Below are 66465 nucleotides of genomic sequence, written 5' to 3' on the forward strand. Positions count from 1 at the left end.
ATGCTTAGGCGTTCCTTTTTGCTTGTGAAAGATTTTTCTAATTCCCATTTGCTCAACCTTGCCACAAGCATTGTTGTGCCAAGCCAAGATAACTAGCCTTAATCGCCTTCACACAAGTTTCACAGCATCTCTCTACCTCCTCTGAGCTAGCCTCTTGCCATGATCATGTTAGCAATTAATTCATAAGGAGTACTTTAAATGGATTGTGCTAACGTGCAAATCATCTAAGCATCAAGGAGAAGTCTCAATTATGTTTATATAGTTACTACCATGGCCACAATACTGAGGAGTGAGAATATTGACATCTAGTAGAAAAGCAAACCCTTGTTGAGACAATGAGAAAATAAAAATAATTATAATAATGTAATTTAATATTGAAGACATCAGAGCTGAGGCCACTTGACAAAAAATGTTGAGAATATTGATCGAATAAAATGCATGCAAAAATAGGTCGTTGAGCTACTTAAGGAGATCAACCCGGGAGATAATATAATTCTGACATTTTATATAGGACTACGAAATTAATTTCCAAACTTGGTTTGACATATAAAAAAAATATATTATTGTGTTAATGGATGCATGTTATACTACATAGATAATTTGTCAGAGATTGTGTGTCGTCATTGCATGACACGAAGATTTAAACCAAAATCTGAGACAAACATAAAATATAAGGATGAATCAGTTCGTAGGATATTTTACTTACCCATAATTCTCTGACTGCGACGTTTATATAGGCATCTGTGAGCTTAGAGCTTCGCTGAATATATGAGATGACATAACAAACATATCTCGCAAATTGATGTCTTGACACATCTGTCGAAAGCAGAGGCTTAAAAACGTTTTGACCGTGTACATCCTACCTTCACCACAAAACCAAGAAATGTAAGATTATGTTTATGTGCAGATAACTTTACTCCATTTAACAATCTGCTTCATCTTACTTATGTTAGTCCATGATACTCACCCCTTATAATCTTTCTCTCGAGTTATGTATAACTACACAGTACATATTTATAATACTTATCATTCTAGGGTCACATAATCCAAAATTAAAAATTGAAATATTATTGCAACCTTTAATCAATGAATTTAATTTATTTTGAGAAAGAGTAACTACATATGATATCTCCACCAAATAAAATTTCATAATAAGGGCAATGTTATTTTGGACAATTAATGACTTTCTTACATACGATATGCTTTCAGGTTGGAGCACTTCAGGTAAATTAGCTTGTCCATACTACATAAAATTTGCTAAGTCGCTCACCTTAAAGTATAGAGTCAGTAACACTTGGTTCAACTATTACCGCATATTCTTACCTATAAATCATCCATTCATGAAAAATAATGATGCTTTCACTCAAAATAAAAAGATGACGAAGCAACCTCTATGGAGATTAACCAGCGAGCAAATATTTGAAAGAATAAGATTTATGCTCATAATCACTGATTATCCAACACTAGTTGATTATAAATTATCATGGTATGATGTCAATCATAATTGGACAAAAAAGAGCATTTTTTGTCCTTGTTATATTGAAAAATAAATTCGATGAGACATAATTTAGATATGATGCATATAGAAAAAATATTTTTTATAATGTGTTCTATACCATCATGAAAATTAAAAATAAATATAAGTATAATATAAAAATAAGGATGTACTTATAGGAGATTTGCAAGAGGAAAAACCTAGAGTTGAAGGATGATGGAAATGAAAAACTTCAAAAATCAAAAGTTTCATTCAGTTTGGCTTTAGAGTAGAGATGAGCAGTTTGTGAATGGGTGCTGTGAAACCCTCTTTTTTTTTTTACCTATAATAGTAAATAATTATTTCAAGGGTCATTATACTTTCAAATCACAATCCATCTTCGTTAGAACTTATATAATGTAGTGTTTTAATTACCATAATTTTTTTCATGATTTTTGGGCACTAGTGAAATTTCTTAAAAAAATTGGCACATGTTGGTATAAGTGAAAATTTTTGCTACTCATAGATGTCTAATTTGCAAACCGATTTTATCAACATATTTCATACATGATTTAGCTAATTTATGAATATTTTTCTATAATTTTTAAATTTTTTATTTAAAAATATAAAATAATTAAATTAAATTAATATTTTAATAAAATTTATTATAAAAAATCATAATCCTCTAATCTATTATAAGAAGCATTTCATTTTCATTTTTCTTAACAAAGAACAAAAAATATTCAAATTAATATAAATAAACTCATCTACAAGATTTTTTTCATTTCATCAAAATATATCTACGTTACAGTACATAGCTTCAACTATAAACTAAATAATAAACTAGCCATGACTGTAAAAATCAATAAAAGAAATACCTATCAACTCCCATTAGATCATGAACTTCTAATCAATAGGGTCCTTCCTTTTCCCAAATCTTAAAAATTAGAAGCAAAATCATTATGAACTACAACTGCTCAGTAGACCATATAAAGTGATCTAAAATTTCAATTTCCTTTATAAAACATTTTTTTAGGATATTTAAAGCAGTTAAATGTAATATAATAAATCAATGTACTGAGAAAGATAATAAGAGCATATCAATTATCCAAATATTTAAATAATAATATTGAACAATTGATTAAACTAAAATTCATATCACAGAATAACACAACAATTTTCTTTTTTCAGATCTAGATAAAATATTAAAGGATTCTGACTCCTTATGATTTTCTTTTATATTTATAGCATCATAACATGCCCGTAGGCACTAGAATATGGCTTATAGCCACCTGAACGTGACTTTTTAAGCACCAAAACATGCCTTATAAGCATCAGATTCTCGATCACATATAGAATTTCAAATGATTATGACCTCTTATATCTTGTAGCAGTCATAATTCAATCACATAAGCACATACTTCATCACAGTATAGCAATTAAAGTATAAAAGTTCATATCAAATTTACACAGTTTTCTATAATGATAGCTAACATAATTTTTTACTGAAAATTTTCCAATTTCAAAACATAACCAAATTAACAAAGATTGTGTAAAGCATCATTTGAAGACTTTAATTGTGCTACAACATTATTTTTCATTCAATTAAAACCACACAAGTTCAAAAATACCCAATATAAAATTTTTCAAAAAATATTAAAAACGATCTAATCTCAATCTCTATAATATATAAAAAGTTACGAGGTGAAAAATTTGCCGGTGCAAACTTATCCACATTTTCAGAAAAAAAAGAAATTTAATTAAAGATTTTTTTTTTTAAAGTTGTAGTTTTGAAAATTGAAATAAACATAATGTAACTTACCTTAATTCGACAACTTTTTCATTTGGTTCGACAACTAAGGCGGCTCAAAATCCCTTCTTTCCTCTTCAAAACCTTTCTCTTTCTCACTCAAAACCTTTCTCTTTCTCTCTCCTCGTGATTGGCTACATCACTCAAATGAACGGAATCGTGGATTGTATTTTAATTTAAAGTGTTGGTAGTGGCTTAGCGTTATGACTCTGCCACCCAGCGCTGCGAGACTAGTTCAAAAATTCATTTTTCCGAGGCTTTAGAGTTGAAATGCCACAATTTCAACATTTAGGCGCATAATGCAGCGCTACGATGCTCGGACACCTGACATTGGGCTGCTCTAAAAGTGAAATTTTTAGATTTTGTCAAAATTCACTCTAAACACTTGACTCATTCTAGAACACATGCAACCTTTTTCAAGCTTTAAAATATTTTCAAACATGCAAATGAGTTCAAATAATAAAAAAAGAAATAGGATACATGCCTTCCAGTCGCATTATTTGAATAGAACTTTGAATCTATAGGTCTAACAATATTAGTTGTATTAACAAATGAGGCGTGGTATTTAAAATAAGTCCCTCATAAGCCTTTAGAATTGATCAATAATGATTAGGAAGACTCGAAATAGAGATCATAAAGACACCAATGATTAGGATGAGTATCAATAGTTATTGATAAAATAGTTTTGTGGAGGCCCACAAAAACATTAATGAAGGCCAATAAAGGAGTTAGCGAAGTCCTATTAAGTATTTGCAGATGTCTATCAATAATTCAAATTAAAGCCCAAAATCTCTGCTTATTTATGTAGCCATGTAAACATTTATGGAGGCTCGCAAAGTTAGCAAAGGCTTGTAAGCCAAATTAGAGACCCATAAATCTTATATATGGAAATTTAATATTTAGAATAATTTTTCATAAACGTGTTTATGCAAACTTTGAACATATTATACTTCAAATAAATTTAGGAACTACATAAAAATATATAAATTAATTTACAACAATATTTTATTTTGCATATATATATATATATAAAGATAAAATATAATTTACATGGCATAATAAAGTATTAATTTGTTAAATCAATCCTTTAATGATTTTCTTGCTTGAAAATCTTATTTATGCTTCTCATGTATATCAAAAGAAAGGATTCATTTTAGTTAGCGAGAGAGTTTGATGGAAGAACATGCTCAATTATACTATAATGGCATACCTCGGCTAAATAGGGTATCGTACGAGAAAAGGGCTTAACTACATGGGTTTAACTACCCAGGACTTATGTTAAATCTAAGGGTCTTAAGTAACTAAGGCATAAATCCAATACAATATCAAAAGTTTGGTCAAGAGAAGACAAGGGCTCAAGATGGCTCAATTTCTCTTCACATGACTGTCAGGATCCATTAAAGCTAATGGTCCAAAAGTATAAAAAAAATTTCAAAAATTTCTAGATGCTAAGTCCATTAGGTGCTAAGGCCATCTAGGAAATGTCACTCTTAAGGATGTACAGTCAGAAGGACGTCAGGATTATATGACAAAGTATACGGTTTCTATGGCTAAGATCAATCTTGGTCTCAAGGGAAACAACGTTAAGTTAAGCTATCTTAGAGTTTCAATAAGTTCTATTGGGTCAATAATGTCTACATTGTAGTGGTTTGGTAAATATGCATGTCATAGGTCCATAGGATAAACCTCATATGTCCAAATATTATTAAGACACTTAAGTCTTTAGCAACTTTAAGTCGTTCTAAATTGATTTTATATCAATTAAATCATGAAATATAAATTAAATAAATAAATAAATAAGGATATTTACATACACACCACATAATTTTTAATATATTTAAATATATAAGACTTAATTTTGATGTTTACATACATAACATGAAAATATTTAAAAATACATCAAATTTATATTAATTTTATTTATTTTAAATTTAAATATATATTTTATGCATAATTTTTGATATGATTGAAATATTAAAATTTTGATATTAGATGTAAATATATAAGAATTATTTGATATCTATATAAATTTTCAAATAAAAATATCCCAAACGGTCATTTGATTAAACAAATAAAATAAGATATATCAATCTCAATAGGTTTAGGTTTTGTTTGAGATGGTTTTTTTTTATTATTTTTTAAAATAATTTTTTAAATACAATTTTTATTTTTTATATTAAAAAATTATATTAAGAAGCAGAAAAAAAAGCCGTCTCAGTCTCAAAGGGAGCGTCAAGCCCGAACCTGACCCGACCAGCCATCGTCGGGCTCAGTCTCCCATTTGCACTTCGTTTGGAATGGGTTACTCCTGTATATAAAACGAACTATTGTAGGTGATGCCCTAGGCTCGAGCAAAACTCCCTTCTTTTCCAGTACGCAGCTAGCGCTTATCCGTCTTCTTGCTGCCATCTGAACGGTAGAGAACTCGGGCGGCGGGCTGTTCCATCCTTTTTTCGCACCTGAAAGATAATCAAAGCGAACTGCTTTTTGGTTCTTTTGCGCTTCTCCCTTCTTCTACGCCTGATCGATTTCTTTCTCGGGTATGGTGTTCTCGCCTTGTTTTTTTTTTATGGTTTTGAACTGTTTTTCTCATTCTCCGCGTAATTCGTCCCCTACCGCGCCACACACACACACACATACACCCAAAATCTCCGCTAAAAATGCTATTTTAGGTGCAGATATGTCAGACGACGAGACGAAGGAGGAGATAGAGCTTGATCTCACGTCCTCTGATGTAGTCACCAAATACAAGAGCGCCGCTGAGATCGTTAACAGTAATGCTTTCACTCTACATGTCTGTTTGGGGCTCATTTGGTTGCTTGCATATATAGTCTATTTTAGAAAATAATGATTTCTTTCACTTCTTTGGGCTTGAAAATAAAATCATTGTAGTTGAGGAAGTTTTGAGTGTTTTTTTAAAATTTGAAATCGTTGTTGGTATCTAGCTACGTCCAACCAAAATAAACTCGCCCTCGTACCCAAAATATATTCCTTTTAAGTGTGCTTAATACTTGGTGTTGTGGTTACCTTTCTGATGTAACAGAGGCTCTTCATTTGGTGGTCTCCGAGTGCAAGCCGAAGGCTAAGATAGTCGACATTTGTGAAAAAGGCGATGCTTTTATTCGGGAGTGAGCGTTTATCTTATTTTTGGTATTAGTTTTTGAAAATTATGCTCACTTGTGTTTGTTAAAAGATTTTTATGCTTGGCCTTTGATACAGGCAAGCAGGAAGTATGTACAAGAATGTGAAGAAAAAAATTGAGAGAGGAGTTGCCTTCCCAACTTGCATTTCTGTGAACAATACTGTCTGCCATTTCTCACCCATGGGTGGTGATGAGACAGTTTTGGAGGAGGATGATGTTGTGAAGATGTAAGATTTGTTAGAATGACTCTCTACAATCTAGTTGCTTCTGTTCGAGCTTATGGAATAAGACTCCATGAGTAGCTGATGTATCACACTTTTGTTTTTGAAGCGATATGGGCTGCCATATAGATGGTTTTATTGCTGTGGTTGCGCATACTCATGTGCTGCATGAAGGACCAGTAGCTGGAAGAGCAGCTGATGTTATTGCTGCTGCAAACACTGCGGCTGAGGTTGCCTTGAGGCTTGTGAGGCCCGGGAAGAAGGTATTGTTAGCTACTGATTTGTGTGTAAAAAACAATATATGTATTGGTTTTCTTTTTTCATGTTTAAGAAGCTAGTTAGCTTGTATGCTCTGCATGATTTTGGGGAGTTTCTGTTCCCTTTTAGCAAGAATGAACGTTACCAAATTAGTTTTTAGTAGATCCTGATGTAACCTTTCTGACAATGGCAGTGATCTTTCTATTTGTTTAAAGTATTTGCCAATTTTAGTGTGTGATAGTTCTGTATTGTTGGATTCTTAAAAAAATGTTATTTCCATAAATAAGTTTTATCCTAATAAGTTATCAATTCAAAATCCATTGAATTTGTATGAAGCCTTTTTGTTTTCATCTAGTTTCTGAAAGTTCAGGTGTACCTAGTGCATGAAATGCCTTGTAAATGCAATGTTTGGGGAGGGGTTAATATTTGCAATCTTACCTTTGCATTTACCAAGAGGTGATTTGGCACCTTGAACCTGGAAACTTTAATGATGTTTCTTTATTGTTTGTTTATTGGGGCCTTTATATACATACCATAAAATTCTTGTATTTTTATATCTTACACCTAAATCTTTATATTTATTTATATAAAATTTAAATATCTAAATCCCATAAAAAATACCACTAATATAAACTTATTTGAAGTAAAACATGTGTTGTCATGCTTATGTTTTGATGTGATTTAGACACTAGAATGATATTTAGGTAAATATAAAGATTTTTGTATTAGATATGTATATTCATAGAATTTTGTTGTATGTATATAGATTCCCATTTTGTATTTTTTACCATTCATAATTTTAAGTTTCGTTATGAATGAATTAGATGATTTAATCACCAAATATGTTTTGAGTCATTCTCTTCATTTTAACCTTGTTGCTTCATTTGAATGATGTCCTAAATGATGATTTTTTTCTTTCAAAGCTATGGATTTGTGTCCAAGTGATGCTTTGTTGTCATAGTTACTCTGATGGGGCTTCATTGTTATTCTTTAAGATCTTCTTGGTTTGATTTCTTTACATTTGTTTGATGTGAGTTTTCAGTTTTTCACTTGTTTTCTTCATCGAAAGGTTTATTTTGGGGTTGAAGTTTATTACTGAAGGATGAGTTTATTTTTTTAAGTTATTGGTGAACATGTATGTGAGCTCAAATTCATGTTACTTAAAAAAAGATATTCTTGCCCTATATTGTTTTTTAGACTTCAAATATTCAAAGGTCCATTCACCTATTTTACTAACTTGAACTCTTTGAGCTGTACTTTTGTAATTATTTGTATTTTTCTATATGAATATGCATCTTTGTATTAAGCTAGTCACGGAAGGATTGCTTTTGTTTAGCAACTTTTGGTTAAGCAACTAATTTCTTTCTTTATCCAAAATTTTGCTTGTTTCATACCTATTTTTCTCACTAACTTCTCATTTTTCTTTACTAATGTAAAAATGTATTGAAGTGCATAAATTTACTTGAGTTACTAGAAAGTGTTTTCTGTCTTTTTCAGCACTTTTCAATTGAAAAGTTAGAATGAAGGAGGAACTTTTGGAATGTAAGGAGATGTGGGATTGGTTAACTAAAGGCTGTATCAGTTTTACTTCAAATGGAGGAACTTTTGGCTAATCCATAATTTATAGTTGTTTGTTAATGCTCTTTGAAAATTATACAACAACACCAAGCCTTTATCCCACTATGTAGGGTCGGCTATATGAATCTTTTTTCTCCATTGTGTCCTATTAAAAGTCAAACGTTTTAATCTAATAAAGAAAGACCATTTCTAAAAATTATGTGATACTTATTTTTTGTTGGTTTAAGTATATCAGATCAGTTATGCAAAGAAGTATGAATATATATGAGGATCTAGCTTCAATGATTAAATCCTATATTTTGAATGGAGAAGTGACAAGAGATTATTATGGAGATTTAAATGCAATTTAAGATAAAGCAATTATGCTTTAAGGGTTCGAGTGTTGGAAACTTTAATTTATTTGAGAACTACGTTGGGTGTGGCATAAATGTTAAGATGGATGATAAACTTGGTAAGTGTAGAGTGATAAATGCATATATTAGAGGATGGTAGGTGTATTACTTATGTCCTCTGCCTTACACTAATTTAGTTTATTTTGTATTTTCTCTTAGTATTGTTTGGAGGGATATGCTGAAGATAATATGCATAGAACTTTTGTAGAAATACACTCAAAATTATCTCTTAATGCAACACCCATTGCATCATTCAATAGGGATAGTGAGATTTGTATCTATAAAGATGAATCCAAATATTGGAATTAGATTTAAATTATATCTTATTTTTTGTACTATTGATCTTTTTCATCTGGCTGTTTGCTCTTGTTTTCTCAATAACTTTGCTCTATATTGGAGTGCTTATTAGTCTCCCCTTTTAGAAGACAAATCATGGTTTCTTTGCCGGGTTGAAACTTTCCTCCCCCCTTAGGGTCTCTTTGAAGCTATTTTTTTACTATGTTGTTTTCAGACTACAGGAAACTTCCTTTAGCTACTTTTTTCGCTGTTTTTTTTATAAATTTCTATGGTAGGAAGCTTATTTTTGCAGTCATATTTAGTATTGTGTGGCCGCTGTAAGAAAATTATTGTTCAACTTTATATATATATATATATATATATATAAATAATAAATTTAAAAATTTATTTTCTCCGTAACAATTTTATAATTCTTTTTACAAAAAATTGCAGTCGATGATGTTTTATATCTGCTGGAGATATATTTCAGCACCTGGACATAAACTTCATCTTTCCACTTATATTTGATGTGGCAGGTCCTGGGTGCTATGGGATGTCACGTTAGGATTCTCATTTTTAAGAATAGCATTCTCTGGAGTCTTGGATTTTGTTGCTATTATTCCTCTGTTATAGAAACTTTGGGTGGATTCCCATTTTAATTTCTATCAGTTGTTTTTCATAACTGGCGGCTGTGCTCCACATACACCAATTGAACTTTGAATACCAAACAATGGAAATTTGGCAACTTTGCCGAGGGAACTATTTACTAATTGGGACCCTCTTTTCCCTGTTGCCTACACAATTCCTGGCTATGATAAAGATAATATGGAACTTCTTATCCATTATTATTGAGACTATTCTTTGCCAATATTCAATGAAATGATATGCCTTTCTTGTTCCTTTGTTATTGAAATTGCGTGCATTTGCACAATCATTTCCTTTTATGCATAGAAATAGTATTCTGTTGGTATCTGTGGAGTTTTTTTCTTCCATCAACGGGTGGGAACCAAGAAGTTGAGCTTCTTCCACAGCTTGTTTCTCTAGCATGACTGTTAAATTTCTATTATTTGCTCTGTTACATTAGTTTTTGGTTGGTTCCCATTTTTAATTATTTATGTTTTGCATCTGATGGTTGTCATGACATGTGCTAATTGATTAAAGTTTTAAAAACCACATTGGAGTAATGGCAACTTTGCCGAGGCGACCATTTATTGTGGCCTCCTCTTTTCCCTGTTGCCTACATTCTTGGCTTTGACCAAAAGGTGATGGAGTTTTCTTATCCATCATTGTTGAGACAATTCTTTGCCAATATTCTATGACACAATACATGATTTTTTGTTGGCATCATTTTATTTTTTGAAAGAAATGAATTTTTGTATTATTGTTGTTATTCTTCTTCCATCTATGACAGTCCTAGGTATCTGAGTTTCTTGAAAATAACTATTGCTTATTTTAATTTTAGATTATGTACTAAATTGAATTGTTTCTGGAGGAACACAATTTAAAAAATGCAAAGTTTCTAGTAGATGATTTGTGATATCTTTCAAATTCATTGCCACATTTGTGTAAATTGTTTTATCCACATTTGTGTAAATTGTTTTGTCCACGTTCCAAATTCATTGCCACATGATTTTTGCTCTTCCCTTAAACAAGATTGTACATGTGAACAGTTTACAAACTCTTTTAGATTTTGTTTGGGACAACTTTTTTTGTTACTTCTTAAAGCAGTTTTTTAGTTTAAAAATTAAAAAATTTATACTAGAAAGTTGCTTTAAGAAGCAACAAGAAAGTCGTCCCAAACAAAGCCTTAGTTTCCTGCTATCATTTGATCATGATACTTTAGTTATCCGTCCATCCCTTATTGCTATTATCAATTCCATTTCATAGTTATGATTTAATGAACTTGTATCTTTGGGCATATGTTGTTTTTTATTCTTTTTACAGTGGGATATCATCTTTGAAATTCATTACAGAAATGAAATTTACATTGAGTTCAACTTTTAGCTTTTCTGACTGAAAGCATTCTGTGAAGTTTTTGATCTGATAATTTTATATTATTTTTTGGTGGATTTCTTTTTTAATTTGTTCTTTGTTTATCCTTCAAACCTGATGGTTATGCATGACATTTTAATTGATTAAGCTTTTTGAGTTTTAGAAGATGCAATTATGACAACTTTGCCAAGGTTATTATTTTTTACTTTGGCCTCCTCTTTTCCCTGTGCCTACATTCTTGGCCTTGATGAACATAATAGGTAGTTTTATATATATATTATTGAGGCCATCCTTTGCCAATATTTTAACAATACATATTCTCGAAAAAGATTACATCAAGGATCAGCTCTAAGCTCATATCTTTTTGCTTTAGTCATGGATGTTCTTACTAGACATTTGTGAGATGATGTACCCTGATGTATGCTTTTTGTTGATAATATTCTTGTTGGTAAGACGAGTGAGAGTTGAAGAAAAACTTGAATTATGGAGTTCAACATTAGAGTCAAAATATTTTTGTCTAAGTAGATCCGAAACCAAATACATGAAGTGTAATTTTAGTGGTAATAGATCTAGTGGGGGATTGTGAATATAGGCAATCAAGTCATTAAAAAGAGTACATATTTTAGATATCTTGGATCTATCGTTCAAAGTGATGGTGAAATAGATTGGGATATTATTAGTAGAATTCAATTTGGTTGGTCAAAACGGAGGAATGTATCGGTCCTATTGTGTTATAGAAAAGTACCCCAGTGTTTTTCATATGTAATTTTATATTTCATTTTATTTAGCTAAAACACTTAATTTGTTAAGTACTCCAGCAATTCATTTATCTGTTTCTTTTGAAGAATGTGTCAGAAGCAGCCTTTAACGAAAATTATTACCATAATTATCCTGCTATTACAGAACAAGGATGTCACAGAAGCTATTCAAAAGGTTGCAGCTGCCTATGATTGCAAGGTTGTTGAAGGTGTCCTTAGTCATCAGCTGAAGCAGTATGTGATTGATGGAAACAAAGTAGTTTTAAGTGTGGGAAATCCTGAAACCAGAGTTGATGATGCAGAATTTGAGGAAAATGAAGTATATGCTGTAGATATAGTCATTAGTACTGGTGATGGTAAGGTAAGAACTTGGATTTAAGTATACTTCATTGCATTTAGATTGTCCAAGTCGTCTCTTTAACTTATCTTATTCTGCTTAAAATTTATCATATAGCCAAAACTGTTGGATGAAAAGCAAACAACTATTTACAAGAGAGCTGTGGACAAGAATTATCATTTGAAGATGAAGGCATCGAGGTTCATATTTAGTGAAATAAGCCAGAAGTTTCCAATCATGCCATTTAGTGCAAGGTTTGTTTTCCCATGTATATTTTATGCAAACTTTATTGTCTTGATTTGGAGAAATTATTCTGTGCGGACACCAGACGGGAGAACCATCCGGTTTACTCTTAGGTACCGAGCGGTACCGTGGCTCGGTACCAAATGTGTCGCATTTTCATTGGAGTTTGAACTCCGCACAGAATAATTTTTCCTTGAGTTGGGATCAATCAGATCAAATTCATACGATTGTGAAAGGTTGGATAATCCAATTTCTAGAAAAAAACTTACTCATAGTTGTTTCTGTTTCATCATAAATCACGTAAAAGGCTAAAGTTTTATTTATGTACCAGGGCATTGGAAGAGAAGAGGGCTCGGCTTGGTCTGGTCGAATGTGTAAACCATGATCTTTTGCAGCCATATCCTGTTCTCCATGAGAAGCCTGGTTAGTACTGTTGTTTTCAGTAATGTCGATATGCTGATATCCAATCAAATTTAGGTTTTTCATGATGAAGATGAAAGGAAAAGATGATGGTAGAAATATGAAGAAAATCTTGGTACATAATTAAAGCTATCCTATCACATATTGAAGGCCTTTCTTGATACGAATTATAAGAGGAAGAAAGAGACATCGAATACCAAAATTGAGAAACTTCCAGTTAAGCATCTATAATAATGCTTACAACTTCAATAAAAAACATGAAATAGATATCAAATATCCTTAATAAACTAGATGTTAGTGCTACTCTAAGAAACTAAAGAAAGAAATAAACGCCAACTTCATCAAAGTCCCAATAAGGTTTTATTTGGGACTGCTTTCTTACTGCTTCTTAAAGCAGCTTTTTAGTACAAAAATTAACTAGTACAAATTTTTTAATTTTTGTACTAAAAAGCTGCTTTAAGAAGCAGTAAGAAAGCCGTCCCAAATAAAACCTAAATGTGACATAAGTAAGAAAATAAGTTTAAAAATGGTAAAAAAAAGTTGAAAAATGGTTAATATCTTTCAGCTTTTCTGCTATCAATAGATATTTGCAGTTTAGAAAAGATGCAATTATAAATGTTTTTTTGCAATGTTGAGTGCTAAAGCATAATTTTAATGTAGCTTAGATTTGATCTCAGGATCTTGGCAATAACTTCCAAAATCTTAATTGGCTTCCACTTGCCAAGTTACTTTTCTATCATCATTTTCTTATGGGAAATGTTTCATTAAACCTTTGTTTGGCAGGTGACCTTGTTGCTCATATTAAGTTCACAGTTTTGCTAATGCCAAATGGTTCGGATAGGATTACTTCCCATCCTGTACAACAGCTCCAACCTACAAAAGGTATTGATAATGATTCTGAAATCAAAACCTGGTTAGCTCTGGGAATAAAAACCAAGAAAAAAGGTGGTGGAAAAAAGAAAAAAGGTATGCTTTTTAATGTTCTTTCCTCCATTTTCTTACATTCTAAATTTTTTCTAGGGTTATATGAATTTGTGTGAAAATGCAATGCGTGATATTGTGCAGGTAAGAAAATTGATAATTTAACTGAAGCTGAGCTCATGGATGAAGATACCGCAAATGGCGCTGCTGCTCAGGAATGAGAAAGCAGCATTTTTGACTCTTTTGTTTTATTGCTGTTTGCTCTCCAAGTCTCCATATTAGTTTTATGTATTACATCTGGGAAATATTGTGCACAGAATTGGTATGAGAAAATTTGGTTTTTTTTAAAATGGAAATGGTGAGGGTAAAAATTATTTGATTTGGTATAATGAGTGGCCCATCTTAGTATGAGTTGAATATTTTCTTTTCAATTTGTTATGGAACAAGTTGATTTGTTCATAAATACTTTTAGCTGTTGTTCTATATTTTTGGGGGTAATAGGGTCCTTGTTAGATACTCACGCTCTACATGGGCGGGCTTTGCCCATTTATGTCCACCCATGATGATTTTCAAGATGTTGTACCCGCCCATACCCAACCATTTTTCATGCTTTTTGAACGCAACACCTTTAGATTTGTTGTCATTTACTATGATTGCAAACTTTCAAGCTACATATCGGAATTTATTGTGGTCACAACACGGTTCAGTGCTGTACACTGCATAATGAGGATTGTGGTAGTATATGACATATGATGATCATCAATGTAAATCGATTTATCTCCTGATGTTGAGTACCCATTCATACTCGTACCCACACATGAGATTATGGACATACTCAGATCCACTCGTACCCGTTGGGTATGTATGAGTATGTGGGGGGGTGTGGATATCAATATCCAATGCAAGGCTTTGATAATGACAAGGTATTAATAGGGTAATATAACACTTTGGTAGTAAAAAATAATTCTTGTGAGCTCTTTGATACTCCTTTTGGTCTTAGTGAAGGAAATTTATAGTTTAATATTGTTTCAACATAAGAGATAATTCTGTGTTTTGCTTCTCTTTAGAATATGGCAAGCATTTATCAAATGCATGAATTTAGATGTTTTGAAATTTGGTTTATGTCCTGTAATGAATGTTCTAGTTGATGACTGAGCTGTTTTTGCTGGCTTTATTGTTAGTGCTTTTTGTATTTATTTAAAAAGTTTTTAATATGTAGCTCATTGGTAACTTAAAATTATAAATATGGATTGAAAGTCTTAAAAAATTTGTTTAGGTGTTTGGTCTTAAATAAAATAATAAAGATTTACTCTGAAATTTGACAAATAAATAGACATGCAAGAGAAATTTTAATTTAGAGGTCTATTATATAATTAAAAAAATTTGAACTTATAGAGGGGTTCAAATTAGCAAATAATTTTATCATTACATTTTTAATCATAAAATAAAAATAAAAAAAGATTTTCATGATGTTTTTTATAAAATTCTCATCATGCTAAGAAAGTATAAAAAAATTTGAAGTAAACATATGAAGATTGACTCCAACGAAAAGGGTGACTTTATTTAAGTACAATGATAAAGAAATATCTATCAAAAACTCTAATTACATTTAATAAAAGAAACAAAATATATATTCTTGAAACAACTCATAATGAAATCAAATAACAAATAAAAGGACAATAAAAAAAATTTCTTATTCAAATCAACATAATTTTTTTATAAGATAATTAAAAAGCTTGAGTGAAAACTTGAAGAAGCTTACACCTCCCTAACATTTGCATCAAGAACACCAAAATCAATGAAAATTTGAAAAAAAAAAGGTCAAGAATAATTTCTTATAGAATAGGTCTACAATTTCTTAATTGATGCTTAATCGATGAAAATTAATTTCATCCTAGACAATGAATTGACTGTCTGAACAACTCTCTAACCTTGCGAGCAGATTTAACTTCAATATTTAAGATTTTATTTGGGACATCTTTCTTCATATTTTTTAAATTAGTGTTTTAGTACAAAAAATTTTTGAATTAAAATTTTTTTAATTTATAAAATAGTAAGAAAGCTATCCCAAACTAAGCCTAAATCTTGAACTTATTAGTGCAAGTTGTTGATAACTTTTTTGACACTAATAGGGTAGTTTTTAAATGCTTTTAGTATATCTATCAAATGAGTAATCTATGTTCTCTTCACATCAATATAAACTCTAAGTATAATGACAACAACAACAACATCAAGCCTTTATCCCACTACGTGGGGTATGCTACATGAATACTTTTTCTCCATTGTGTCATATTAAAAGTCAAATTCTCATTTAAATCTAATAAAGAAAGGTCATTCCTAATATTTTCTAACCAAGTCTTTTTAGGTCTACCCCTACCTTTCTTAACATAAGTCAAATCTAATACATCTACTCATATATATATATAAGCCTATCGCTGCATAGATCATATTTATCTTTGCAATATTGTGTGTCGAATCCATAATTACTGTAGAATAGAGACTCAAACACAACAACAATATTTTCTGGCCTTGAAGTGGTCTCAAACCTAACACCGAAACTTTATAAGTATAACGTCAAAGTGCTTCAATTAAAAAAAAAATAAATCATATTTTAAAATACTTTACATTTTTTAGTTTTTACACTATTAGTGAAGCATCAAAGTATGAAAAGAGGGATCTACTATTAGTAGTTTAAAGAGCATTTTTTGTGCCCATTGGAGGCAAACATTTTATGCTCAAGAGATCTATATCAATATTGGTTTTAAAGATTAGGATATGACCAATTTAAATGTTTGAAACAAAGGGGCTCTTTGGTAGCAGGATTTGAGGCGCATTCAAGCGAAATCTAGCCAAACGGTCTAAAATATAAAGTTAAATCTCATGGTAAATGAAAGCCACAGTAGATGAAAAATTACCCCTTTTTGTGGTACATCTCGGATTTTCGAAACCCTCTGATTTGGTTGAATTAACGCTCTATTGACATGAGATAGAAGAAGAGTCGGCTTGTTTTAAGATTTAACGCTCTATAGTCAAACAATCACACATGATTTAACATGATTTATCATGAATGTTTCCAAACAGTTTTTAGGATTTACGAAATCCTAGTTAAATGAAATCTTGGGTGCTACCAAACAATCCCAAAGTGTTGGATATACCTTCAAGGGTGCCTGCTTTTTTCTCCTTAAAAAGCAATAAGGGATGGATGTTTCGAGCACTATAAAATATCCTTTAAACCAAGATAAAGTCAACTTGAGTCAAGTTGACTGAAAAGTCAAATAAAACAACTTGAGATAAGCACATTAGAAGAGTCATAAAGAACTACATAAGCATATTAGAAAAGGAGAAAAGGAGAAAAGGAGGGTTGGGGGGTGGGGTATGGAGGGAAGAGAGAGAGAGTGAGAGAGAAATTATTTTACAAATAAATAAACATGCAATAGAAATTTTAAGTCCTTAGAGGCCTATTATATATTAAAAAAAATTGAACTTATAGAGGAGGTCAAATTAGCAAATCATTTTATAATTAGAATTTAAATATTAAAAGATTAAAAATAAGATTTTTATGATGTTTTTTTATAAAATTATCATCATGCTAAGAAAATATAAAAAAATTTGAAGTGAACATACGAAGATTGACTCCAAAGAAAAGGTTGGCTTTATTTAGGTACAATGATAAAGAAAGATCTATCTAAAACTCTTATTACATTTAATAAAAGAAACAAAATATTTATTCTTGAAACAACTCATAATGAATTCAAATAACAAATAAAAGAACAATAAAAAAAAAATTCTTATTCAAATCAACATAATTTTTTTTATAAGATAATTAAAAGCTTGAGTGGCACCTTGAAGAAGCTTACACCTCCCTAACATTTGCATCAAGAACACCAAAATCAATGAAAATTTGAAAAAAAAAAAAAAAAAACATGGTCAAGAATAATTTCTTATAGAATAGATCTACAATTTCTTAATTGATGCTTAATCAATGAAAATTAATTTCATCCTAGACAATGAATTGACTGTCTGAACAACTCTCTAACCTTACGAGCAGATTTAACTTCAATATTTAAGATTTTGTTTGGGGTATCTTTCTTCCTATTTTTTAAATTAGTGTTTTAGTACAAAAGTTTTTTGAATTACAAATTTTTGAATTTATAAAATAGTAAGAAAACTGTGCCAAACTAAGCCTAAATCTTGAAATTATTGGTGCAAGTTGTTGATAACTTTTTTGACACTAATAGGGTAGTTTTTAAATGCTTTTAGTATATCTATCAAATGAGTAATCTATGTTCTCTTCACATCAATATAAACTCTAAGTATAATGAGCTGATCCAAAAAGTCGACACTATATGATGCATTATTAAGTTTAAGTCATCATTAGAATTTATCTTGGTCATAGGAGGAGGAATTTGCATGATGAATCTGAGGAAGAAGATGTATAACAAAGCAATGAAAATTTTTATAAGACCTTTGTTAGGTTGGTATTTATATTTTTTTCATTGATGTTGATGTATATAAAAACAAAGTTAAATCCATGTAACTTATCAAAATTGATGTGATATCTCCTTAGAATTAGATTTTTATTCTTTTTTCTTTTATAATTATCTTCAAAGAGGTACTATAATCTATGAACTAATGGACACCTAATTCATCCTAGGCTAAGTTAGACTAGTCACATTAATCATAATTTAAAAGAAATATGATATTATATGATGTGATATTATATATATTTGGGCTGAGAGCCATTTTGATGAAATAAATAAATATGAAGTTCAGTTTCAGCTTTTGCTTCAGTTTCAATTTAAGTACAGTACTTCAATTTATTTTTATAGCATAGTATTTTAATTTCTTTCAGCTTAAGTTGTTGATATTTATTTTAGGCTATGATAGACTACTGAGCCATATTAGCTCACTCTTACTTTTACTTTCAAGTTCAGGCTAGAGAAAGAGTTAGGAACTAGTTAAGTAGTTTTGGATAGCAGTCTTTGATATATGATGTTGGTATGTTTGGTTAGTTTTATTTTTGATAGGCTTGACTTTTATTTTTATTATTTCTCTTTCGCCAAGTGCTATTGTAGAGAGATATTAGATTGTATATGTATTTTTGGATGACATATAAAAAAAAAATTATATTTGAGATTCAATAATCTTCCACTTGATTTGTATTCAGTAGGAGCTTTGTGTTATGTATACTTTAGAAGTTTTGTTTCAGTGCTTTTCTAATCAGATCTTTGAGTCAGTCTTGCTGCAATAAGACACATCATGACCTATGTATAATAATGGGTCATATCAGGTTATATCGAGTCGGGTTGTGACAAGAGGATAGTTACTTATAACTATTAGAATAATTTTTACATCAAAGCGGTGGACAAAAAAAAGGCTCTCTCTCCTTTCTCTTTTTCCTCTCCCTTCTCTCTTTCCTTCCTCGACAAGTTTCTGCCAAACGAGGGAGGTGACAATGCTGAAATACTTTAATGCTTAGGTTTAGAATAAAAAATATATATAAATACTGTTAGTAGCCTAGTGCCACATCGATCAGACCCATCTTTGCAACTCTGCATGTCAAATCCAGAATTACTGTATAATAGAGACTCAAATACTGCAACAGCATTTTCTGGCACTATTGTGCACTCAATCCTTGCGCCGAAACTTCACAAGTACAACGTCGAAGCACTTTAGCTACAAAAATTTAAAAATTCATATCTTAAAATACTTTTCATTTAGGATTTGTTACACTATTAGTGGAGGAGCATCGAAGCATAGAAAGAGGGATATACATTGCCTATCTAGGGCTTCATCATATTGGATATTGCAAAAGGGGAATTACACACCACCTAAATAAGATAATTAAAAATATTTCTGAAGAGGAAAAAGTTGAAGCCTAAAATGAGAGAATTAAGAGAAGAATTATATATATAAGATGTAGCTTGAAAAGGGCGTAGGGTTAGGCATAAGTTGGAGTTGGCAAACACTAGTGATAGTATGCTCAATGTGACCAATCTAATTCAATTATTTTTTTTGGCCCAATTAAGTCAAATCTAATATTTATAATCCCTTAGGGATCATTTTTCAATATTTAGAACTCAAGTTTAGTACTTTCAAATCCTCACAAAGTTTTTGTAGTCAATTCCATGCATTTTTGAGTGGTTCGGAGTGAAATTCCTCAATAATACTAACTATCATATCACCGATTTTATGAAAGACTAAAATAATAAATGTGGGATTTTATTTGGCTCACAACCCTGGAGAATATCTACATTGATGTCTAGGGAGCGATCGCCCCCTCAAAAAATTTTTTTTTAAATTATAATTTTGTTCCACGAAAATTTATAAATAGTTAACGTACATTTTAAGATGATATAAGATTTGATGTCCAAAAATAGGGGGCATTGATTCATCATCAAGAATCATCTTGTTTTGGCATAAATCTCAATGCATATTTGAATTGGAAGCATATGAAATTAAATTCAGGATTATGTAGATTCCAATCTCAATGTATTTTTAAACTGAATGTGTCGATGATATGAACTTGTTGAAGCCACTAATGATCTGATCCAACTATAGATAAGCCAAATCAAGCATTTAAATCATAATAAGAAAATTTTAGATAATAATTAGAAGACCGAGAGGTTTTCAAATCTTGCATTCTTCTAGTTAATTTGAGCATCTTGATGATATGAATCTAATGAGCAAAATCATCTAAGTCCAACATTATTAAGGAATTAGAGCTCAAGTATTTAAAAAAGAACCCCATTGTATTACTTGATGATCATTGTCGATAACCAACATCAACAACTGCCACCACAATCACCAAACTTTTGTCATTTGATCGTCTTCGCCGTCTTCGCCTAATAACTAACATCTAATTGCTTCATTTGACTTTTATTGTTTGAAAGTGGACATCCCTTATATTATTCTCACTCAATTGACTTTGTATAATCATCTCCAAATTCCATCACTTCTTCTGCAATCTCTAAAATGGAAATCATACAATACTTTTAGCTGTGTAATCCCATCTCATCTTTTTCAGCTATGAAGAAGAGCAGAATCTTGCATTTTTTTATTAAGCAAATCTATCATCTCGTATCTCTGTAAGTACTTTACTGAATATTTATACAAAATTAAACAATTAACCACTCTATCTCTTAATCACCATCAAATTTTAAACACATAAAATTCTTATTAACTTTATTTTCCCGTACTCTTCTCTCCCCAATTTGTTTCTTATTTTGCTAATTTTTATTAATAACAAATTGATGTGATTCATAAATAAATTAAAAGATTGCAATCTTATAACATCTAAGCTACCTAATCTATCCTCAACCATTTTTTTTTTTTACAGATTAGTTATTGCCACCTTGCATAAGAAGTAATCTTGTAAATAAGTAGCATGGTCTGCTTGCAAATAACAGTAATAACCCTGGGGCAAAAATGTCCAAGGAGTCCCCCTGACCGCGTTCGACGAAATTCTAATTAAGCCGCGTGCGATTTTAACTATTCTTCATTTTCATATTCCCGAAAATGCCCCTGGGCTGGGCTGGCTTTAAATAAACCCGACCACAAAATTGACGACACCTGCCGCCTTTGCCCTAAGAGCTCGTAATTTTACCGATTATTATTTTTCCACGTCCTAACTTGCTTTCTCTCTCTTCCGTAGGAGAAGGAGAAAAAATTCGAAATTGGGGGAAAATCCTTGAAACCCTTGTTCTATAATTGGTCGATGATCATTTCGATCCCCTCTTTCAAAGGTGATCTCTTTACTTTGCCCATTTCCTTATACCTTTCTGCATCATTCTGTATGAGCTAATTGCTTAACTAGTTCGATGCCAATCGTAATTTCCATTGTGGCTATTGTATGTGATTCTGTTTCCTTAAATGCCTAAATTGCGATTATGTTTGATGTTTGTTAGTTTGAACTGGAGAGAATTATTTTGCACTGGAGTTTCTGTAGGGTTTCAGCTGTCTAGGATTATTGCTAATAGTTTTTGCTATTCGCTTGATCTAGAATTGAAGTTCCAGTTTGTGTTAGTTGTAATGCATTTTAATTAATTAATTAGCTTAGCTACGCGAAGAAATATTTTTTGGACTTAAATATATGTTCTGGCATTGATTGAAATGGTAAATTCATGGAGTAATAGGTGATATATCAATGGGAATGTTTGAGTGAATGGGAAGGCTTCGTTTCGATATCACTTAGGTTGGACTGTTTAAGCCTTGTTTTACTGTAATGATCTGTCTTTACAACATTTTTTTTAGATTGGTATTTATTTATCTTACCTTTTTTCCCTCCTACTTAACCTGCGGTTTTATGTTCATTGCCCCTAAAGTTCATTTCATATATTCAACATGATTTAAGTGCTTGGCTAAAGAATCATATTTGGTTTTGCAGGTTCTATTGCATTTTCTATTTACTTGGATACTGCATACACTTCCTCTTATGTCCAATGGTTGCTAGCTACATTCATTCACATTTCTTGTTCTCCTACTTATCTGGAATTTTAGTAACCTATATGCTACAGTAAAGCTTTTAAATGGCTGCAAATGGAAGATTTGATTTGTCTTTGAGCAGATCTGATGGGCCTTCTTATGGTACTGGGCAACGAGTACCATATGCTATTGCACCTCTAGAGAAGTCAGGATTTCGTGAGGGTTCAGATCGCATAATTTCATCATCTCATGGCACATCAAAGTCTTGCACCATAACATCCCAAGGAGAGATGACTTGCTTATTGCAGTCTCTTGCTTCTGACCTTAGGGGTGTTGTTCCAGATCCAAAGTTAAATAGGCCTGGAGAGATGAAAAGGGCAATGAGTTCTATTTTTGGAGCATCAACGGAGAACTCTTCATCCTCTACATTTGAAGCAAAGCAATTTGCATCTTCTTCTTTGGAGGGGATTAAGCGTTTAAAGAATAATCTTCAGGAGAGTTCTTCCAAAGCTAGGTATAGCTGGTTTATTCTCTCATCATGTAAATTAAATTAATTAAGGCATTTCTATCTAAAGAAACCTTAAGGAACTTTTACTGTTATTGAAATGCTGATTTTGCTTGTTTATATTCTCATGACTTGATTATGGTTAAAATCTGCTTCTCCTCTTTCCTCTTCTTTATTATTAAAATTTTCCACTGTTTCTTTTTCTTTTTTTCTTTAATAAGGAATGCATTTTTAATTTTTAATTTTTGCTGCTCTTTGAAATCATATGGGTTGGGAACTGAGGTTATAAATGGACGTGTCTCTAGGCCTCCATGTGATGGTTCGTGCAAGACGGCTTATGAAAACTCAACACAGAACGTCTAGTAATCAAAAGGGAATAATTTGTGAAACCCCTTTCACATGTTTTTTTCTGCAAAACTAAGGTTTAGCAATATGGGTTTATGAATGAATGCAACTTGAGCAGGATGTAGGAGTTTGTACTTGTAAGCCTGGAAAATAGAAAGAACTTAACTGAAGTTTTAATTTCTAGTATTCAAAATGGTTCTATTCATGAAGTTCCTTTCACATGTCTGTTTCAGCAGAACTGCATTTGGTGGAAAATTGTTTGTAAGTTGGTTTTGGTGGAAAACTTCTTTCTCTATGTTGGAAATATATTTTTTAATATAGAAAAATAAAAAAATAGATCCCAAACTATTTATGTGTGACCAATTTAGTTCCATAGCATCACGTTGCTCCAATTTATCCCTTGACTACAGAAATTTGATTTAAAATTGACCCTCCTGTTAGTTATTGTGATATAAAATTAATCCCATTTTAATCCTTAGACTAGACAAAATCAACAACAACATGCCTTTATTCAACTACGTGGGGTCGAATTTTGCATAATAGAGAAATTAAATTGGAGCAACATGATAATCTGGGATTAAATTGGCCATATGCAAATAGTTAAGGGTCTATTTTGAAATTTACCGTATTGTTGAAACTGTATTGAATATTGCAGCATATTTGATCCACTTTGGAAGTGAGTTTCATGAATTTGTATTGTGCGCTTCTCAATTTTGCAAACAAATAGATGAATTAGTTAGGAGAGACAATTGCCTAAACTTTTATTATATTAAAGTTAGAATGTGCCTTTACTGTTGCTACAGTCACCTTTCTTCAATCTTGAAGATTAAACTAATAAAAAACAGTATTTCACTATGAACTTATAATCATGTTTGTTTAACTTCCAAGCATGCTTTGCTTTAGTTGAGATGATTTTCACTAACCCTTCTTCGTCCTTAATCACAACTTTTGTTTTTTGTTACTCTTGAATGAGTGACCAAGTAGTGAAGAATATAATTTTTGAAAATTAAATATATTTTAATTCTTGCGCAATTTTCTGTGTGAAAAGTAAATAAATGATAGAATTTACTCTTCAACTTCATTCTTTTGCCCTTTCTTTGATGACACCATGTCTTTGCTATACATAGTCTCACTTATAGATGCAGTAACAAATTTTCCTGTCATATTGCATGCTTGTGTTTAGTAACATCCAACTCATGAGTAATTTTGTTTATTAATAATGAAAATATGATCCATTTATGTTAATTTGAGAGGTACGAGAGGGAAAAAGTTTGAGTTTTATTGCATAAGTTCTTCCCTATATATAGATCTATACAAGATATTTAATAAGGAAATAAATAACTACACAATAATGAAATATAACTCTTCCTAAATCAGCTACCCATCTATTGAAGGTGTTTTAACGTGATTCATGAGCGCTTCCCATGGATTGCTCTCTGTGACCGTCCGATCCTTTGCACAGGGAACGGCTGGATTTCAACACTACCCCTTAAGCTAGGAAATATGGATCTGTCATTCCCATCTTGTCAATCATTCTGAGAAAGGCAGAGCTGTCCAGTCGTTTGGTAAGAACCATGGTTTAAAATTGCGCAATATGATGCTCGCCTTAAGGCCCGCCTTTGCGCAATTCCAGTAAAAAACGCCTCGATGCTTACGCCTCGAGTTTTTTTTTATGAGGCTTGCGCCTCAACTTGGTTGAGGCCCGTCTTAAGGCCCGCCTCGCCTCACTGGCATGAGGCTTATGCCTCACGCTATATATATTAAAACTTACATAAATATTGAAGTAAATGCCCGATATTGGACTCTATAGGAGAGGAGGAAGGGGAGAGAGCAGTTCACCATAATGATGATTCAAATGAAGAACCCCTTAGTGATGACAGTGTTGATGACTTATGAGTTCTTATGTGATATGTCATTGTTATTTATTTTTGGAAATTAGAATTATATGTTAATGAAAAGAATATTGGGATTTGGGAAAGATAGAATTTTAAGTTGAACTATATTTCATGTTGTCTTATTATTGATATATTTTGATTTCACTTCATATCTTATGCTTTTATATATTTTATATCATTCACTCATTAGTGTATAAAAAATTTATCATTTTATATTTACGCAATCTTTTGATATTGAGGCTTACGCCTCGCCTCACGAATGAAAAACGCCTCAATACTCGAATACACAATTTTAAACATTGGTAAGAACGTCTGCAAGTTGATCCTTTGATGATACGTGGTCGATACTTACTAGACCACTGTCTAGTTTTTCTTTAATTAAATGTCTGTCCACTTCTATGTGCTTGGTCCTATCATGCTGGACTGGATTGTGAGCTATGCTGATTGCTGATTTGCTGTCACAATGTAGCTTCATGGGCTCATCCCACTTGACATTTAAGTCTTCTAGGATTATTTTGATCCATAGTAGCTCACATATTCCCAAAGTCATGGCTCGATATTCTGCTTCTGCACTAGATCTTGCCACTACATTCTGTTTCTTGCTTCTCCATGTGATTAGGTTACCTCCAAGAAATGTGCAGTATCCAAAGGTAGATCTTCTATCAACAGGTTATCCTTCATAGTCAGCATTCGTGTATACTTCTAGGATTATTCTGCAATCTCTCTTAAAGAGAATCCTTTTTCCTGGGTTTCCTTTAAGGTAGTGCAATATCCTGCCAACCGCTTGCTTGTGGACCTACTTTGGATTTTGCATAAACTGACTGACCATGCTTACAACAAATGCTATATCTGGTCTAGTGTGGGAAAGATATATTAATTTCCCTACCAGTCTCTGGTAGGCCCCTTTATCCACATTTGTATCCTTTCTAGCTTCCCCCAGTTTAAGATTAGGTTCTACTGGTGTTAGTGTTGGCTTACAAGCTATTTTCTCTATTTCTTTCAGAAGATCTTTAATGTACTTTTGTTGTGAGATGAAGATCCCTTTGCTGGAGTGAGCTACTTTGATTCCAAGAATGTATTTTAGTCTACCAAGTTCTTTGATGTCAAATTCCTTGGTAAGATTTTTCCTTAGACTATCTTTCTCTTTCACATTATTTTCAGTTAAGATAATATCGTCCACATACACTAGCAATATTGTGACTCCCCTTGAGTCTGAATGTTTAAAGAATAATGTATGATCCCCCTGGCTTTGTTTATACTCCTTAATGATCATAAACTTAGAGAACCTTCCAAACCAGGCCCTTGGTGATTGTTTGAGCCCATATAGGGCCTTTTTTAAATTGCACACTTTGTTACCTTTAGATTTTTCCTTGAACCCTGGTGGTATTTCCATGAATATCTCTTCCTCCAGATCTCCTTGTAGGAATGCATTTTTCACATCCAATTGTTACAGATGCCAGTTGTACTTCGCTGCTAGTGAGAGCAGTATTCTGACAGTGTTCATCTTGTCTATAGGTGCAAAGGTTTCTTGATAGTCAATGCCATATGTTTGAGTGTATCCTTTTTCCACTAGTCTTTCCTTATATCTTTCTAGTGTGCCATCAGCTTTGTACTTTACGAAGAATACCTATTTGCATCCGACCGATTTTTTTCTTGTCGGTAGATTGATGATTTCCCATGTTTTGTTCTTTTCTAGAGTCTGCATCTCATCTATCATGACATTTTTCCAATTTTTATCAGATAAGACCTCAGAAATATCTTTAGGAATATGGATATCTTCTAGTGTAATCAAGAAATTTTTATGTGAAGATGATAAGTTGTTGAAGGATATAGAGTTGATTATAGGGTATAAGGGAGGTGGTGAGCTTACCTTATTTCCAGGAGATGGTTCAGATTCTTGGATCTGCTTTGGAGTATAATCTGAATTTGTACTCCTGGAGTATATCTTCCCAAATCTAATGACAACTTTGTCTTTTGTTTCCCTATCCTGATTTTTAGGTGGATTGGTTTGAGGTGGTGGAGGAAGGTCAAGAGGTGTTAGTTCATGTTCCTCATCTTCCCCAATTTAAATCTCCCCCTGAAGATGAGGTTTGAAAAAATAGGAACTTTTTTCATCAAAAGTAATGTCAACAGAAACAAATGTTTTTCTTGTAGGAGGATGATAACACTTGTAACTTTTTGGGTAGCTGAATAGCCAATAAAGATGCATTTAAGTGCTTTTGGATCTAATTTTTCTCTATTTTGGCTGTGGATATGAACGTAGGTTGTGCACCCAAAGATTTTTGGTGTATGGTTATGATGGGTTCGAAATTCGGGGTAAAATGAGGACAAAATTTCCATTGGAGTTTTGAGTCCAAGGGTTGTTGAAGGAAGTCGGTTTATGAGATAAGTTGCAGTTAGAAGAGCTTCTCCCCAATAGGATTTGGGTATATTGTAGTGGAATAGAAAAGCTCGGGTGGAGGCTAGAAGGTGACCATTTTTCCTTTCTGCAACCCCATTTTGTTGTGGCGTGTGAGCACAGGAAGACTCGTGAATGATCCCTTCACTTTGGAAGTAGGAGGAAAGGGTTTGGTTAAAATAGTCTTTGGTATTATCAGAGCGAAATCTCTTTATTTTCACCCTGAATTGATTTTGGATCATGGTATGAAACATGGGAAGAATGGTGCTAACATCTAATTTATTTTTGAGGAGATAGATCCAAGAGACTCTAGTGCAATAATCAATGAATGATACAAACCATCGAGCCCCAGAGATATTGGGGATTTTTGAGGGTCCTCATATATCACTGTGAATAAGGTACAAAGGAGTATCACATCTCTCGTTTTTATTCGGGAAGGAAGTTCTTTTATGTTTGGCTAACTCATAAGTTTCACAATGAAGATTTTTATTTTATAGAAAAAGGTTGAGGATACATATGTCTTAGGACATCAAAAGATGGGTGTCCTAACCTTGATGAAGCCAAATAGTAGAATTTTTATAAACTAAGGATAACATAGAGTAACTATTTTTAGATTGGTTATGTTTTTCCAAGTAGTACAATCCAGCTTTATCCTTAGCAAGTCCAATCTTCTTCCCCGATTTCTGGTTTTGAAATAAGCAATAGGTAGGGTTAAATAACGCTTGACAATTATGATCATTGGTAAGTTTTTGGATGGAAATTAGGTTTGTGGATAATTGAGGTACGTGGAGCACTTTCTTTAGGGTGAGTGAGGGAGATAATGTTATGTCTTATTGGCCTGTTACCGTGGTAAGAGAACTATCGGCGGTGATGATTTTCTTGTTGTTTGGACAAGGAGTATAGTTGATAAAGTGGTTAGGTGAGTTGGTCATATGGTCTGTGGCTCCTGAGTCAATGATCCATAATTCATTTAAATGATTTCTAGAGGCACTTAAACTAATAAAAATCGGAAATTTACCTGAGAGTGCAAGTGAGGAAGATGCATTTGGTTTTTCAAGGGATACCAGGAGTCTTTTCAGTTTATCAATATCTTCTTTATAGAGTTCTCCAAGGCTGGACTGTGCTTCTAGGTGGGCTGACTTGTAGTGTTGTTGGCATGCGACATGCTCCTTGTTTCACCTTTTTGATTCAACTCCTTAATGGGGGTTTTCCATGTATTTTCCAGCACGTTTCTGTAGTGTGTCTTGACTTTTTGCAATAACTACACCAAAGTGAGTCCCTGTCTTTGAATTTTGAAGAATCTTTACTTTTCTCTTTCCATGACGATTCTTTGTTCATCATCATTGCTGAGCTTTCAACGACCTTTGATTCTAACATCACTCCTCGTCGGCTTTCTTCTGCGCGGATGAGAGAAATAGTTTCATTGAGTGATTGCGTTTCCTCTTTGCTGAGAATTTGAACCCTAACTTGGTCAAATTTTGCATTTAGTCCTGCAAGAAAATCATAAACTATATCTTTTTCAATAAAGTTCTTTAGGATCGCAGCATCTTCCGGACATCTGGTTTCTATGCACCTATGATGGTCAAGTTCCTGCCACAGATTTTGTAGAAGGGTGGCATATTCCGTCACGTTCTTACTCCCCTGCTTTGTGCTTCCAACTTTGACTTTAATTTCAAAGATTTGAGTCGTATCACGTGCTTTGGAGGTCTGTCTGGCAGCAGCCCATATGTCCTTTGCAGTCGAAAGGAACATAAATGTATCGTTAATTTCTGGAGTTATGAAATTCCACCACCATGACATAATCATGGAGTCTGCTTCATCCCATGCCCCAAAAATAGGATCTCCTTGTTTTGGTCCTCCTCCAAGAAGATGGTGAATTTTTCCTTTCCCCTTTAAATAGGTCTTCACAAATTGAGAACTCTTTAGTTAGTTCTTTCCATTGTAATGATATGAAGGTTGCATGCTTTGAAGGTCACCTCGTCCTTGGTGCACCATTGACTCCTCAGTTTGGTCAATACTCTGGGAGGAATTGATTTCTGACATTATGATAGTGATTAAGACTATATGTATGTCTGTGGATAGCAACGAAGACTTCCCAAAAAATTTTCCTTGTTCGACAATAAAGGTTGAAATAAGAGTTTTTTTTTCCTTAAGAAGAACCCTTCTCGGCCAAGCCGAGTCTTTAAAAGAAGACTGGGTTTATTTTAAGGTAACTAGGGCACACACGAAGGGACTCAAGCTGGAGCAGCTCGAGCTTGCGGCTTCGCTCCTTCGTGGACTTCCCTTCGTCGACTTGCTACTTCGTCGGCTTCGCTCCTTCGTCGACTTCCCTTTCAGTTGGATCGGAAGCAGCTCGAGCTTTCATCGACTTCCCTTTCGCTCCTTCGACCGTGCCTGGCAGAATCGGAGCATCCGTCTGCGGAAGTAACTGGCGGAACCGAGGCTTCTGTCTGCATCAGCTCTTTGCAAGATCGAGGGCTTCAATTGCGGAATTGGGTTGGCGGCCTTTCTTCTGCGGCAACGTCTTGTCGCATTAGAAGGTTGGATTGTTTGGCGATGAAGACCGGCGGATTGGCTCTGACACCATTTTAATTTGAGAGGTACTAGAGGGAAAAAGCTTGAGTTTTATTGCATAAGTTATTTCCTATATATAGATCTATACAAGATATTTAATAAGGAAACAAATAACTACACAATAATGAAATATAACTCTTCCTAAATCAGCTACCCATCTATGGAAGGTGTTTTAACGTGATTCATGAGCACTTCCCACGGATTGCTCTCTGTGATCGTCCGATACTTTGCACAGGGAACGGCTGGATTTCAACAATTTATAATAAGGTTTGGATTTTTTGATTTAACTTTAGAATCTTTTTAAATATGAGGAGTTGGAGATAATGTGGATTATTTTCTAAAGAGTGGGCTGTGAGCAATTGCTAGTTGCCTTGACTCCATGGTCATGGATTTAAAACATGAAAATGGTTTATTTGCAATGCCGGAATATGTTTATGACTTTATTTACATACACCCTCCCAATCATTGGATTTAAGGGAGAATTATTCACTGAGTTATTGGTCATGCCCTTTTTTTAAAGCAAAATTTAAAATGACTGGAAAATCTCCTTGAACTTTGTTATGTTGTGACTTTCTTTGAAGCAGGTCGTTCTTGGGCTAGAATTTAGACAGTATGAGTCCTCGTCTTTTTAGGAATTTGGGTTTTAGACAGATGCAAACTTAGTATTACAATTTCTAGCTTTTGAGATTTGACTGTTAATGCCTACTATTGAACTGCTTTCGGATGTTTTTTCATCAATCATTGGATTTCTACTTAAATTTTAGGTATTTACATGGTTTTTTAAATCTTTCTTTCTTATTTCAATGTTCTTTCAGGTCTTTGTTTCTAAGTTTTTTTCAAATTCTTCTCCTTTCAGGGACAGAGCAAAAACTTTTGATGCTGCTTGTTCGATGATTGATAAGTTCTGGCAGCTAAAAAGAAAGCGCTCTCGAATTGGCTACCCATCAAATGTGCGGACCACTGGTTTATATCAAGGAGCAAACATTCCTAAGACTGGACTTCAAAGTTATGCGTCTGGAAGTGGCCTTGAGGCTGGGTCTCAAAGAGAGGAAAAGTCTAAAATTGGAATACCAAGCAGAAGGATTCGAACTTCTCTTCTTGAAGTATGGTTTTTCTTATTGAATTTTCTTTTTCTTCTTCAAGCTTACTGACAATTTGTGCTCAGTATCTATTATTATTCAATAATTCGTTTAGCTTTTTTGTACCATATGCTTTCTGTGGTATTCAAGACCATTAAGCATGAGCAATGCTGAACATTACGGTTGACTGTCTGCTAAATTTACTGTCTTTAAACTTTGGGCATTTTGCATTCATCTTTGGAGGTTTACTGTGTTTACACTTTGCATTTTGAATTCCTCTTTGGATGTGCCCTGAATCTTTATTATTGACTTTTAGTCTGCTACGGTTTTAATTTGTCATGATGGTGGTTCATGTTTCCATGGTGCCTGGGATTTCTTTATTTTTTTTTTCTTTTTACATAGTTATAGTCAATAATTTTTGATATTGTTGATTGTCAATGACTACATGCTGCATTTGTTATCCCTCAACTATTTATCAGACAGAAAATCAGAATTTGCACCCCATGATTTCCACAAATTTACAACAACAATCATTTAAGAGATGAGAAAATATTGAATAATGCATATCTTCATGGTTTTACACTTCTACTTAACTTTTTTGAGCATTTTATGTAATTATTGGGAGAGATATTATATATATATTGTTTTATTTAGATGGATGTACAGACTAATGGTACCACAAGAATGTCCGGGCCTCTGGAGAGGGATAAAGATATGTTAAAATCCATAAACGGAAATGCGACACAGTTGGCTGAAAATGATGGAGCATTTTCAGCAGACGGTTGGGAACGGTCAAAATTGAAAAAGAAGCGTTCTGTAATAAAATCAGATGCTTCAACAAATTCTGGATTGTCTAGATCATCACAAGGAGGAGAACGGGAAGTTAAAAGAGGAATGCAGCAAAAGCTTGGCATTGATGCTCGACCAAGAATTAATCATGCACACAGCTTCAGGTACAATATTTAACGTTTCAGCTTTTAAATGCACTTTCTTTGTTACATGAAAAGTTGATTGTTTAGTCTGATGCTTCAATTTATTTAGGGTGGGATATTGGATTGATGAAGTGTAGTTTTTACAGGCCAGGATTGGATGGTAGTACTACAATGGTTGGAAATTCAGACACAAGCCCTCAACAACATGTTCCCAGTGTGCGCTCTCGGATTGAACTAAATAATGCTTCACTTCAGAATGACAAAAGAGATGTGCGATTTTTTCCAGAGACTGAAAATGCCTCCCTTAAAGTTATTTCCAAGTATGATATCGTTTGTGATGACCTTTTTCACTGTTGATTGGGTACTTAATATCCTTTGATGGCATTAAATGGACAATCAGATCATTACAGAGGAAAATAAATTGATATTGCCTTCATCATTTTTGATATTTTATTAGGGAGAAAACCTTTCACCTTGTTACAAATTTATATGTTAATTTTTTTCTTAGAAATTGATGTGGTATTCCTTATATGTGATGAAGTTTGATCCCATATGTTGCTCACTATTTTTGATAGCCTACATTTACTTTTTTCTGAACTATCTTGCTTTGAAATTGTTTAACTCGAACCTTGGATGTTCAGGCCTAACAGCAAAGAAGATAGGTGTGGTGCAAGTCCTTCATTTTTAAAATTTGGTTCTTTCCGAACACGGACCAATCCAGGTTCACTGCCAAAAACAGCAGGCAACATCCATCGAGTTGTGGGAAATCAAGAGGATATGGAGCTGCCTCAAGCTACAGAGAAGCTCAATGCTCTTGGTGTTAGTAATCGGAAAAGAGCAGCTTCTGTTAGGTCATCATCGCCTCCTGTAGGACAATGGGCTGTACAAAGGCCAAAAAAGTTTTCCCGTTCTTCAAGAAGATCGAGTCTCTCCCCCCTTGTTCCAAGCCATGATGAGTTGGTTGTACCAGAGGCTATGGACGAGGCTTCCATCCATCATGATAGTTTAGGGGAGGCAAGGCATGCATCTTTGAGTGCTTCCCAACAGAGTAAAATGACCTCAGCTTCACTGTCAGAAAGTGAGGAATCAGGTGTTCAAGAAAACAAGCTAAAATGTAAGGTGAATAAATGCACAGAAATGGAGGATAAATCTGGTCAAACTGTTCAGAAGTCTGCAAATCTCATCATGGCATCAAGGAAGAATAGGATGGCTGTTGAGGAGGATGCTGGAGATGGTGATCGTAGGCAGGGGAGGATTGGAAGGTGTTTTGCTCCTGCAAGGTCTGGTTTGTCTGCAACAACTGAGAAGCTCGGCGAGGCTGTCACTGCCAAGCAGCAGAGAAGTGTTCGACATGGCTCTGAAAGGGTTGAAAGGTGATTAGTTTTCTAGTCTAACATAAGAAATGAGGACTTATGTTAGCATCATTTCAAAGTTTGAAGTTAATTTCAGTTTCAATCTGCACTAATAATATTTTTGGATATTTCCCTTTCTCAGTAGGCCAGATCGTCCGCATATTAAGAAGTTGTCTGAACGTAAAGCTTACACACGTCCAAAGCAATCGATAAACATTTTATCGATGGAATCATCTGGTACTTGTTTATAGCTAAAAAATTTGTCACTCACTTCTGCTAGAGAGGAAGATATTCCATTATAATTTAACGTACTAAGTGTGTATGTTTGTGTGTTTCTTTAATGGATGTTTTGTTTTTGTGCTTTCTTCTCTTAGAAGAATCTGCTGATGATCAAGAAGAGCTTGTGGCTGCTGCAACTGCTGCCCTTGATACAGGTATTATATTACAGTTTATATATCAATGTTTTACCTTTGCTTTTTTGGCGATATCACGTATCAAGAAAAACATGATGGTGGGCTTGATTCAACAAATAGGTTGCCTCCATTATGATCTTGAGATTATGGTTACGAATCATGAAAGAAGTTTCATGCTAAAGCATGGGTGTAGCAACCCCATCCCAAACTCTACAATAAGTGAAGCCTTGTGTGTTTACGGGTACTACTTTCTATTTTAACAAAATCATGTGATGTTTATATTGTGTTGATCAGGAAGTTCTTGTTCCAGTTCTTTATGGAAGCAATTAGAACCAGTCTTTAGGTTTGTTTCCTCTGAAGATGTAGATTTCTTGCTTGAACAGGTAATAACTGGATACATCCTTGCAGACATTGAACTCCTTTTATCTATGCATTTAAGATGTGATGTCATAATTGTTTTCAACCAAACAGATCCAACTTACCAATGCGTCAGCTGCAGGGACCCTTGCTGATGGAGATAATTCCCAGAACTTAAAGGTAATAATATTCTGCTGCCAATAGCGTTTCTTCAGAAAGTATTTTTTTTTCTATATTTAACTTCTTTTATGATGCTGTTCTAAACTTCGTATACTTAACCTTTTTTCTACAACTTCTTGTTTTCATATAATGTGATTAATAAAGTTCCAAGAGAAGTGCTATGGAGACTTCTAGAAAAGAAAGGGGTTAATAATGCTTATACTCAAGATATGTATTCCGGAGCTGTTACTTGTGTTCAGACACAAGGTGGTTTGACCAAGTATTTTCCTATTTTAGTTGGATTACATCAAGGATCAGCCTTAAGCCCATATCTTTTTTGCTTTAATCATGGATGTTCTCACTAGACATTTACAAGAGGGTGTACCTTGGTGTATGCCTTTTGCTGATGATATTCTTCTTGTTGATAAGATTAGAGAGGGAGTTGAAGACATTTTAATTATGGAGGTCAACCTTAGAGTCTAAAGGTTTTCGCTTGAGTAGATCTAAAACGGAATATATGGAGAGTAATTTTAGTAGTAATAGACCTAGTGAGGGGATTGTGACTTTGGGCGATCAAGTCATTAATAAGAGTACACGTTTTAGATATCTTGGATCTATTGTTCAGAGTGATGGTGAAATAGATGGGGATATTATCAGCAGAATTCAAGTCGGATGGTTGAAGTGGAGGAATGCATCAGGCTTGTTATGTGATAGAAATGTACCCCTCAAACTTAAGGGAAAATTCTATAAGATGGTAGTGAGGCATGCAATGCTTTATGGTGCCGAATGTTGGCCATTAAAAGAGAAGCATAATACTAAGTTAAGTGTGGCAGAGATGAGAATGCTCAGGTGGATGAGTGGCTTTACCCTTAGAGATAGGATACAAAATGAGCATATACGTGAAAAGGTTGGAGTAGCTCCAGTAGAAGATAAAATTAGAGAGAGTCGCCTTAGATGGTTTGGTCACATAAAACGGCGGCTTTTCGATGAACCGATTAGGAAAGTAGATGTATTAGATTTGACTTATGTTAAGAAAGGTAGAGGTAGACCTAAAAAGACTTGGTTAGAAAATATTAGAAATGACATTTCTTTATTAGATTTAAATGAGAATTTAATTTTAACTGGGCACATTGGAGAAAGGATTAATGTAGCCGATCCCACATAGTGGGATAAAGGCTTGTTGTTGTTGTTGCCTGTTTTCATACAATGATTTTGGTGGCTTATCATTAGTTCTATTTATGGGGTTTTGTTGTCAAAGACGGTGCCCATGTTAGGCAGTGTATATTGTTTGTACTTTTCTTAATTATGCATTTGTTTGCATAAACTGGGACATTTTGTATTGCCATCAACATATATGAGATCCTCTGTTTCATTTTCAGTTCGACCATGAGCACGCTAGTGTCATCAGGACCATATTATTTGTACTTTTTTAATTGACCATTCGTTTTCATAAATTGGGACATTTTGTACTGCTATCAACAGATATGTGCTCTGTTTCATTTTCAGGTTGATCATGAGCACGTTACAATATCATCAGGACCAGTTGCCACTAATAGTTGGAAAAGCACTAATTTGTCTAATGGAATTAGCTCTTACGAAAATGAAAAAGAGAGGGGATTTACTAAGGATACAGTAAACGCTGATCCTCTTTTAAACAGTGGAGTCTCACTTTGCCAAGCACTTCTTTCAGCTATAATTGGAGAAGAAGATATGGAGAATATTTGCAGCACTGTTGATCATGGAGATGAATATTTATATGAGGATTGCAATTCCGCACATTTTGAGCTTGACAAAGGCTTGAAATCGAAAGTTTTGAACTTGCAGCTGCTGGAGGATAGCCAAGCTGCTAGAAGAATTTCAGATTGTTATAAAGTTGAAACTAATTGGCGATTCTGTGATGAAATTTCAACTGAGAGATCGGGAACTAATGGCATCATGGATACTTATAATAGACCAATATCAAGCTTTCAGCAAGCTCCAAGGCAACTGGTACCAATGCAGTCAACACTGTTCAGCACAGCGTGCAGTGAATTTCATTACAACGAAATGAGCATCAATGACAGACTTATTCTTGAGCTAAGTGAAATTGGCCTCTACCCGGAAGTAGAACATGTGGTAAGTTCTTATTCTGTTTTCAGAATATCTATACTTTAGTTAATTATATTGTGTTTCATGATGGTTATAAAATCTGCTCTTTTGTTTTGTTCTGTTTCATTATTGCCGTGCATGGAAACAGCCACATTCATCCAGTGCTTTTACTTTTTAATGGATTATCTTCATGCAGATTACTTGCTTCTCTATCAGAAAAGAGTTTAATCCCTACTAGACGTGAGGTTCATAGGCACACTTATTTGGCATATATGCTACTGAAATGATTATTACTTTCCTCTTTGGACTATATACCATTGAATTGAAGTTTACTTCGACTCTTGAAACATGATTTTAATCCTCTAGAAGATGAGGTTTATAAGACCATTTATCCTGTATACATGTGAAATACCCATAACATATTATTGTTTCACAATTTTACTATTCAGTAGCTATAATGTATCGCTTGGGTCAAAATTTTGGAGGAAATTGCCACGATGAAAGTGTAAATTTCGTGAACTGAGAGGGAGTCCTTTTGAGGAACAACAAAAAAAAAAAAAACAACAACAAAGAATTATGGCGAATAGCACCATTTTGACAATTGCTTCAGAAAAATATTGAGGAAAATGAAGGCAAATCGGGGCTTTTTGGTTTTGTGTTATTAAGATGCCATTGTTATTAGATGTTATTATAATTTGTCAAATACTATGTGTTTGAGTCAATGTTATTATATTATATTTTCAATGCTATTTATTTTAAAATACGATATTATGATTCTTCAGATGTCATGGCATTAGATGTTGGCCGATTTAGCCAACATATAATGTTAATAAAAATAGTTCATGAATACCATTTGAAATATTATTTAAAAACGTGAGTAAACCTGATAGTTGATATCTTTAAACATTATTAATAACATTACAGATGCCGCTTAACCAAGCTTTTATCTGAACACAATGAATCAAAGAACTCTAGATAGAAAAATTCTGAATAGGAGCTATCTCTAAATCAAGAATTCAGAACTTGTTCTACTACCAAAATTGATGTAGCTAGATGAAGGCGGTAAGAAGAGAGAAGGGAAGGAGAAAGAGAGGAGTGGGAAGGAGAGGAACCAGGCCCAACGAAGTAGGGAAGAAAAGTATGTGAGGGTATTCATATCATTTATAAAAAAATGTCTATTTCATTCTCTAAAGGGTCTATTTAATATTTATAAGATATTACCTTTAGGCCAGCCATACATGATAATGATAAAATGCTTAAATAGTCCCTAGGGCATCCAAATATAAATATAATGTCTAATAGATCCTATATAATAAGATAAAATATGACAAAAGTCCCAAACACATAAATATGAAACAGACCTAATTGTCTGTAATCATATTCATCAAAGTAATAACAATTGAGTATGATTATCATTAATGTATTTAATTTGAGTTGTAGCATTTAGTGATGGCCGATCTAAATCATTGGATAAGTACCAAAGGTTTGGAAATACTGCCTTTTATTTAGAGCTTAGAATTTAGCTCGAAGATCAAATATTACTTGAAAGTTGAATTAATTTTTACTCAGTTCGAACTGATGAGCTGAGCCATGAGCGAAATATGTGGCTTGATTTTTTCTTTTCAACGCGATTATTTACTTTATGGCTTATATTATTGATGTGGATCCTGATATATTTTTTATAAATATATTTATATTTGATAGTAGATAAATATAATAATTGTTTGATTTTGCTCATAGTTTTTGTTGCGGATTTCTTGGACCCTTTCTTACTCATAAAATTTTATAAGATATTGGTTTTAATATCACTTTCATTTTTTTTTTCAATTTCTCTTTTTAATTATTGGATCCCTAATGAAGGGTTATTATTGTTTCTATCTTAATTGATTAGTAGTTGATAGATGAAAGTTTGAATGGCCAAGATTTAACCTGACTTACCACATAAGCTTCTTTTAGCCGTAGCCCTAAGTCATATTCCATCTTTTCAAAGCAAACTCCTCACTCAATTCTCTCTCATCCCACAGCTTCGATGCTAGTCGTGACACATCATTGCCATCGATTGTTACATAACTTCTCTAAACCTAACTTTAATCTCCTTTCTGTTCCATTGGAGATCTCAAATCTCTAATGGGCATTGTTTAGAAGCCATTAATAGTAAATGATTGCCAAGTCATCTAATGTGGTAATTCCAAAACAGTAAGATATGTAGAGTAGAAATCATAAGTTGATAGAAATATGAATATAAAAAGGGAATTGAAATATGAACCATACAAATAGAAACACAAAAGGGCCACTATAATACCGCATAATTTACCTGACTTTAAAAAAAAAAAAAAACGAATTGAAAAAGAAGAAGAAGGAATTTGGAGTTGAACTTGATGTCATATGACACTTTTATACAATTCTTATATTTTATTTATTGTGCTCTTATTGATTTTAATTCTATTTCAAACAATTTATCACTTGCCATTTTACGTATTGTGTAATTTTTTGTTTCATATGTATGTCAATTTATTACTTTATAGTTCAATAGAAAGTTAATATATCATCTTTTAATATATTATTTGGGTATTATATATAAAATTATTTCTAAGTTCTATTTTCACTTTACACAATTTTTGGGTTTCGAGGCTCATGCCTCAAAATGCCTTTAGGCTTACGCCTCACCTCACGAACGAAAAAAATTTCAATGCCCAATTGTACAATTTTAAACCTTGATAATTTGAACATCGTGATAATCACATTATGTTCATCTAAAATCACAACTTATCCAATCTTGTTAAAACTGCATCATTATTTTTAAATTTTATTGACCCAATTAATACATCCTTTATTAAGTTAGCATGGTGATGCAACCATAAGCTTTAGCACCAATTAGATGCATTATAGTTTAGGGTCCAAGTTTTCTAATGCAATTAAAATGATGCAACATATAAAAATTTTAGGATTCACAGATCAAATACTGCTAAATAGGTTAAAAACTTACTTTCTTTTGGTGCAAGCTAACAAAATACCAGAATTAGAACACAAGTTATAATGCAATAATTGGATAAGTTCAAGGAAACTATAATCACGTAAAATCAACGAGAAATTCAAGAATTTTTTTGACAAAATTAGAAATCTAGTTGTATCAAATTTGAATAAAATAAATAACTCTTGCAAGTAAATGCAAATTGTTTAGAAGAAATTGAAAAATGTAGCATATCACCAAGATAAAGAAATTAGGACCTCAAGCTGGTACAAGTAGTAACTTTTCTCTGAATTAGGTTGTCACACTTCAATTGAAGGAATCATGCTTGTACATAAGATTGAAGTTGGAACAAAAAAATTATTTAATGCATAAACTCGTTAATTATGTTTCAGGAATCTATTTATAGTTTTTTCATGCCTAATTTAGTTGATATGATTGGTATAAATGAGCCCATTTCAATTCCAAATAATATCAACTGTCAAACTTTATTCCATCAAAATTTCAAGTCCATGGGCTAAAGAAGTGGCGGAAGGCAACCATGTGTACATATTATTTAAAAGCTTTCCGTAACAGTAAGCTAGTGAAAATTAAGGCCTGTGGAATCGTTTAGCTTTGGTACTCCATAACAGCAAGGTGCAGAGGGCAGAACCCACAAGTTGCATTTTTTTTTATAAAAAAAAGAAGAGTCAGAAACTGTAACCATAAAAGAGAACTTCAAGGAAGCAGCTTCATTACTGCAGCTACAACATCATTTACAATTTGATCGATATCTTACCCTTTTTAGTCTTGATAGCAATTTTTTGGTGATTGCTGATACTTTACTTGCTTTATCCTTTTAGCCTGACTTGACATATGGTGAAGATGAGGATATCACAGAAGGCATCCGTATTTTAGAGGAGAAACTTAATGGGCAGGTATAAATTTCACTATGCAGCAATATTTTTCATTGTTCTTTAAATTCCTTCTTCCATCCTTCTACTCATTCATTAATCTGTGATTTGATTATATCCGTTATTGTTATATTTGTAATATGCACTTTTCATATTCATTTTATTGGGAGTAAACATTACCAGGTTGGTACACCATGCTTTTCTGCTTATATCTGATTGTAATCTCAATCCAAGCATATGTACTATAGGTCTGGCCACAAGAAAATAGAAGAGAGAAAAAGAAATGAAAACATCCTCTTAGTAAATGTAGTTCTTACTATGGTTTAACATCTCAATTATGTTATCCCTTTACGATGGTTTGACAGGCTAATAACCGGAAAGGCCTGCTCCTTAAGTTAGAGAAGGCTGTTATGGATGCCAAAGAACTTCAACAAAGGTAGGATTTTCCTTCAAATGTTCATTTTTTCTTTGATGAGGGACTGAAGGGCATGTTCATGTGAAATATTCCAAACTTTTTTGCTCTTATGAATTAGATTCAGTGCATAAGATTTTCCACAGCATTCCTGAACTCTTTTCTAACTGTTTGCAACTCACTTTTGGTTTTTCCTTTCACTTTAGGAGACTGGAGTGGTTGGCAATGGACCGTCTTGTACAGATAGCATATGAAAGATATATGGTAATTTCTATTTACTGTTGCATATCTAAACCACTTCAGTACTTTCTACTGTCTAGTTTTATTTTAGTATATGGCATTTATACTTTTTTTAGTACATTCGCTTTTTGTGGTTTTTCTCCCCAAGTTATTGGCACATTGTTGAAGGGAAATGCCTCAAACTTGGTAAAGAATGCATGAGTTAGAATTTTTTCTCATTAAGATCTCCTTGTTTCATCGTTGAGGCCTTTCTTCTCTGCAGCACATCATAGGGACGGCCTTTTCCAATTCCAGGGGCAAAATTTATTTTTGCGGTTCCTTTTCATTCAGAAAAATGTATGAACCACATGTTCTTCAGTGCAGTATTGGTCAAAATGCATGAAGAACATGTTCTTCAGTGTACGGGCATGATGTTATCCAACTCTTACCAATGTAATCAAATATTAGTTTAGGCTCTTTTTAACGGTCGTTGATTTCTTCTGCAAGGAAAGTAGGAAAGGCAATTGACATTTTTACTAGGTCTCTCAACTTTATTTCTTCTCATTTAATTACTTCTATGAACTAGCTGTAGCTTACAGGCTATTCCTTCTTTTCCTTATAAGTGTGGGGCATCGTACACTGTCCCTACTTTTTAATCTCTTTGAACAATGACACACCGCATTGCTTCATTGGTATCTGTCCAATTTTTTTGAGTTTGCATGATAAATGATGGAATAAAAGAGGATGCTACAAATTTTAAAGAATATAATTTGGTTTGATATGTATCAATGTGTGAATAAAAAAATGGGAATTGCTCCTTTTAAAGAAGTTAATATGCTTTGGCATATATCTGAAGATAGTAAGTTTAAATAAAATAAATTTTTTGTTGCCTGTAAGTCACATTGTATCCATTTTCATAGATATTTCCTACCACGTTGATTTATTGGAGTCAACGTGCCATCAATTTCTTGCACGAATGTAAAGTTCATCTGCAAAATGCATCATATGTGAAATTGGAGTTTGGTGCTTTTTCTAAATACATTTTGATATTGAGATTCCTGCTCAACACACGCACGCATAAAAAAAAAGGCTTTTGCTATTTCCCTCTCTTCTCTTGCCAGCCGACACTTTGGCTGTTTCCCTGGTACTCATGCAAATTTTGTTAGAGTTAAACAAAAACTAAATATATGGAGTATAATTTTATTAGTAATAGATCTAGTGAGGAGATTGTAACTTTGGGCGATCAAGTTATTAATAAGAGTACATGCTTTAGATATCTTGGATCTATTGTTCAGAGTGATGCTGAAATGGATGGGGATATTATTAGCAGAATTCAAGTTGGTTGGTTGAAGTGGAGGAATGCATTGGGCTTGTTGTGCGATAGAAAAGTCTCCCTTAAACTTAAGGAAAAATTCTATAAGATGGTGGTGAGACCTACAATGCTTTATGGTGCCGAATGTTGGTCATTAAAAGAGAAGCATAATACTAAGTTAAGCGTTGCAGAGATGAGGATGCTTAGGCGGATGAGTAGCTACCTTTAGAGATAGGATACGAAATGAGCATATACGTGAAAAGGTTGGAGTAGCTCTAGTGGAAGATAAGATTAGAGAGAGTCGCCTTAGATGGTTTGGTCACATTAAGCGGAGGCTTTCTGATGACCCAATTAGGAAAGTTGAGGTATTAGATTTGACTTATATTAAGAAAGGTAGAGGTAGACCTAAAAAGACTTGGTTAGAAAATATTAGAAATGATCTTTCTTTATTAGATTTAAATGAGAATTTGACTTTTAACAGGGCACAATGGAAAAAAAGGATTCATGTAGCTGATCCCACGTAGTGGCACAAAGGCTTGATGTTGTTGTTGTTGTTGTTGCTGATCCGAGAGTTTTTCATCTTTTGCTCCTTGTTTGCTCAAGAAAAATGACACTTCGGCATGAATCCCGCTTTGCAGGCGTAGGATTCCATTCTCCTTAAAGCAGATTGTAGTTAATCAGATTTTCTCTGAACACTCCTTTTGTTCTCCCGCTTGATGTGAAACATAATTGCATAGATGAATTGCTTTAAGGAATTTGCACACTTAATATTCCTAGAACAAATAACTATATCTTAATGGTGAATTTAAACGACGCAATAAAACACAAAGAGCGGTAAGACAAGCTTAGGCCGATTCACACGCGTAAAAGCTAAGATCAGAAAACAATCAAGTTAATCTAATGTTGCATACATGGATGATTTTCAACAAGAGATCCCTAGATTAACAATAAGATTAGCTACAATGCAAAGATCCCTCACTTCACTCTCTAGCTTACTAAGTTTTTAGCGGAGGATAATTAACATGATCTTCATGGATCCAAAAATAACCACAAGCGAGAAGTGGACTAGGAAAATAAGAGATTTGGAGGGTGAGTTTATCTAATGGGAAGACAAGACAGACCTCTTAATTGTTGTTGGATAGCAGCCGACCCTTCTCTGGTGCACTGGACAATATAATACTTTGCTGAAATGTTCTGGATTGCAAGCCAAAATCTCTGGACAGCACCCACGGAAGTCTGGACAGTAGGTTTTGGGTCTTGGGAGTTCTGGACAGCAACTCGTAGGCTTCTGGATAGCAGCATTCAAGTTTCCAATACTCAGGATAGCATATTGCACCTGTCCAAGAATCTGGACAGCAAACTGAAGGAGGGAATTTCAGGGATTTCCTCCCTCTGGACAGCAAGGGGATGAGCAGAATAGTCTGGACAACCTCCAAACAACGCCCAGAAAATCTTGACAGCAACTCTCCATGTTCGAAAGAATTTTGGACAGCTTTGATAGGGTGTTGGGAGCCTTTGGGCAGCAATCTCTGGCCTTCAGCAGTGCAGAACAGCCAGCCAATATGGCTGGAAGATGCGGACAGTCAGCAGGAATCTCTGGGAAGGGAGGAAAATGTGAGAAGAGTTTTGGGAAGAGGCGGCTAGGGCTGAGAATTGTAAGGGGAATTAATGAGATTAACATGGGAGAGAGAAAAGTCAAAAAATATGAAATTAATTCTCAGATTTAGTGAAATTGGAGGGAATGATTTGAATTTGAATTCAAACTCAAATCAAAGGATTAATGAGAGGTGAGGAATTATGGGAGGTAATTAGAGTCTTAATGGAGAGCAATTAATGAAAATTGGAGAGAGAGGGGGAAAGATTAAGTGGCCGGCCATGTAGGGAGAGGGAAGGGGGAGTTAATTGCTTAGTATGTGGGGCCCACGGAAATTACTAAAGGTTTTAATCAAATATGAAATTTTAATTTAGAGGGAGTCGGCGGGTGGGAAGTTTGGGGAGGGAATTTGATGCAAGGAAAAATAGAAGAAAAAGAAAGATAAGAGAACCGCAAACCTTGGAATCCATCAAGATTGACGGGTATTGCTTTTGCCCCACTTGGGCCTCTCCTCTCACGAACTCACTAAGAGATCATTCAAAGAGAGAAAACTTAGAACTCACAAAGAGATCCATAAGCACAAGCTAAATTTTTTTTTTTCATATTCATCATCATCCTAGAATACAAAACAACTAACCTATAAATAGTCCTCATGAAAAGAAAAGAAATAAAAGACTAAAATGCCCTTCGAGCTACAACACTACATGACCACCCATTAAGGGTATAAAGGGAAAAACAACAATATAAAATAAACTAGTACAACAAACATATAAATAAATAACTCAAAATCGTAGCCGTTGGTCTTCGATGTCCTCATCACCGCCACTTAATGTTGTCTTTGTCCACCCTCTGCCATGAATGCCATCTCTTACTTCTATGATATATTCTGTTTCTGTTGGCCTTTCCTTAGACCTGTAGCTTCCCAAACATGTGTATTGAATTTTGTTCTTCCTCGCTATTTTCTCTTTCTCTGAAAGGAAGCATCCTTTCAAGGATGCTTCCTGTTGGAGCATCAATGAGGTTGCCTGCAGATTTTACTCATCTCCTACCTACCTCCAACTGCATAACACTTGCCAGACATTTCACCCATGACCACTCTAAATGGACCCTTAATCAACCTATTCAATGGTTTACCGTGCCATCTTAGGGAGCAGGTTAGATGAACAATGTCCCTACTGACAGTACTTTGTTTTTGATTTTTAGTGGGACATTAGTGATTTTTCCTCTATTAGAATTATAAGCATTTAGATGTATTGAAAGCCATATGGGTGAAGGCTCTCTTTGATGACTTTCTGTTTATTTAATTCTGCTTAATCTCGGAAAAGATTGGATATCAGCAAGTTCATATTCCAACATATTGGGGCATGCATTCTATAGTTGACTGGTGGGATACTTATAGATTGTAGTGAATTTCTTGAGATGGTACCTAATACATACAAATTAGGTAATTATATCACTTATGGTATTAGTAGAACTCAAATGGGTTTGTTTATATGTTTATTTTTATTTCTAATTACCTATAATTTCTAAACATTTCTTGATAAGCGCCATTTTGATGCGCACCACTTATTCAATTATTTGCATTTTAGGTGCCCTTTTGATTCATTAAAAGGGCTGTTTTCATAGTGTCTTTGCCTTGCATTGGTTCTGCAGGGGAAAAAACTATTTCCTTGCTCTTGTTACGCTACCTTAATCTACTCATAAAGTAGGATTTTTTTGCTATGATGTCATAATATGTAAGAGAGTTATGTCATTACTAGTTGATACCTTGCTAATTGTCTTGCTTTTCTTTTCTATGCTTGTCAGGCATGCTGGGGACCTAGTGCTTCTGGAACTAAGAATGTGAACAAAGTTGCTAAACATGCTACCATGGCATTTGTGAAACGAACATTGGCAAGGTTTGAGAAGCTTAAAGAGACTGGCATTAGCTGCTTTAATCAGCCCATTTTCAGGGACATCTTGTCTGCTTCTTCCCGTAGCAGCAATTCACAAACTATAGACATTCCTGCAAATGGTGAGCCGGCTAACCAATTTGTCTCTGAACATAATTTTTCAGAGTTTTGCTGTCTTTTTGTTCTCGGAGAAACGCTCATCATTGTTCCTGTATCCCCAATCCAAATGATAATGTTTTGGATTTGTTGTATATTGGCAGTCATTTGCTAAAAATATCTCAAATTTAGATGGAACAAATAATACTTGTTAGTGTTAGGATGTTTTGAAAAATGATGTGTCACAATGTAACCTGATTATGATGAAAAATGGACAAGGTTTGACTAGGATGTTACTTGTGAGCAAGTTGTTATAATTTAACTTGATTGTAGTTTGAAGTAGGCAAAAAATTTGTTAGGATATAATTTTTTAAGGATCGATTCATCAAAGCTTAAAGCAATTCTGGTGAAAAGTGGACATGGATTGACCATATATCTAAAACTATGATTTGATTTGCAAGATGAAATGTGGGAACTTCAATGAAAAGGCTAGAGATGTTTAAAATGATAATTATTGCAAGAATTATAGATTGAAAAAAAAAATCAAAGACTAGAGACTATAAAATTGGGAAACTTAACCTTAGAAATTGAGTATGAATAATAGCTGATAGAGTACAAATAAATTTATTGAGGTGAATGCCTTATACTTATAAGGTGATTACTTCAAAAATAATCGACGAGAATTTTCTGTAATTAGTGCCTATGCTTCTTAAGTTGGGTAAAAAAATCAATTTTTGGAATAAATGAATGGGCCAATAATGTACATATGCCAAAGAGGATGCTTATCTATGCCGACTTCAGTAGTCATTGAAGTTTTAGTAGGATATGTTGTTCTCAGATTAATGACGTGAAATATTAGAGGTAAATATGATGAGAGGAGTTATTTTTGAAATCTAGTAATATCTCATCTTGCAAGAGAGAAAAAAAATACTTTAATAAACGAAAAAAGAATTTAGTTTCTTACAAAATTCAAGTTGGTCAATCACAAATATATATCTTGAACCAATGATTTAGATAATTTGGTTTATGGAATATGTATTTGTTTTTAACTTAGTAGAAGACTAATAGCCCTGCATCTTTGCAGATCACAACACGTTTATGGCTTCACAAATTGCCAGAAAAGTGGACACGCATCCATTCAGCGAAGATGACCACTGGTCCAATCGAGTGAAAAAGAAGGAAGTATTTCTTGATGATGTTGCTGGCAGTACAGTTCCCTCTTCAAAAACTCCAGGTCTTGGAAATCCTTTGATCAGTGGCGCAAAGGGGAAGAGGAGCGAGAGAGATAGGGATGGTAAAGGTCACAACAGGGACTCCACATTTAAGAATGGCACAGCCAAGATTGGTCGACCAGCTACATCCAGCGGCACCAAGGGCGGCGAAAGGAAGAACAAATCAAAGCCAAAGATCAAGACAACCCAATTATCTGCTTCAGTGAATATTCTTCATGGCAAGAATTCTGAAATGTTAGAGAAATCATCAGGATTTGGCGCCCAGGATTCTGAGAAGAAAGATAATCCGAGCTTGCTTCCAGATTCTGTGACTAAAAAATTCTCAAATAAGAGCGAACCTGTTGACTTGAGTAACCTGCAACTTCCAGATATTGCCGATTTTGGGGGCCAAGGTCAGGATATTGCCTCTTGGTTGAATTTTGAGGATGAAGGATTGCAAGACCATGGTGACTGTATGGGTCTTGAAATTCCCATGGATGATCTTTCTGATGTTCACATGATGATATAAGGTAGGTAAACCTTGTACAGCTTTTTTGGCAATATAGGGACTCTATAACCATACTGAGACACTGGTAGACAAGCCTTTTGAGTGTCCATAGATTCTTTTAGGGCAAAATTTCTCTGGTGTATTCTCTACTGTAAGGAATGGTTGATCACCAATTCCCTACAGGGAGTTTCCTATAGAAAATTTGTCCATTCCCTGAGGAGCCCTTAAAATGGTCTACTTAACATGAAATTATTCTATGCCGACGTCGAACGTCATTCAGAGACCAATCAGAATGCGCCATGCCACCTCCTGCTCGATACCCAGCTCTGTACTGTTCGGTACCGCGGCTCGGTATTTGGCTTGGTATTGCTGATGTGGCACAATCTTGTTGGTTTCCGAATGATAAACTGTGTTCGACGTCTGAACAAAATAATTTCTTCTACTTAACAGTGGGGACTGGTGAACTTTTTGGCGTTTTTTGCTTTCATATACCATAGATTGACCTTGATTGTAAATATCTTTTGATCGGTGTAAAGGCATTTGTAATAGCTGAGTCCATGCGAGTATAGGTTATCCTGTTTTTGACATCCACGTGGCAGGCTACTGTGCCAATTGTATATACATTCATTTATCAATAAAATGCCAGCTTTCTTGTGATAAATGGTGCTTTCGCCTCTTATTTAAAATTTTAGTTATGCTTAGGGGTATGAATGAGTCACGCTGGTTTGAGCTTGGGTTTTGTTCATAATTCAATCAATTATTATAATAAAATGATAAAAAAATGAGAAATTAGAAAAAATAGATTAAAAATAATTACTAAAGATAAATAAGTGAGATACAATTTTTAAATACTTTTAAACATTTTGTACTTAAAATTTTCGATTTTAATATATTATAAGTGCATTTTATCTTATTTTTTTTTAAGTTAGCCGGCTTACGAGCTAATGAGTTGGGTCAAGGTTGGCTCAAGTTTGATTCATTAGCTTAACGAGCTCGACTCATGAGATATTTATCGAATCGGTTTATGAGCTTACAAATCAGTTTGGCTCACTTGCACCCTTTATTATACTATTACTAAGCTCCAACTCAAATTCTAATATAATGAGAGGTTTTTGCATCTAATTCCCTTTGTGAAAATTTGTTGAATCCTATTAGAGTAATAGAGATAGACCTTTCTCGAGAGGGCTCTGATCTGATTCATCAATGTGAGAGAAAGTGAGAGAAAGAGAGAGATATGAAAAACCTTTGAGATAAGCAAGAATTTTTTTTGGAGGATTATATAAAAAATCACAAAGTATCGCTTAATTGGACTGAACTTTCAATATGATCACATAATTTGATTATAACTTAATCTAATAAAGTAAGAGATTGAACAAAGATGTCACTCAGCTCAACTTTTTTATTTTAAAAAAATAAATAATAATTTTTAATGTTATATATATATATATAAGTAACTGTGAAAAATATCAAAATAGTTCATTGACTCTTTACAAAAGATTCAAATGATCGTCAATTATATTACGGGACTATTTTGATCCATCAAGTCTTTTAAAAGGAGGAATATTTTGATTTTTCAAAAGAAGTTAAGCCATGATTTTGATTCTTTATCCAATAATAACTTATATAAAATTTAACATATTTGTGTTTTAGAAACATTGATATAGAAATCACTATCTGATATTTTTTAAGATTTTTTTGTTTACTAAGTTTTCGTTAGGATAGTTTTCTTTCTATTTTTTAAAAATAAAATTTTAATACAAAATTTATTAAAAACTACTTTAAAAAATAGTATGAAAGTTGCCCAAATAAAACCTAAGTCTAGAATTTTTGCTTATCATCATTATATTTGGGTGCTTTCTCTTTAATTTCTGCAGTGTTTGTTTGTCTCCATCACTTGTTTTGCCTTAAAAAAAGTTTATTTTTTACTTGAAGCTCATGAAATTCTCTTAGATTTTTTGACTTGTATTCTCTTTCTTGCCATTTTTAACTATTTTAAAGTAATGAAATTACATTTTGAGGGGACATTTAGGGCTTATTAAGATAAATTCATACACACATCATATACGTAAGACTCGAATCTAATACCTCTTAGGCTTCATTTGAGATTACTTTTTTACTGCTTCTTAAAGTAACTTCATAGTATAAAAATTTAAAATTTTGTACTAAGAAGCCGTTTTAAGAAACAGTAAAAAAGTCATCCCAAACAAAACCTTAATTGGTTGATAGTCAAAGTTCCTGACCAACAAACCAAGATGAACTATATAAGCAACGAAACTGAATTTGCCTTTATCTACTTTTTATCAGATATTTAGATAAATTAAGATAAACGCACACACATATCCCATATATAAGACTGAACTCTAAGACATCTTAGTTTAATATAAAGCTCCAAACCAACCGATCAAAATGACTTTTTGCCCTCATCTACTCAAAACAAAAACAATAGCACCAGCAGAGTTGGAAAATGAGCAAGATTGTGGACATGAATGACATCATGCTGTGGAAACTAAAATGTGCTATTGTCAGTCTGAAACGATGTAATATTTATCAGATAACTTTGAAGTTTCAACTGATATCCAATGAAATGCAAGCCTCGCCTCGTTAAATGAACTTCAACGTTTTTGGCTAATAGTATTTTAAGTCAGACAGAAAAAAAAAGATTGATTTTGAATAGTCTCAGCTTGCAACACTAAGGGCTCCCTTATTATTATTAGTTTTAATCACCAAGAGCTCAGTTGGTGTAATATAAAGTCTAAAAATGAAAAAAGATTGTGAGTAGCAGCAGATGACAGTAGTGGCCTACGACTGTAGTGGCCGACCGCCGGGGGGGGACGATGGAGGGCGGCGGCCAAACGAGTTTGCTTATGATGAAATGACTCTTGCTCAAAATTAGCCTAATTTAATATAATTAAAAAATAAGAAAATAATTTATATTATATTTATTTTACTCTATTTGCAATCTTTTCTTCTACAAACAGTTTGATTTTCAAAACCCCTGCATATAGGCCTTAAAAATATAATTTGCTTTCTATTCTTAGAATCTTGGAAACAGAATTTTTATCAAGTAGTTGAATTTTCAAGTATAAATCTCTCTCTCTCTTAAGTCTCTGTTCACATCGTCAAAATAATATTAAAAAAAACAAAGAGAGCTGTGGTGGGAGAGTGTGCTGATGATTACCTATCCAATCAAATCATTCACGCCCGTTTTCTTCACGCTCTGTCATATCACACAGCCTCCAAAATAAAAGAAGATCCTACTCGTTATCTCTCTCTCTTTTTTTTTTTTGAAAAAAATATTTTTTTTGGGAAAACATTCTCTCATAAAAAGCCAAGAAAATAATATTATTGTTTACATTATAATAAAGATATTTCATTAAATTTATCTAAATTTTTGCTAATTTTATATTGTAAATCACTTACAATTAATTTTTTTTTTCAAAAAATAGTATTGAGATTAAAAGAAAATCATTTTATGCATCATCTCATTCTAATAATTATAATGATAATATAAGCATATAAATTTCATAATATTTGAATCTTGAATGAACTGAATTTTATTGATTTGGCCTGAGTGGAGTAGCTCCATTTGTACTTGTTGTTGTGGTATTTTTGATTGATTTATAATTAATAATTTTGGGTCATTGATTCCCCTTCCTTTTAAGGGGAATGGTCATCTGAGCTGTCTTTAAGTATTCAAACAAATTTGATTAAACAATTTTTAAGTATTCAACCATCATTGCTATTGATGCACCGTCCGCTGCTTGCATGTTGTTCCCTCAATGCTATATCGCTCGACATCCCTCATCGTAAAATATCTATCATCTCTTGACACTGAAACACCTTCACCCACTATCAATCCACATCCAATACGTCCAACAACAATTATCACTTAATGTGTGCTACCATACGACACTGAACCTGATATATTAATTATTCATCATCTCTTTATGTCAACTATTATTCGATGTCTATATCATCACTCAACATTACTATACTTTTTTGCTCCCAAGACCTTATTCACATTATCACTTGACATCTACCATCATTTAAAACCCTATGTTACTTAATATACAACTCTATATAGCTGTTAAAGTACTTCAACATCGTGTTTCATTGTTTGAGTGTTCAATTTATCCTCTTCTATTTTATGTAGGGCTACTCTAGCTTAAAACATATATGCAAGGCATTGTTAGAAGTTAAGCCACCACATCGAAAATGCAAAATCATATGAATAAGGTTTTTGAATTTTTTTTTATTTGACATATGCTTGATTCAGATGAGTCATTATTCTTCTTTCAACCTTAGTTAAAGGTGAGGACGATACTCTAAAGATCTTCTTGTCCTACAACAATGAGCCTATGATCCATCGATTATGAGATTATTAAGGTATGCTTAAATATAAATTTATAATTAAGTAAATCAATACAAGCATCCTAATGAACTATTTTGAGATTTTAGCTAAAATTATCAAAATATTACTATAAAAATTTTATAAATAGACCCAAATTCTTTGTATAAAAAAATCTAAATTTAGAGATAGCTTAGAGATCTAAAAAACTCTACAGCCTTTTGGATTGATTCTCAAGAGAATGGCTTCCAGAAAAAAGTGAATTTTGAAAGAAAGTACTATTACAAGCGGAGCAGAGTTTTGAGAAAGGTATGTTATTTTATTCTATGATTTTTCATTTTGCTATATAGTAGATTTTTTTGCAGGAGAGCGGAGCTGAAAGCTATCAAAGATTAATTGGTCTCTCTTTTTTTGGGTGCTATGGCTGCATAGCCCGATTATATTAGGTTCTTTTTGTAATCGTAGTTTAAGGATCCGCCAGCTCGTAGGAATTTTATTTTCTTTTTGGTTTGTAGCTCTTATGAGCAATAGAGAGCTGGTGGAGCCTTTTAAGGATACTGTAACCGATGTTTTGATTTTAGCTAAAATTATCAAAATATTACTATAAAAATTTTATAAATAGACCCAAATTCTTTCCATAAAAGAAATCTAAATTTAGAGATAGCTTAGAGATCTAAAAAAATCCACAGCCCTGTCATCCAATCAATGCCGACAATCATCGCCAATAACCATCATTGCTCAACCATCGTTGTTGACCATCAATGATTGAGTGCTATAGCTTCTCCATTTTCTACAACAAAATGATCTCCCAATTGTCGTAGATTGTCTCTTGTCACATAAACATTCGTTGTCATCTGACCATCGTTGCTCTACTATCATAAATCGTCAACTATCATCCAATTACCATTGCTAGACTATCTTCGCTCGACATGACCATCATCACCACTCATTGCATCCCTAATGTTCTCTATCACATTCACACGAAAGCAAGTTTGTGTTCAAAGTTTGTAATTCCACCTTGGAAGTGTAGACTACTATAACATTAATTATATATTGAATTATTTCAGCTGAATCATACTCATGATTTTTTTATACAATGCAACATGAATAAAACTATCACATGTATAAAGTAAATCATTACTACAAGATTTTGTTCTTCTCCCTTTTGCACCATTTCATTTCATGGGCCCTATGTTAATAACTATAATAGTAATATAATAATTATTTCAATTAAACACTTTAATCCTAGCTTTTTGTACTCCCTAACATAAACAAAATGCCCTCAGAGTTCATTAGATTTGTACTTCCATCACACACTCTTATTTGGAAAGTGTCATTCAAATAACATAAATTGACCTATGGCCTGCTCATAATTATTCAGAAATCAAAGATTATTACCATATTAAGGGTAAATTCATTATTTCATAAGAAATTATTAGGTACGGTCACCGGACAATCCGAAGGCTAATCAGGACGCACCACATCACCCGAAACACAGCAGTGTTTGGTAATAATATATAGTAAATTAGTGATGTGACGCTCCTGATTGGTCTCTAGACTGTATCTGATGACCGCACGTAATGATTTTGAAAATTCCACATGCAAGGCACCGACGCTGGCTTCATTTTCAGAGCATGAGAAACAACATTCTTAGCAGTTAGTACTCTGACAGTGAAGTTAGACTATTGAGACCGAAGATAACATTTAAAAGCAAGCTCTCTCTCTATTTCTCTCTCTTAAGCTTCTGAGCAGTATTGAGTGGCAATGAAGAACTCTTCAAATTTCTCAGCAGAAAGCAACAGAGCTGATCATACCAGTTCTCCATACAACGGTGCTCTGCTTCTTCCCATGGCTTCCAGTAGCTCTGCTCCTGCTTTGCTTAGCCATGGCAGAGACCTTCAATCATCTTCTTCTTCATCGTTCTCCACCGATGCTCGCACGGCGGCGGCGCTGAGGATCCATAGCTTGGCTGAGAAGAAGAGGAGGGAGAGGATTAATACTCATTTGGCTACTCTCAGGCACATGACTCCCAATTCTAGTAAGGTTTGTCTCTCCCTCTCTCTTCTCTCACTTCTCTCTTTTCTCTCTCTCTCTCTTCTTTCTCTTTTTCTTTCAAATACTTGCATCTTAACATGAATCAAAGTATTAATCATCTTTTCTGATCAAAGAACTTAGCGTTTAAATTGTGGGATTGATTAAGAAGCTAAAAAAATGACTAAGAATATGTTGAGATAGTTTAGAACAAGGCTTTAGTTTTGATTTGGGCTGTGTTTGTATGCCTTCTTAATTATGAAATTTTTTCTATAAGGTGTTATTTAAACTATGAGAAAGTTAGGGGTGGCCTTCTCCTTAAATCAGAGATAAATACTATTGAAAAGATATATATCAGTGTAAGATTTCATTTGGGATGATTTTTTATGATTTTTTAAAGCAGTTTTATAGTACAAAAATAAAAAAACGACTTTAAAAAATCATAAGAAAGTCGTCCCAAACGAAACGTAACTCTTCTTAGTTCAATTCATTTTAGTAGTTTTTTTGCTCTCTCTCTTTTTTCCCTCTTTGGTTTAAGACAATTTCTTAAAGTTATATTAAATTTTATTTACCTTTTCATAATTAGAACCAAAAAATTTATATATATAAATAAGATTAAGAAAGGTGTCCTCATTTTTATGTCTTTACTCATTACTAGAAAATTCTTTGAAGAGATGCTTATGATGTGATTAAGATAATTAGAGAAGCTTATGACGGGATTAGGATACTAACAAAAAATATAATCATTCTCTTTTAAACTTTATTTATGAACAATGAATCTTTAGTTATTAAATTCAAATTATTAACATGCTTGTCTAATAATTTATTAATTAACATGCTAATTAACTTTTAGGATTTAACATCCTTATTAGTGATTAATTTCAAATTAAATAATCCTTTATTAGAGAGGTGGAATAGGGCTTTAAGGGTAACAACACCCTCAGCTCATAGGCTTAGAATAAATTGGCTTCATAGAGAAATATAATATTGAATAAATAAAAGTACTTGTAAATCATCTTGCTTAGACTTTAATGGCTATTTAGATTTCATTTGGGACGATTTTCTTAGTGTTTCTTAAAGCAGCTTATTAATATAAAAATTAAAAAAAAAAAATTTACTTTATGAAACAGTAAGAAAACCGTTCCAAATAAAATCTTAGTCAATGTGTTAAAACTGGAAGAAACCTTTGTTGCTTAGGAGTTGAGGACAAATTGCCAGCCTAAGCAATGAGGTTTTCAAAATAGTCAAAGACTTTGAACGAATTAAGTTGTAAATTCACAAATATTATATACGTAAGCTTTATTATTGATCCAATTTTCTTTGAAATTTCAAATCAAATCTTTGATACAAATTTCTTAAAATCAAATAAAATATTAGTCAATATTTTGATAGAAAGATGCAAACCACTACTTTAATCAGATAATTTTTCAAGTGTAAATTGGTACGTGGAATGTAATTGATCATAGAGACTTGCCGCTGCAAAGAATCTTTACTTCAAAATAAAATAAACTATATTCCATCAAATATATTTAGTAGAAAAAATCTTTGGCGTAATATGAATTTTGTTGTTGAGTCTATAGTAAAATAATATTTTTATCATTCAAAATAATATATTATTTTTTTTATGTCGTACTTCATCACAAAATATTTTTAATTTATTGAGATAGCAAGAATTCCACCACAATTCTAGTGGGGATAGGGATGTTAAAATCGGATTGCAGGTCAGATTCGGGTCGAACCTGAAATTGATTTGATGATATTCAGGTCAACTCGAACCCGACCTGATTTTACAAACTGGTCATAAAATTCAACCCGGAAATCCAAGTTGACCCTACTCGAAAACGGGAAGAACTCCGTCAACTCTTCTTGTTGAAGCTGCATGATAGCCAGCACATGAATGGGAGGATGTGTCTCGTCGACTGGACATGAAGGAATCAAGGAACGTCGTCAAGCTAGCCCAGGCCCTAGGCCGCAGGACTCGTGAGTGTGGAAGAGTTGGGCCGCAGGACAGCAGGCCGCTGGGCTGCGCCACAGCAAGAGAGGTGGACGGCGTCGCCAACTTGAATCATCCAATCGGGTTAGACGCGCCTCTTCACTCATGTGACATCACTGTCGTCTGTTGCAGTTACACATACGTAGCACTCATGCGGTTCCTGTGTCAACCTGCGCTGGTTTCTAGGTCAACTCGAACCCGACCAGATTTTACAAACAAGTTGAAATCCTGACCTAACCTGACTCGTTTCTCAAATAGGTTGACCCTAACTCGAAATTTTTGAATCAGATTTGAATCGTGTTTTCAAATCTGATTAATTATTGACACATTTAATTGAGGATTATTTATTCTGTATAGGCCAGGAGAAAGAGACAAAGTAGTTTGATTATCTTTAATGAACAAGATTCATCAAATCAAAGCTTTCAACTAATAGTCCCGAATAAGCTGCAAGAGAAATAGATGAGTAGATATATTTTATTTTGGGTAGGATAGAATTAGCTTCAAAAATATGATACAAACGTGGAAGGATTGTCTACTTATAAGAAATCACATAAGCATCCAATTATGGAGCTACATATTAAATTATTAGCTTTGTAATTATGCTTAGGGGTCAACATAACAAGTGATTTTGAACCATATAAACGATATGGTTTGCATAAAATATTTCCACTGGAAAATGTTGAAGGTGGGATTTGCGTGTAAAGGAAGATTGGATAAGGCTGTGGTGACATACAGTACACATTATTGATGGCGAAGCTTGGCCAATGATTTGATGGGTTAGTGAGTTATATCATAGTCTAGTCGGGTTATTTGATTGGCTAAACAAAAATTACAGTATAAAATAAATATTTTACAGTTATTTGAATGTGTTCACATGAATAATTTTTTTTTATTTGATTTGAAGTAAAATGAATATAGTGTAAAGTTTAAAGATAATGGCGATTGGTGGGTGGCGGCAGCTGGGGGTGTCAATATTTGGAGAAATTATTGTGTATGCAGTCCGAACGTAGAAAACGGTCTGAATTAATGCTGCGTATTTATTGCTTATTTTACTACATTTTTTTTAATACACAATTTTTTCTACGTATTTTTTGCGTACTTATTGTGTATTTAGTGCGTATTTAGTGAGTATTATTTATTTGTTACTTATTTGCCGCTCATTTAGTGTGTATAAAAAATACGCAGTAAAATAAGCAGTAAATACGCAACATCCGGACCGTTCTCTACGTTCGAACTCCGTACACAATAATTTATCCAATATCTGACACGACCAAAAACCTGACAAGTACCAGCCCGAAAATTCTGGGTTAGGGTTCACCAGATCCCAAAATTGGTCGGGTTTGAGTTCAACAAATCGATATCTTTCAAAAATCGGGTCGGGTTTGGGTTAAACCAGAAATTTGAAATTGACCCATTTTGACCCGAAATTCCATTTTTGACCCGAAAACTCAAGATTGACCCTTTTTTTTACCAGAAAATTGGAGATTGACCATTTTTTACTCGAAAACTAACAATTTTTGGTTGACCATGGGTCATTCGGGTCATGTCGGATTGATCAAGACCCAAAGCGGGTCGAGTTCGTGTCTGAAAAATTGACCCGTTTACAAAAATGGGTCGGGTTCAGGTTGACCGAATAGTACCGGGTCAATTCCAAGTTCGACCCGAACTCAACTCGTGACCCGAAATTGACACCCCTAGCGGTGGTGTTTATCGGAGGTTGACAACTGTCGATAGTGGTGGTGGTCAAAGCTATAGGGCCCAAACCAACAACGATGGTGGCCAGAAGGTCGCATTGTTGGCCGGTGACGGGTTAAATTGATGTAAATTGAACATATACAAAGATGAGTGTGTTATAGTTCACAGAAGATGTAATTTCTTTTATGCGAAAAAAGCTTGAAAGAAAAGAAAAATTTAAGAGGTCTCATTCAGCTGAAATTTTTTCTACTTATTGATTTTTTTCATCCAAATGCTCTTTTCGGCTATAAGCACGCTAAAATTATGGGTCATTTAGGAAAAATTATTACGTAGGATGACGTAACGCGTTCGGATTGACCTCCGGACACGTCCGGTCTCCGCACGTAATAATCTCTCGGTCATTTGGCACCTCACATATTCTCATAAAAATTTCAACTATAATTTTACTGCTTTTAAATTCAGAAATTGTATTAATATTCATGCTTCATCAAATTAATTTTTATGACATATTAATTCGGAAAAAAATTAATTTTAAATCTTTAACTTTTTTCTTTTATATAACTATCTTCATATCCTTTTCTTATAACATTAACTCAGAAACCCCTTAAATCCCAAAATATTTAAGAATTACATTACCGGCAATTGCTTCAACCAAACAAAAGCCCTAACTGCTCCTTATCATCCCTTACAGATGGACAAAGCATCGCTACTCGCCCGAGTGATCGAACAAGTGAGAGATCTGAACCGAAAAGCGGCCAACATAAACAAAATCTCTGCAATTCCTTCAGAAATGAATCAAGTGATTGTAGAATGCGACAATGGAAGCTTAAACAGACCACCTTTCTCCTCCTCCTCCTTTGCCGATCAAAATATACAAATAAAGGCGACTCTTTGCTGTGCTGATCGGCCACATCTCTTCTCTGATTTAATGAAGGCGTTTCAGATACTGAGACTCAAAGCAGTAAGAGCAGAGCTCACATCAGTGGGAGGAAGAACACAGAATGTCTTTACTCTTTGCAGGAAAGATGGAAATGGAAATGGAAATGTTTGTTTGAGTTCTCTTATTGAATCCATCAGAAATGTTCTGACTAAGATTGCTTCCTCTGAGGAATCTGCTTTCATTGATCAATCAGAGAAGAGGCAAAGGTTTTTGGCTACGAACTATTTCAATATGTCTGTTTAGTTGGGGATGGAGTAGTTTTTTCTTGGGGGTTTAGTTGGTTGGCTTTTTATAGAATTTTGTTCGGGTTTTATTATTTGGTTTCAAGGAATGGTCATTTTGTTGTTTGTAGTAGCAAGAAACAATTTTTGGAAAATAATGAGGTTTGGTAGATTGTGTTGTTTGGCTAAATGTAATGTAGGGGTGTGAAAACGAGTTGGGTTTGGGTCTGATTTGAGATTGACTCGACTCAAATTTGATCATCTAGAATCCAACATACTTAATGAAAGGATAAAAATAAAATTGAACTCGAGGCTTACCTGCTAGCAATCTCAACCCGCTATGATAAACCATTTTAATTTTAAAAAATATTAATTAGTTAAGGATATATTTTAGGTTAATTGATAAAAAATAAAAAGATTATATAGATAAATAAAAGAAATTTAGAAAAAAATTAAAAGGGTCAATTTTGAGTCAAAATAGGATTTGCGGGTCAATCTGAATCCGTCACTTTTAATAAATGGGTTGGAATGCTTGACCAGAAGTTGATCCATTTATTTGACTGGGCACTCGAACTTAAAATTTTTTGGGTCAGATTTGGACCTGATTGGTAGGTCAGTTCATTTATTTTCACCAATAAAATGAAATCATTATTTATAGAACCTTTTTTGATTTATAAGCAATTACAAAACAATTTTAAACTTGATAATTTGTTTTGATATTGTGATTTTATTTTCGATAATACAAAATGTTGAAGCTTGTGATGCTTTGGTTATAGGCTTCATTTGTTGGCATATGCTGGTAATTTTAGGCTTTGTTTGCGACATCTTTTTGCTATTTAGTATAAATTTATTAAAGTCGTTTTAGAAAGCAATAAAAAAGCTATTCCTAACGAAGCCTTAATACTGTTGCAGGTCATTAAAAAAAAGAAGAAGATCAAATTATAACGCAATTCTTTTTCCATAACTTAGTTTTTTTTATTTTTTTTTAATAATTTTAAAACCATGAACATAGAATCTTTCTAAGATCCCAATTCCAACTTCTAAAAAAAATATTTAAATTGTGTGTTAACCTTACTTGAAATGAATGCAATAACTGAACTTGGACATGATAACTAAGAAAAAAAAAAAAAATTATATTTTATATGATTTTTTAATGAAAAATAAATTAAATAACTATGTTATTTTTTTATGAGTTAATCAAACTTGAAAGGACATGACCTGAACCCGACCCTACTTTTTCAACTATTAGTATATTATGATACTTTAGCTGACTTAAGTTAATTGAGTCAAATTAGAGTCAATTTTTTTAAGCCTAAGCCTATGCCAACTTTATAGCTTTTTCCCATTATAATTGTGTCAAATGCTTCATTAATTTGAGATTAGCTTTCTTAATGATATCTAAAACAATTTTTTTAATGAAAATTTTTCTTGAATTAAAAAATTTTATACTAAAAAGCTGTTTAGAAAACAATGAAAAAGATAAATCAAAAGAAGTCTAAGGCTTTGTTTGGGATGGCTTTTTTTTATTGTTTTTTAAAATAGAATTTAGTAAAAAATAAAAAATGTTGTACTAAAATTCAGTTTTAAGAAGCAATAAGGCTTCATTTGAGGTAAATTTCTTACTATTTCTTAAAGCAGTTTTCTAATACAAAAAAATTATTTTTGGTATAAAAAACTACTTAAAAAATAGTAAGAAAGCCACCCAAAAGAAGCCTAAATCAACTTTATAGCTTCCCATTACCACGAATCTAGGGTTTCGAATCTCAAATAATAACTTTCTTAGGAATGTTTGAATTCTCTTCTCTAATAATAGCTTGAATTATCCACTGCGGCTTAGCTCGGTTGAGAACCCCCCATTCCGAGTTTGATTCTCTCGAGTGGCTAGCTGTCGCCCTTAAATGGGGCCCCTAAGCACCGGCTGCATGTACTGTAGGTGTGGGTGGCCCGATAGGTCTGTCGGGGTTTACGGACCGCCAAGCGCTTTCGGCAAAGCCCGGGCGTGGCAGCGGACGGTTCCTCGTCATAAAAATAAAAATAAAAATAATAATAATAGCTTGAATTTTCTCAAAAGAATCTCTTACATAAGGGGTATGACAACAGTAAATTAGGGACGACCAATTTTCACAAGAAGTTCTCTTTATAGAGCCACATCCATGAGGCATTTTAAGTCCTTGACCCAAGAATAGCTTTAATTTTCTCACCAGTTCGGAAGTCATGACACTTGTATCCTTTATGAATGTTGGAGTAGCCGAGGAAGACGCATTCAATAGATCTTGGCGATAACTTGTCTGATGCGTATGGCTTGAGCCACGGGAAGCAGAGACATCCGAAGGTGCGGAGGTGAGAGTAGACCGGCGGTTTACCCTGTAGACGTTGGGATGGAATTTGAAGTTTGATTGCTTTGGACGGTAGAAGATTAACCAGGTAGTGAGCTGTGGATAACGCATCTGCCCAAAATTTATGCGGAATGTTAGACGCGTGAAGAAGAGCCCTGGTGAGTTCGAGGAGGTGGCGATGCTTCCTTTCTGCAATTCCGTTTTGTTCCGGTGTATGGGGGCAGGATAGTTGTTGCCGTATGCCGTGTTCTAGTAGAAAGTTTCGGAAGACAGTGCTCGTAAATTCCCCACCACCGTCGGAGCGTAGTGCCTGCAGAGTGCGATGAAATTGAGTTTTAATTAGGGTGAAGAACAGTTTGAATTTAGCGAGTGCCTCTTGCTTAGTATGCATGAAATATAGCCAGGAGTGACGAGTGTGATCGTCAATGAAGATAATATAGTAACGGTGGCCTTCCGTCGACGGTATTGGTGCAGGACCCCATATGTCTGTGTGAATTAGTTCAAACGGGGAGCTCGATGTAGAATCATTTTTATTAAAGAACTGTTTGTGGCTCTTGGCCAAATTACAAGAAATGCAGGAAAATGAATTTGATACATTTTGAATTTCGGAAAATTGTTTAGAAAGAGCGGAAAGAACAGAGGAACTCGGATGGCCAAGTCGGGCGTGCCAAAGGTTATCCGTCTGTGTGGTGGCGGCAAGAGCAGTTGGCGGTTCGTCCGGTGGCTTGTGAAGTCGGTATAGCCCATCACGAAGACACCCATGAAGGAGTGGGCGGTTGTCCTTGAGATCCTTAACAATAAAGCCGTTAGCATTGAAAGAAATTGAGACAGAGTTGTCTCTAGTTAGTTTCGATACCGAAAGAAGATTATGTGTAAGAGCCGGTACATGGAGAAGGTTGTGAAGGAAGAGCTTACGAGAGGTGTCGGGTAGGGGAAGAAGGCCTTGCCCGGAGTTGTGGATGGTCATGGACGTACCGTTCGCAGTGGACACCGAGTCCGAGCCATTGTAAGGTGAGGAGTAGTACAGATTGTTTGCGTCTGGAGTGAGGTGGGTAGACGCGCCGGTGTCAAGAACCCAGTCCTGAGTGTTGGTAGTCGACGGAGTGGCCAGAAGAGCTCGTTGTGGACGCGTTTCTGTCGGAGCATATTTGAAGTTGCACCGGTGCCAGCAGTTGAGCGCTACATGTCCAATCTTGCCGCAAATTTGGCACGTCGGACGGGATGAATTGGGTGCAGAGGGCACCTGAGATTGAATTACGGGTGTGCTGGGCGTGTTCGAGTTATTGCGGTTCTTGAAGAACCGTTTGTTGGGGCGTCCCCGAGATTGACTGTTAGTGGAAGAATAGAGGGCTGTAGGGGAGACGGCCGAATTTACCTCCAGCTGGTGTTCTTGTTGAAGGTGAATCTCCTCATTACAGAGAAGAGAGTAGAACGTGTCAAGGTCGATCGGGACCAGTGAGTTTCGTATGGTAGACTTGAACGAATTGAAGGTCGGCGGGAGGCCGTTTAGTATGTGAAGCATAACGTCTTCCGGTTCGATCTTGGAGCCTGACGCCGAGATGTTATCGACCAGGGATTTGATGTGGTTCAGATATTGCTGTAACGATTGATCTCTCATTGTGCTCCGGTATAATTCGTTCTTGAGCTGCATAACTCGAGAGCGACTGGTCGGTTGAAGACGCTTTTCAAGAATCGTCCACGCTTCATTTGCTGTTGTGGAGGTGATGATGTAGGGTAGAATGGATTGCGAAATAGTGGAAAACAGGGCCGAAAGGAGGTTGCTGTCGGCGGTTCTCCAGCGAGTGTAGGCCTCGGAGGTGGTGTCTGCGGGAATCTTGACCGTGCCGGTGAGGTGGCCGGAATAACCATTAGCTGCAAATTGTTGAAGAACTTGCATACGCCATATGGGGTAGTTTTCTGCCGTGAGGGAGTGAGGGGCTAAATTCTTGAGATTGGACACAAGAAATTTGAGGGGTTGAGGGATGGTGATGGCGTCGGCAGAGATTTCGGTGTGCATAGTGGTGGTGGAGGAGGAGGAGGAGGAGGGAGGTGCAGCGTTGGCTGCGTTCTGATCTCCCATGCCAAGCTCTGATACCATGTGAAAGGATTCAAGAAAGAGAAGACGGAAGAGACAAAGCAGGAAAACAGAGAAATGGAATTGTATTGATTCAATTGTAAAATGTACAGGTATAATGTATATAAAGAAGTATAATGGCAATAGTGTAAAAACAAATCTAAGTTATAAGTGGCTGTTAGTCTAATATGTTGATGTATACTAAAAAATCGGTTAAGTCATTGCAATCAATAGCAATGAATGTAATAACTCATCAAGACAAATTTATTTATTTTTTATTCTGGTGTTCTTTCATAAATTTCTTCATAAACAAACATACAATATCATTTATGTCGAGTTATGCAAATCATATCCATCATTATTGGAAGGGTTCAAAAATATCTATATCTATACTACTATATAAAAGTGGCTTGGGAATCCACCCATAGCAAATCTTGACCGTTCATCTATAAATTTTAAATTAATCCACAACGTTCATATTTATCACTTTCTATAAAACATATATTTATTCATTTATTTACTGCCACAATTAATTCTAATACAAACTAATTAATGTCTGTTTGTACGTGTTAATTTCTTTTAAATAAACAAAATAAAGCCCTCGTCCGTTACCTATTATATCGCTCCGTTTCGGCTTGGCCTTTGACGTTCCGCCTTCTTCTCCGGTAGAATCACCAATTGCCAATTAATGCGCGTTTATATGTTCAAATTTCATTTAAACAAATTAATGCCCACTTAAGCCTCAGTTATCTATTATTCACGATTTGCTCGGTCTTGATTCTTCGGCTTGACCTTCAATCTTCTTCTCCGGTGGCTTATCCAATTATTTCAGCCTATCAACTTCTATAACGGTTCCTCTTCACGACATCTTAAATTTCCAACCATTCTCCATCGTGAGCTTGGCGTAAAAGTTCGTTCCCCTACATTACTTTTATCACTCTCAGCACTGCCCCAACACTTTTTTTTCTCACATTTTGAAAGGATTTTGTAAACTTTTTTCTCTCTCTCATTTCCGTCACCCTATAATTTGAAAGGATTTGATCAACGACATATTGCTTTATTCAGCACATCATTGGTTCATGCCGCGGCCTCTTCGTCACACCTTTTCTCCGCCTCTCGGCCCTCTCCCCAAAATCCCTTCAGCCATCAATAGCAGCAGAATCAGAAACCACAATCCCAAAAGGTGGAGAAGAAGGCAGGGTTCTCCGTGCTGCATGTACTCTAACACATTGTAAGTTAATTTCACTTCTGATTTATGTCACATTTGGGTAGTTTTTTGGTTGAATGGATTGTCTTTATGGTTTTGCGAATATCTAAGACTGAAATGAGCGATTCGGCTTTGATTTAGGGGGCGAGAGATACCAGCGTCTCGCCGTCTATTGTGCTCTTTCCGACACAAGGATTCAAACTCGTCAAGTTGAAAATGTTTTTTATTTTTTTATTTTTTACTTATTGTTATCTGCAGCACATTTTTTCTCAACCACATTTAAATTTAGCAAAGTATCTTGTGAACTGGTTGTGCTGCTGGTGCTGTCTCTTTCGTATTCTGGCACGTCTGCGCCTATGTGAGCAGTGAGGCTGAATCAGTGGCAGCTTCTATATCTATCATCCTGATATCTTGGTCATCCCTCCATGTTAATTACTTGAATGGGATGCTTGCGATGCACTAATGCACATCCTTGTTGGAGATTGATGGTTCATTACATGAGCACCAATATGATTTATTTTTAGGTGCTGTTTGGTTAGAAGTAGGATTAAATGCTACAAATACAGATTTATTACACATTGAATGGATTAAAACCTAAAAAACAGGTTGACATGACAATTGTAAAATCTCACTATCTCTTGATATATTGTTTGGTTTTTTTTTTTTTTTTTTTTTTTTTTTTTTTTAATTCATTATGTAGGATTTGTAAGACAAATTCTAAAATGTGTTAAATTCTATGAATGACATGGTTTGACAAACATGGAGCTCTACGACTAACGAGGCTACAAAGAGATTTATCAAAATATGGGATTTAATGTTACAGAAAATTTGTATGGTTGCCTGGTTGAGTTTAAATAAAGTCTTGTTTAATAATATACCAAACAACTACTAAGAGATCGAATAATTATCACTATGAGCCGTGACGGGCGCTATGATTGGAATGGATTATATTTATATAACAAATTGAAGTGACATAAAATAAGAACTGTAAAACTTATGGCTTCGATTTGTGATGGGCGCTATGATTTGCTTGCTTAATTCACATTCAAATTTTTTAGAGGTGCATCTCCCATTTATTTTAATCTTGAAATTGACATTCTAGCTTGCTTTAGACATGACTTACTAAGAAATTAGTACTATTTTCTTTCTTCTTACCTCTACTTCCAAAACATATGGCATTGTATTGTTCAATATAATCATTAGATTAATCATTCAGATATTGGTAGATAGACTATTAAATGAAAAATGTATTGGTAGATACGCTACTAAATCAAAAATATTTGTGAAAAAAAAAATTTAAAGTTGCATATTATTTTAACAATACAATTCTAATTTTATCTTATTATTGACATGAATAGAAAGTCAATGTTATTATCACAAAGAAAAATTGGCTAAACCCAATTAATTTATTTGAAATTGACTTTGAATATAAGTCACACTGGAATAATCATTGTACAAAAACTTGAAAATCATGATTTTTATGCCATAAAATTTTAATCATTCAAATTCAAACGTACATATCATTCAGTTTGATGCAAAATCATAATAACCAAAATAACAGCCCAAGCATACAAACAATTGAAAATTAGGAATGGCAATTGATTTGAGGCTGCTTTGTCTTCTAGACTTGGGAAGATAAAATATGATAAATTGTTTTGATCTGACTTGAATCGAAAGAGGAAATATGAAATGGTGAAGATAAGGTGTGTTGATGCCTTGATGATGAGATTTAATTTTGATAATTCAAAATTATTAATTAATATTAGATTAATTATAAACTGAAATGATAATATTTTACATTAGATTAGAAATAATTGAATCATTAATAACTTCTTAATAAAATCCCTTTTTTCTAAAAAATATTTTTCTGATTGATTATTACAATAATTGAAAATCATAGAACATTTACTATTTAACAATTAATTAAATTTTAATTAAAAGAATTATTTTTTATTCAAATATGTAAACACAATTTATTTTTCTCTCTAAAAAATTTAAATGCAAAAAATTGAAATATTTATCCAATTTTTTTAAGGGCATTATAAAATTTATGACTATAATAATTATTGGAATGTTCATTGTTGGGGTATAGTTATACTTGCTTCTCTATTTAAAATTGAAACTAAAATTTATAAAATATATATATATATATATATAAAAAAAGAGTACCTG

The 66465-nt window shown here is 33.8% G+C and overlaps 3 protein-coding genes across 6 annotated transcripts; all 3 read left to right on the forward strand.

The window, feature by feature from the left end:
* Nucleotides 1–5613: 5613 nt before the first annotated feature.
* Nucleotides 5614–14305, forward strand: LOC110107928 (ERBB-3 BINDING PROTEIN 1). Of its 2 annotated transcripts, none has more exons than XM_020838378.2 (10): nucleotides 5614–5824; nucleotides 5957–6058; nucleotides 6328–6412; nucleotides 6504–6653; nucleotides 6757–6910; nucleotides 12047–12262; nucleotides 12356–12492; nucleotides 12813–12904; nucleotides 13685–13867; nucleotides 13967–14305. In XM_020838378.2, exons 2-10 carry the CDS (start codon nucleotides 5965–5967, stop codon nucleotides 14041–14043), a joined length of 1188 nt encoding a protein of 395 aa, XP_020694037.1. In that variant the 5' UTR covers nucleotides 5614–5824; nucleotides 5957–5964; the 3' UTR covers nucleotides 14044–14305. The 2 variants fall into 2 exon arrangements, with proteins under 2 accessions (XP_020694037.1, XP_020694036.1); XM_020838377.2 differs by having other exon boundaries at nucleotides 5963–6058.
* Nucleotides 14306–21404: 7099 nt separating this feature from the next.
* Nucleotides 21405–48109, forward strand: LOC110107921. Of its 3 annotated transcripts, XM_028694971.1 has the most exons (12): nucleotides 21405–21567; nucleotides 22209–22266; nucleotides 22389–22760; nucleotides 30820–31066; nucleotides 31697–31995; nucleotides 32121–32294; nucleotides 32616–33347; nucleotides 33469–33563; nucleotides 33701–33760; nucleotides 33860–34122; nucleotides 34211–34276; nucleotides 35762–35970. In XM_028694971.1, exons 3-10 carry the CDS (start codon nucleotides 22537–22539, stop codon nucleotides 33997–33999), a joined length of 1971 nt encoding a protein of 656 aa, XP_028550804.1. In that variant the 5' UTR covers nucleotides 21405–21567; nucleotides 22209–22266; nucleotides 22389–22536; the 3' UTR covers nucleotides 34000–34122; nucleotides 34211–34276; nucleotides 35762–35970. The 3 variants fall into 3 exon arrangements, with proteins under 3 accessions (XP_028550804.1, XP_028550803.1, XP_020694027.1); XM_028694970.1 differs by having other exon boundaries at nucleotides 22209–22760; XM_020838368.2 differs by lacking the exons at nucleotides 21405–21567; nucleotides 22209–22266; nucleotides 22389–22760; ... (4 more) ...; nucleotides 33469–33563; nucleotides 33701–33760 and adding exons at nucleotides 40154–40228; nucleotides 40570–40640; nucleotides 40823–40880; nucleotides 45548–45755; nucleotides 46814–48109 and having other exon boundaries at nucleotides 33989–34122; nucleotides 35762–36370.
* Nucleotides 48110–53517: 5408 nt separating this feature from the next.
* Nucleotides 53518–58825, forward strand: LOC110107930 (transcription factor bHLH30). The gene is made up of 2 exons (XM_020838379.2): nucleotides 53518–53839; nucleotides 58207–58825. The coding sequence occupies exons 1-2, from the start codon at nucleotides 53561–53563 to the stop codon at nucleotides 58696–58698; spliced, it is 771 nt and encodes a 256-aa protein (XP_020694038.1). The 5' UTR covers nucleotides 53518–53560; the 3' UTR covers nucleotides 58699–58825.
* The last annotated feature ends 7640 nt before the right edge of the window (nucleotides 58826–66465 follow it).

This window comes from Dendrobium catenatum, unplaced genomic scaffold, assembly GCF_001605985.2.
Source record: "Dendrobium catenatum unplaced genomic scaffold, ASM160598v2 fragScaff_scaffold_615, whole genome shotgun sequence".
Taxonomy (NCBI): Eukaryota; Viridiplantae; Streptophyta; class Magnoliopsida; order Asparagales; family Orchidaceae; genus Dendrobium; species Dendrobium catenatum.

Excerpts from the sequence above, each read along its gene's own strand:
- LOC110107930 (XM_020838379.2), top strand. The coding sequence starts at position 53,561 with ATGAAGAACTCTTCAAATTTCTCAGCAGAAAGCAACAGAGCTGATCAT. Across the intron at positions 53,840-58,206 it reads TGACTCCCAATTCTAGTAAG|ATGGACAAAGCATCGCTACT; the intron begins GTTTGTCTCTCC and ends CATCCCTTACAG.
- LOC110107921 (XM_028694970.1), top strand. The coding sequence starts at position 22,351 with ATGGCTGCAAATGGAAGATTTGATTTGTCTTTGAGCAGATCTGATGGG. Across the intron at positions 22,761-30,819 it reads GAGAGTTCTTCCAAAGCTAG|GGACAGAGCAAAAACTTTTG; the intron begins GTATAGCTGGTT and ends TTCTCCTTTCAG. Across the intron at positions 33,564-33,700 it reads TTTATCGATGGAATCATCTG|AAGAATCTGCTGATGATCAA; the intron begins GTACTTGTTTAT and ends TTCTTCTCTTAG.
- LOC110107928 (XM_020838378.2), top strand. The coding sequence starts at position 5,965 with ATGTCAGACGACGAGACGAAGGAGGAGATAGAGCTTGATCTCACGTCC. Across the intron at positions 6,911-12,046 it reads TTGTGAGGCCCGGGAAGAAG|AACAAGGATGTCACAGAAGC; the intron begins GTATTGTTAGCT and ends CTGCTATTACAG. Across the intron at positions 12,905-13,684 it reads TGTTCTCCATGAGAAGCCTG|GTGACCTTGTTGCTCATATT; the intron begins GTTAGTACTGTT and ends TTTGTTTGGCAG.